At 52.6% G+C, this 55,872-nt stretch overlaps 3 protein-coding genes and 1 non-coding gene across 12 annotated transcripts in view; 1 reads left to right on the plus strand and 3 right to left on the minus strand.

Annotated features, from left to right (window-relative positions):
- Positions 1–734: 734 nt before the first annotated feature.
- Positions 735–16,557, minus strand: SLC5A5 (solute carrier family 5 member 5). Of its 7 annotated transcripts, none has more exons than XM_047776588.1 (16): positions 15,793–16,557; positions 14,877–14,942; positions 14,454–14,505; positions 14,201–14,268; positions 12,863–13,017; positions 12,143–12,283; positions 11,924–12,053; positions 10,953–11,041; positions 10,129–10,241; positions 9,981–10,051; positions 8,452–8,538; positions 8,135–8,328; positions 4,892–5,016; positions 4,040–4,155; positions 1,779–1,914; positions 735–1,295 (listed from the first exon to the last, which is right to left on the minus strand). In XM_047776588.1, exons 1-16 carry the CDS (start codon positions 16,147–16,149, stop codon positions 1,285–1,287), a joined length of 1,911 nt encoding a protein of 636 aa, XP_047632544.1. In that variant the 5' UTR covers positions 16,150–16,557; the 3' UTR covers positions 735–1,284. The 7 variants fall into 7 exon arrangements, with proteins under 7 accessions (XP_047632544.1, XP_047632541.1, XP_047632540.1 ...); XM_047776584.1 differs by having other exon boundaries at positions 1,126–1,295; positions 1,779–1,917; positions 8,452–8,670; XM_047776585.1 differs by having other exon boundaries at positions 735–1,917.
- Positions 16,558–23,693: 7,136 nt separating this feature from the next.
- Positions 23,694–27,090, minus strand: RPL18A (ribosomal protein L18a). The gene is made up of 5 exons (XM_047776590.1): positions 27,001–27,090; positions 25,546–25,725; positions 24,801–24,930; positions 24,048–24,157; positions 23,694–23,841 (listed from the first exon to the last, which is right to left on the minus strand). The coding sequence occupies exons 1-5, from the start codon at positions 27,016–27,018 to the stop codon at positions 23,749–23,751; spliced, it is 531 nt and encodes a 176-aa protein (XP_047632546.1). The 5' UTR covers positions 27,019–27,090; the 3' UTR covers positions 23,694–23,748.
- On the minus strand, positions 24,229–24,361 carry LOC125126587 (small nucleolar RNA SNORA68). Its single transcript, XR_007134692.1, has one exon. It is a non-coding gene; the product is annotated as a small nucleolar RNA SNORA68 (small nucleolar RNA).
- A 10,371-nt stretch (positions 27,091–37,461) lies between the features above and the next one.
- The window catches only part of JAK3 (Janus kinase 3), a 20,826-nt gene continuing 2,415 nt past the window's right edge, over positions 37,462–55,872 (plus strand). Inside the window, exons 1-23 of one of the 3 annotated variants that reach the window (XM_047776591.1) lie at positions 37,462–37,607; positions 43,089–43,285; positions 43,721–43,844; positions 44,179–44,290; positions 44,487–44,632; positions 45,040–45,334; positions 45,869–45,991; positions 46,090–46,247; positions 46,665–46,776; positions 46,987–47,173; positions 47,796–47,923; positions 48,158–48,289; positions 50,045–50,129; positions 50,921–51,048; positions 51,764–51,896; positions 51,983–52,134; positions 52,273–52,423; positions 53,053–53,192; positions 53,264–53,453; positions 54,354–54,478; positions 54,752–54,924; positions 55,269–55,386; positions 55,787–55,872. The exon at positions 55,787–55,872 is cut by the window's right edge and continues 25 nt beyond it. In XM_047776591.1, the coding sequence (XP_047632547.1) occupies positions 43,102–43,285; positions 43,721–43,844; positions 44,179–44,290; positions 44,487–44,632; positions 45,040–45,334; positions 45,869–45,991; positions 46,090–46,247; positions 46,665–46,776; positions 46,987–47,173; positions 47,796–47,923; positions 48,158–48,289; positions 50,045–50,129; positions 50,921–51,048; positions 51,764–51,896; positions 51,983–52,134; positions 52,273–52,423; positions 53,053–53,192; positions 53,264–53,453; positions 54,354–54,478; positions 54,752–54,924; positions 55,269–55,386; positions 55,787–55,872 (3,182 nt within the window). In that variant the 5' untranslated portion in view covers positions 37,462–37,607; positions 43,089–43,101. Of the gene's footprint in view, positions 37,608–43,088; positions 43,286–43,720; positions 43,845–44,178; positions 44,291–44,486; positions 44,633–45,039; positions 45,335–45,866; positions 45,992–46,089; positions 46,248–46,664; positions 46,777–46,986; positions 47,174–47,795; positions 47,924–48,157; positions 48,290–50,044; positions 50,130–50,920; positions 51,049–51,763; positions 51,897–51,982; positions 52,135–52,272; positions 52,424–53,052; positions 53,193–53,263; positions 53,454–54,353; positions 54,479–54,751; positions 54,925–55,268; positions 55,387–55,786 lie in introns of all 3 variants that reach the window. The other 2 variants (XM_047776593.1, XM_047776592.1) reach the window with 2 other exon arrangements.

Below are 55,872 nucleotides of genomic sequence, written 5' to 3' on the forward strand. Positions count from 1 at the left end.
CCCTAGCCTGGGAACCTCCATATGCCAGAGATGCAGCCCTAAAAAAAAGACAAAAGACAAAACAAAAAAACAAAAACTGCATCCTTAAGAATATTAGTCAGGATCTTAACCTGCTGAGCCACAACAGCAACTCCCCAAGACTCTATCACAATCTTTTTTTCTTTTGCTTTTCAGGGTGCACCAGAGGCATATGGAAGTTCCCAGGCTAGGGGTCAAATTGGAGCTGTAGCCACCGGCCTGCGCCACAGCCACAGCAATGCCAGATCTGAGCCGCATCTGCTACTACACCACAGCTCATGGCAATGCCAGATCCTCAACCCACTGAGACAGTCCAGGGATCGAACCTGTGTCTTCATGGATACTAGTTGGATTCGTTCCCACTGCACCACAATGGGAACTCCAAAAAAGTTCACATTTTGAGTTTCTGGGGAGCAATGAGTTTTGGTGGGACCCTATCATACTTAGCACAGTGCTCTAATGGCCAGGTGAGCAGGGGATGCTTCCCTGGAAGCCATGGGAGCCATGGCAATTGTCTGGGTAGAGATGGGTACGGTCAGCTCTCAGAGTCACAGAAACCGCAGGGGCTGGCGCAGGGACAGTGTAGATCCAGGCAAGGCCCAGGTACAAAGGGCAGTGAGGAGGGGATGCTTCAGGAGAGAGTCAGGAGGGGAGAAGAGCTGTGTCTCCAGGAGGGCAGTATGACGCACCCTAGGCTGGGATTAACCACCATGCTCTGATGCTTTAAATATGCAAGTTTATTCTTTGCAGGCTTGAGGCAAGGGATACAGAGACCCACACTCAGATCTGACCGAGGAGATCTGAGGCAATGACCAGAATGCTTTTCCAGAGAGAACAGAACATCGAGAGTCCCTTTATTCGATGTGGACGAAGCCCCTGGCACATGAGCTAGCCGGGCCCATCTGACCCTGAACACCAGTGACATGTTGTCAATGGAGCCTCAGCATCATGCAGCACCAGGCCTATCCCTACCCCGACCCAACTCCCTGTGTGACCTCAGGCAACCTCACTGAGCCTCAGTTTCTTCCTCTGTGAAGTGGGTTCATGGTCCTTAATAAATGAGATGCATAAAGTGTCTAGACGCTGAAGATGTTATTTCTCCTTCTTCCTCCCCTCCTGTTCCCAAGATCAGAGCATGTGTGATGTCTGTCCCTCCACAGGGAGGAAAACAGGGAGGAGATGAAGGAAGGAGAGCTGGTGTCCAGCTCTCCATGAGTCTCTGGTTGGCTTTGTGACCTTGGCCAAGTCAATGCCCCTTTCCAGGCCTCAGCATCCACCTGTAAAGTGGGTATAGGGGTTGGGCCTCGGGACCTCCAAAATCATTACTAAGATTCAGATCCCTCCCCCGCCCCCCGCCCAGGGAAGAGCTGGGATATTTCTCAGACCCCAAGGTGGAGCCTGGGGTTTCCCCATGTTGTCCAGAGAGGATCTAACAACTTCATACTGTAGTTAGAGAAAAGTCTGGCCTTGTTCTAGGGGCGGGGGCAGGGTGCAGCACCTAAGATTAGGGGCTAGAAGCAGGAGGCTGCATTATATGACCTTCTGGAGGTGGGGCTTCAACTCTTCCGGTAAGGTGGGGACACACAGTCTCAAACCCATTTGCATATGATGTGGTCCAGCCAGGGGCCTGGGATTGGCCCCTCTGAGGGCCCTAACCCTAACCCCTAACCCTGTGGCCTGGGGCCTGGGATTGGCCCCCCTGAGGTTCCATCCCAGGTGGTCCATCCCCGCTTAGAGGTCCGTCTCACGCAGGTCATGACCTTTGTCATGTTCACTGCCTGGGGTCTTGGAGCTGGCTCCATTCACCTCCTTCTGCCCCAGAAAGAGCAGATGGTCCTCATTAGTGGACAGGAAGTCAGGAGGCTTCTTGACTCCCAAAGGCAATTCCTCAGCACCCTGCTAGGGGAGAAGAGAAGAAAGATCTTGTCAGAGATCTCACTTCTGCTGTGTCAGCTCAGATGGCTTCCAGTTGGGGATGGAGGGTCTGGAAGGACAGAAACTGAGCAGAGTTGCACAATATCCCCTTGTCCAGTGCATAGGCCAGTCCTGTCCCTTCTGCCTCCAAAACCCCCATCCACTTCTCTCCCCCACGTCCATGTCACCTACAGTCCAGGCCATCTGCTTCCATGGATGCCTGCCCCCTCCTCTCTCTGACTCTGCCTATCCTCCTTCAAGAAAATAAATATTTCAGGAGTTCCCATTGTGGTACAGTGGAAACAAATCCGACTAGTATTTGTGAGGATGCAGGTTTGATCCCTGGACTTGCTCAGTGGGCTAAGGATCCAGCGTTGCCGTGAGCTGTGCTGTAAGTTGCAGACACAGCTTGGATTTGGTGTTGCTGTGGCTGTGGTGTAGGCTGGCAGCTGTAGCTCTGATTCGACCCCTAGCCTGGGAACCTCCATATGCCATGGGTAAGGCCCTAAAAAGAAAAAAAAAGAGAGAGAGAGAGCAAATAAATATTTAGAAGTTCCTGTTGTGTGTGGCTCAGCAAGTTAAGGACCTGATGTTGTTTCCGTGAGGATGTGGGTTCGATTCCTGGCCCTGCTCAGTGGGATAAGGATCCAGTGTTGCCACATGCTATAGGCCGCAGATGCAGCTCAGATCCAGTGTTGCCATGGCTGTGGTGTAGGCCAGCAGCTGCAGCTCTGATTGGACCCCTAGTCCAGATACCTCCATATGCTTCAGTTGCGGCTGTTAAAAAAAATTAACTAAATAAATAAACAAATACATATTTCCCTTCAGCAGCTGGAGGGAGCTTTACAAAAATTTGGTCAGTTAGAGTTCCCTGGTGGCACAGTGGGTTAAGGATCTGGCATTGTCACTGCTGTGGCTTGGGCCACTGCTGTGGCACAGGTTTGATCCCTGGCCAGGAACTTCTGCATGCTGTGGGCACAGCCAAGTAAAATAAATAAAATAAATTAAAATAAAATAAACACTTCAGTCAAATTCCTTCTCCACTAGCCCACCTGCTGTCAAGCCTGTTTTGGCCTCAGGGTATTTGCACCTGCTGGTCCCTCCACCAAGAACGCCCTTCCTTCAGATTTCCCTGCTTAACTTGGACTCGACTAATGTCATTCTCCCAAGAGGCCACCCACATTGCAGCATGCTGTTTTATTTTGTTCCTAATATTCGGCACCTCCTAAGATCCTATTCCTTTCTCAGTTTAGCTTTCTTCTAGACAGTGGACTCAGACTCCAGCCCAGAGCAGGGCTGGGTACACAGCCAGTGCTTAATAAATAAAGAAATGAAACAGGGCATCCGAAGCAGGAGAAGGCCTGGATCAGACCCCTCCAGGAAGAGTTGTTTCCTAAACTCAGAGCATTCACATAGAAACCATAAGACTGTGGCCAAGGTTGGTCTACCTTCTGTCGTGTTTCTTATATAAGATTTTGTCTAAGGTGACTCACTTTTGAATTAAGTAATTTTACTTTGGGGAGAGATTTTATATCAATAACAAAAGGCCAACCAGTTTCACTTGCCACAGGTTGGAAATCATTGTAAAAACAGATACAGTGAGGAGTTCCCGTTGTGGTGCAGCAGAAACGAATCTGACTGGGAACCATGAGGCTGCGGGTTCGATCCCTGGCCTCACTCAGTGGGTTAAGGATCCAGCATTGCCGAGAGCTGTGGAATAGCTCACAGATATGGTTCTGACCTCGAGTTGGCTGTGGCTGTGGTGTAGGCTGGCAGCTGTAACTCTGATTGGACCCCTAGCCTGGGAACCTCCATATGCCGCTGGTGCAGCCCTAAAAAGCAAAACAAAACAACAACAACAAAAACACCAGATACAATGAAAACGGATAGTATGAAAGTTTGCTCAGTCTTTGTTAAAGGGGGTATAGAAAGTGCTGAAGATGTGTCAGCTAACTAAGCCTTTCCACTGGAAGTAAGGAGAAGTTGAGAAAGACAAAGACAGTGACCCATCCTGTCACTTCCCTGAGTGAGGGCCACACTGAAGAGCACCTGAAGCTACTTCTTCACTGCTCCTCCCCCTCCTCTGGGAGCCTAGCCCTAGACTGACCTTCATCAGGCTGTCATCCAGGGCAGCCACTTCTTCCTTGGGGGCCACCGATGCCGTCTGCCGTGTGAGGTCCCACCACAGCAGACCAGGACCCAGGGCACTGCGCTTGGTGGGGCCTGAGGGGGCAGAGAGAAAATGAGGTCATTGAGTGAGGGGTGGTGGGAACTGAAGACCAGGACCTGGGAGGGGAAGGGAGAGCTCTGATGGTTTCCAGTCCTAGATCTGATAGTGACCTACTAGTCACTAGCAAGTCTCTGCCCCTCTCTGGGCATCAGTTTTCTCATCTGTGCAACAGTGAGGGGTTGCAACAGAATGATAGTGGATGGCCAGGAGGGTCCACCACATGGTTCCATCTGCTGCTATGTCCCCACATCTAGAAATACTGCCCGACAGAAAAGGACAGAATGTCAAGTCTGAGACTCAGGAAGTGAGACCAGGAACTGCTATCATGGTCAATGTCTCCTGAGCTCTTTCCACTTCTCCATGGGATTTAGAATTCCCAGAGGGGCGCCGAGTCACCAAGGCTTTGAGACGGTATTTCAGCACCAAGGACAGCGTCTCAGGGCCTCATCCCCACATCCTCTGGCAAGGAGTTTATCTGCTGGGAACCAGAGAGGAACTAGACAGGTGGGTAAGTGATGCCTCAGTTTCTGCCTTTGCAAAATAGGAAACAAGTCCCACGAGGCGCAGGGTGGTCCTGAAGGTGGTGGAGCATTATAGAGTGCTGATGTGTCCAGCCCACAGTGGCCACTCGGCTGACAAAAGGGTCCTTCCTCCCCACCCTGCCTGGTGGGTCCTAAAGCCAGAGGGATGGACAAGGTGACCTCCAAGAAGGCTACACGCTCTCCTTACCAGTCAGGCAGCTGATGAGGGCTCCACATAGTATGGTGCTCAGGGTGCCCAGGGCACCATAATAGAGATAGGAAATGGCGTAGAAGCTTGCAGCTAAGATGGGTTGTTCAGGGTCCGTTTCAAGGCTAGGGGTGGGAGAGATGATCACGAGTTCAAAATCCACTCCTCTGGAGTTCCTGTGGTGGTGCAGTGGTTAACAAATCTGACTAGGAACCAGGAGGTTGTGGGTTCGATCCCTGGCCTTGCTCAGTGGGTTAAGGATCCGGTGTTGCCGTGAGCTGTGGTGTAGGTTGCAGATGTGGCTCAGATCCCGAGTTGCTGTGGCTCTGGCGTAGGCCGGTGCTACAGCTCCGATTTGACCCCTAGCCTGGGAACCTCCACATGCCACGGGAGCGGCCCTAGAAAAGGCAAAAAGGCAAAAAGACAAAAAAAAAAATCCACTCCTCATCCATTCGCTTCCTCCTGTCTCCACTCCCATGGCCCAGCTCAGTCCTTCATGATTGCTCACCCACACAGTATGTAGTAGCCAATGCTCCTTCCTGTCTGCTCTCCCACCCACACACACCCTCAGGCATTCCCACACACAAGCAGAGGGAACATTACTAAAATGTAACTCAGGAGTTCCCACTGCCGCACAAAGGGATTGATGGCATCTCGGGAGCACTGGGATGCGGGTTCGATCCCCGGCCCGGCACAGTGGGTTGAAGATCTGGTGCTGCCGCAGCAGTGGCTTAGGTTGCAACGGCAGCTCAGATCTGATCCCTGGCCTGGGAACTCCATATGCTTTAGGGAGGCCAATAAAGTAAAATAAAACAAAATAAAATAAATAAAATGTAACTCAGACCACTATAGCTCATCACCCTCCATGGATCCCCATTGCCCTCAGAATTAAACCAAATTAAACTCTATGAAGATAACCTAAGTATGAATCTTTATAACCTTGGATTTGGCAATGGTTTCTTAGATATGACACCTGAAGCATAATTTTAAAAAAAATTGAAGGATAGTTGGAGTTCCTGTTGTGGCACTATGGGTTAAGGATGCGGCATTGCTGCATCTGTGGTGTGGGTCTCAGTTCTGGCTGGGGTTCAGTCCCTGGCCGAGGAACTTCCATATGCTGTAGGTGCAGCCAAAAAAGAAAAAAAAAAGTGAAGTATTGTTAATTGTTAGTTTTTGGTTTACAGCACAGAGATATATATGTGTATGTATGTGTATGTACATACATACATATATTCTTTTTCAGGTTCTTTTCCATTATAGGTTATAATAAGATATTGAATATAGTTCCCTGGGCTATATATTAGGACCTTGTTATCTATTTTATATACAGTTATGTGAATCTTTTAATCCCAAACTCCTAATTTATTCCCCTTTGGTAACTATAAGTTTGTTTCCTATGTCTGTGAGTCTGTTTCTATTTTGTAAAGAAGTTCATTTATAAAATACTTTAAGATTTCACATATAAGTAGCATCATATGATATTTTTCTTTCTCTGTCTGATTTCACTTCACTTAGTATGATAATCTCTAGGTCCATCCATATTGCTGCAAATGGCAATACACATTCTTTTTTATAGATGAGTAATATATATGCCATATCTTCTTTATCCATTCATCTGTCGATGGCCATTTAGGTTGCTTCCACACATCTTGGTTATTGTAAATAGTGCTGCCATGAACATTGGGGTACACGTATCTTTTCAAATAAGAGTTTTCTCTGGATATACGCTCAGGAGTGGGATTGCCGGATCATACAGCGACTGTCTTTTTGGTTTTTGGTGCTTTTCTTTCCCTTTCTTTTTAGGGCCACAGCTGCGGCATAGGGAGGTCCCCATGCTAGGGGTCCAATCAGAGCTAGAGCTGCTGGCCACAGCCACAGCCACAGCCACAGCAGTACCAGATCCGAGCTGCCTCTGCGACCTACGCCACAGCTTACGGGAATGCTGGATCCTTAACCCACTGAACTACAGGGATCGAACCTGCAACCTCATGGTTCCTAATCAGATTCGTTTCTGCTGTGCCACAACAGGAACTCCTACTTTTAGTTTTTAAAGGAACCTTCATACTGTTGTCCATAGGGGCTGCACCAATTGACATTCCTACCCACAGTGTAGGAGGGTTCCCTAAAAGCCCCCTTATTTATTTATTTATATTCTGTTTTTAGCCACACTGCCAGGGATTGACTCCAAGTCGCATCTGTGACCTAAGCCACAGTTTTGGCAATGTGGATCCTTAACCCACTGTGCCTGGGGTGGGGATCAAACTGGAAATGCCACGGATCATTAAACCACCATGCCACAGTGGAAACCCCCTAAAGGACCCTTTTATTTATTTATTTATTTATTTATTTATTTATTTATTTATTTTTGCCATTTCTTGGGCCGCTCCCGCAGCATATGGAGGTTCCCAGGCTAGGGGTCGAATTGGAGCTGTAGCCACCGGCCCACACCAGAGCCACAGCAGCGCAGGATCCCAGCCATGTCTGCAACCTACACCACAGCTCACAGCAATGCTGGATCCTTAACCCACTGAGCAAGGCCAGGGATCAAACCCGAAACCTCCTGGTTCCTAGTCGGATTCGTTAACCACTGAGCCACAACGGGAACTCCTAAAGGACCCTTTTAAATGGCTAACTTTATCATCTGTAAATGACACCTCTATTGAAAAAGAATCAGATTCTTCTTGTTGGACCTCATGTCCTATCCTTTCTCCCATTAAATCCACCCCAAGCTCACCGTAGTTGGAGCGCACTGAACAGAACACTGGCCTCAGAACCTTTGCACTTTCTCTTCCATCATCTGGGAATGTCCTTCCCTCACCTCTTCCCAAGTCCCGCTCCTCCTTCTCAATAGGGACTCAAAAGTTTAAGAGGGTAAAAAAAAAAAAAAAGTTTAAGGGGTCCTGGGAGTTCCTGTCATGGCATGGAGGAAACGAATCCGACTAGGAACCAAGAGGTTGGGGGTTCCATCCCTGGCCTCGCTCAGTGGGTTAAGGATCCAGTGTTGCCCTGAGCTGTGGTGTAGGTCACAGATGCAGCTCGGATCCCGAGTTGATGTGGCTGTGGCTGTGGCTGTGGCTGCGGCATAGGCCAGCAGTTGTGGCTCCGATTTGACGCCTAGCCTGGGAACCTCCGTATGCCGCGCGGCTCTAAAAGTAAAGCAAAAAAAAAAAAAAAAAGTTTAAGGGGTCCCTCCCCGTGCACACTCTCTCTGTCTGAGCTTCCCTCTCAGACCCGCTGGCTCACCTGGAGGCCCTGCTGGAGGCGTTGACGGCACGGACCGGGTCCTGGAGGCCAGAGGCATTGGCTGTAGGCAGAGCGCAGCCGGCGGCCGACAACGGCAGGACCCCCATGGACTGCGCACTAGGCGGGTACAAAGTGGCGCCCACGGCCACCCACAGTGACAGCGCCAAGCCCGCCGCCAGCCCGGACAGGACGCCCTGGGGGCAGACCCAATGTCAGCTAGGGTCAGCAGAGGGCGCTGTTGAACCATGTGCACTCTCAGCCCCTCGCCTCGCCCTCCTCGTCCCCCCTTTCCCCCCCCCGCCAACCGGGGCACTCACCGACGTATTGCAGGAGGGGAGGAACATTCCCAGAACAAAGGCTCCGAGGAGGGGGCCGCTGATGACTCCCATGACGGTGAATGAGCCCTGAGAGAGTGCGTGGGGGTGGGACTGAGGGCAGAGCCTTCCCACCTTTCCTGGCCTCAGTTTGCCCGCTGAGAAAGCGAGACGTGGGAAGTTCCAGTGTGGGCCTTGACACTCCTCTGTGCCCCAGTTTCCCTAAAGGGGAGGAGACTCCCTGTTTTGTTTCGTATTGTTTTGTTGTCTTTTTGCCATTTCTAGGGCCGCTCCCTCGGCATATGGAGGTTCGAATCGGAGCTGTAGCCACCGGCCTACACCAGAGCCACAGCAATGAGGGATCCCAGCTGCGTCTGAGACCTACACCATAGCTCACGGCAACGCCGCATCCTTAAGCCACTGAGCAAGGGCAAGGATCGAACCGGCAGCTTCATGGTTCCTAGTCGGATTAGGTAACCACTGAGCCAAGACAGGAACTCCGAGACTGCCTGTTCTTATCTCTCTCCCAAAGATGCTGATTCTCTCTCTCTCTCATTTTCTTTTTACCACAGCACCCGCAGTATATGGAAGTGTCCCGGCTAGGAGCTACAGCTTTCGGACTGAGCCACATCTGCGACCTACTCTGCCCACCAGATCCTTAACCCACTGAGCAGGGTCTTGGGTTGAGCCTTCATCCTTGCAGACACAATATCGGGTTCTTAATGTGCTAAGCCACAATGGGAACTCCCTGAATCTCTCTCCCTCTCTCTCTCTTTTTTTCTTTTTTTCCTTCGGTCTTTGCACCCGAATATGGAGGGTCCCAGACTAAGGGTCGAATCAGAGCTGCAGCCACCAGCCTACGCCAGAGCCACAGCAACATGGGATCCAAGTCACATCTGAAACCTACACCACAGCTCACAGCAACGCCGGATCCTTAACCCACTGAGCGAGGCCAGGGATCCTACCCACGTCCTCATGGATGCTAGTTGGGTTCACTAACTGCTGAGCCACAATCTCGAACTCCTCTTTTTCTTCTTTTACGGCTGCTCTTGCAGCATATGGAAATCCCCAGGCTAGGAGTCAAATTGAAGCCACAGCTGCTGGCCTATGCCACAGCCACAGCAACACTGGATCCAAGCTGCATCTTCAACCTCAACTTATGCCACCTCTTGCAGCAACACTGGATCCTTAACCCACTGAACGAGGCCAGGGATCGAACCCGCATCCTCATGGACACTATGTCAGGTTCTTAACTCACTGAGCCACAGTGCGGAAACTCCCTGGTTCTCTCTCTTGACAAATTTGGTTCCACCTCCAGGCAGGGAGGAGGCCCTTCTTGCCCCCAGGCCACCACCTCCACCTCCCAGCTCCCCTGCATCCAGACAGGTGACAGCAGGAAGTATCCTGCTGGTGGCATCAGTTAGAACTCAGTTCTGCTGCTGACATGTATAACCTTCTCTGAGCCTCGGTTCAGTGTGGATGATGTCCCACATCTTGGGGAGACTGGGGTGGGATGGAGAGGCGGGGCTCACCTGGAGGACGCCGCCCCCCAGCAGGGAAGACAGAGCCGCCACCGTGAGACAGGCTGAGCCGTAGATGAGCGCTGTAGCGGATGAGGATGGTCCTGTCAGCAGGGAGAGGCTGCCTCACCCGCCCCCCACCAAGGTTCCCCCAACTCACAGAGCCCCTTGGAGATGATTACGAGTCTCCGTGGAGCCAGGTTTGGCAGCCGAGGTTTGATGAGGTCCTCCACAGTGACAGCAGCCATGGCATTGATGCTGGTGGATGCAGTGCTGGGCAGGAGGGCACAAAGCAGGGAGTGTCCTCAGGCCACAGCAAGGCACTGGCCACATCCATGCTGAGGGAGGCCCGCAGCCACCTACACCATCTGGCCTGCTAGGATCCCACCCAGCCCAAGGGCAGAGGTGTGGGTGACAGAATCCCTTAAGAGTGGAGGGTGTGTCCACCTGCCCACTCCCCCACAGACCTGAGGTACCCTCAAGGGATCAAGGACACCAGTGACCAAGGACACAAATGACACACGTTCTCAGTACAGAGCAATGATAGGGTCCAGAGAGCATCCACATAGGACTCTGGTCACAGCTGGAGCAGGGACGTGGCCAGAGTCGTGGATTTGAAACCACCAGACTATGAAGCCCTTGAGGGCAGGAATGGGGGACCACTCGATCATGGCGGTGCCCCAGGATTTAGAATGGCAGTATCTGCCACATAATTGCTCAATAAACATTTGTGTGGGGGAGAAAGGACAGAGAGAAGGAAGGGAGAGGAGTCAGGTGTGGTCTTATCAGGTGATAAGAAGGTAAAGACCCCGGAGCTGGAGTCTTTTTGCCCCTGGTGTGCCCTCTGCTGGGGCCCACCCACTGGGAACTGAGCCATAGTGATAGATGTGCCCGGGACATTCCATCCCACAGGGGGATGGCTGGTAGGGACAAGGTGGCCCCAGGGGCTCAGATGTGGCCAGGTGAGCAAGCAGGGCCACTCACCTGAGGGTGCCGCTGTAGGCACAGGCCAGAAAGAGCCCAGGGACTCCAGGCAGGTCTTCAAAGATGTCCAGCACCAGCAGGGGCATGTACTGGGGGGAGTGGAGGGATCAATCTCTAGGACAGCAGCACTCCAAGGATAGGGGCTTCTGTCTGTCCTCATATTGCATGTCCCCAGCACCCAGTACAGACCAGGCTCACAGTGGGCACTTAGTGTGTGTTTGTTGATTGACTTTGTGATCCCAGGCAAAGAGCCCAGGGACCTGAGTGAGGCAGGGTCTTGTGTCATCCCCATTTTCCTGATGAAGCCAGTGAGGCCAAGGAGGTGCAGTCCTTGCTTGAGGTTACAGAGGCAGCCCAGGATCTGACTGCAGGAGAGGATCCAATGGGATGGTCTTGTAGCCTCTGCCAACTCTGAACGCCATGGTTAGAACTCCAGGCAGGGTGTGACCCAGGTCTGGGTCCTGGCCCTGGCGCTGCTCCTGAATTGCCTGCAGAACTCAGGCAAATGCTTTATCCCCAACCTCCTGCCTCAGTTTCCTTATCTGTAAATTGAGGGCCATGTCAGCCTTGGCCTCATCACTCCTTGAAGGATTCAATGGGAAACTAACTGCTTGTGAGGGGAACAGCGTGAGGCACAGAGTAAGCGCTTGAGACATGAGAGATGGTCACTATCGTTAATGTCATCGTGTTAATGTCATGCCAGACCATGGTCCCACATCCTCCTTGGCATCCCTCAGGGAGTCTGCGACTCAAAATCTAAAATGCCTCTCCCTTTCTCCACACCCCCATGGCTTCCCACCATCACCTCCCAGGCTCATCTTCCTCACCTTTCCCAGATCCTCCTCTGAGCTGAGCTCCTTCCTGCCTCTGGACCTTTGCACATGCTGTCTCTCTGCTAGGAATGCCCTTCCACCCTCGCTCCCAGAGACTCCACACAGAGGTTGAGAGTAGGGGTGGGTAGATAGACTCACCTGGTCTGGGGCAGAGATATGCCCTGCCAGGAGAGGGTCACAGTCAACGTAGAGCGCGAACATGACAATACCACAGGCAGCAGCGCTGGACACGATTAGGAACAGGCCCACCTGGTTGATGAGCAGGGCCCTGAGGTAGAAGAGGGAAGAGGTGGCCTCAGGGCAGGGAGCGGGCAGCACACCTCAGAGACACCCACGCTGCTCCTCTTAAATACTCACAACTTAGCTTGCTTCTCTGTGCGACAGGCCACGTAGCGCTGCACCTGTGCTTGGTTCACTCCATACATTGAGAGCCATACCAAGGTGCCACCCACGACAAAAGTCCAGAAGGTGTAGCGGCGCCTCGGGTCCAGGTCAAAGCTGGATGAGGACGGGGCAAATCAGCCATGTGGGGATGCCACCCTGACTTCACCCTCCCACAGTACCCCAGATGGCCTTTCTGGAGCTTATGAGCCTTAAAGGGATATTTACAATGGGTTTTGAAGTGTGACTAGGAGTCTGCCAAGTTAAAAATTCATTTGTTGGGAGTTCCCTGGTGGCTCAAGGGGTTAAAGATCCAGTGTTGTCACTGCTGGAACCCAGGAACTAGCTCAGGAACTTTCACATGCCCGGAGCCCAGCCAAAAAAAAAAAGCTTCTTTGTGTATTGAGTCATCTGTGTATGCAGTCAAAAAACATTTTTTCTGTGCCCAGCTGGTAACTCAGAGAACCTTCAGTCCCCAGTCTGGGCTAGGGGGTGGTGTGGTGCAGAAGTCTGGGCAAGATGGAGGAATGGGGGCTATGGGAGTACAGAGAGGGGAAGCCAGGGTTCTGTCTGTGGGGAGTCTGAGGCGGGAAGCAGGGAGGGCTTCTTGGAGCAGGAGGCATTGGCTGACTTCTCCCAGGGCCGAGAGATGCAACTCCATCATTTTGCAGTATCCCCCTTGACATTTTCACTCACTCCATCAGGTTGATCCGGGAGTGGTTCTTGGCAAGCTCAAGCACACGTCCAGGCCCACCCACGAGCACAGTTCCGCGAGCCAGGACAACCCAGAAACCAGTCAGCATCACTAAGACCTGAAACACGTCAGTCCAGATCACAGCCTTCATGCCACCCTGCAAACAGAATGTGTGTGTAAGAATGTGTGAGGGTCTCAGAGGGGGATTTGCCTAGGGCCTACAGGACAGGGCAGATGTAGGAGGGAGAAGAGGTCAGATGGGGGGCCTGGCTGGGGCAACCTGGCCTGGCCTCCATCAGTGGCTGGGACCGATGCCCCTCTCTGACTCAGTTTTCTCATCTGTGAAATGGGGTTAATAATAGTACCTTCCTCAGGGTATCATTGCAAGGACTAAATTAGTTAATACAAGAAGAATATTTGGGGAGTTCCCGTCGTGGCTCAGCAGTTAATGAATCCGACTAGTATCCATAAGGACAAAGGTTCGATCCCTGGCCTTGCTCAGTGGGTTAAGGATCCAGCGTTGCCATGAGCTGTGGTGTAGGTCACCATGAGCTGTGGTGAGGCTTTGACCTGGCATTGATGTGGCTGTGGTGTAGGCCAGCAGCTACAGCTCTGATTCGACCCCTAGCCTGGGAATCTCCATATGCTGCAGGTGCAGCCCTAAAAAAAAAAAAAAAAAAAAAATTGGAACAGCATCTGGCACATACAAGTGTTCAGGGAGTGATGGCTGACTCACCTATTATTGGCTGTTGTTTCTACCCATCCAGCCCCCATGTCTTTGCCTTCCCTTGGCAGCTCCTAGATTTTCCTTTGGAGAAGCCCCTTCCCCCCTCCCAAGTCACGCAGGTGAGGCTAACCCTGCTTCCAGCTCCAAGAACAGCCAATGAGACCATCCCAGCTCCCCAAACTTCTTTGAATGGCTCATCCTTCACAGAATACCAGAACCAGCCAAAGAGAGTCCTCCTGGGACTTTAGCCAGATCATCCTGAAACAGCAACTCTCTTTCTGCTGGAAAGAAGCCCAAAGGGGTAGAAGCCTGGAGATAATGAGGCTCCTAGAGATGGGAGAGGGACCCAGAAGATGCTGTTGTAGTTCCTGGATCCAGCCACGCCTGAAGCTTGCTTATGACTGGACTCTCAGCAATAAGCCCTTCAAATAATTTCTCATAATAAAGATGAGGAAACAGCCTCTGCTGGGACACAAGCTTCCTCTGGAGTAAGGGAAGGGAAGGAGTGATGGGCCTGCACAGGGTCTTCCCCACTCAGTGGGCATGGACAGCCCCCGCACCCCCACCCCCACCAGGGCTCCACCCAGGTGGGGTAGTGGTAGGGGACACTCACCACAGTAGTGTAGAAGGTGCAGATGATTCCAGTGGATAGGAGTGAAGCCCAGATATCCAGCCCTGTCACTGCAAGGAGAGTCCCATAAGGCCTCTGTGCAGGGTGTACACCTGGCCTCCACTGTCCTGGGCCCTCCTCTCTCCAGGAGGATTCTTCCCTCCGAAGTCTCTCCTAGGGCCTCCCCTCTCCCCTTCCCTGGTTCAGCCTCTAAGTCGTTGCCTCCTCCCTCTCACCCCCCTCCCCCCAGTCAAACCTTGGTTCAGGATGAGCGCGGGGGCGTAGATTACGACGCCAGTGTACAGCATCTGCAGGTGGAGGGCAGGGGACCTGTGAGCCGGGCGGAGAGTGAGGGGTTGGGGGTGGGGGCGCCTGGGTAAAGAGGGCTTTAGGAGATAGGGGTGGAGGGTAGTTGGAGTGTGTGACTGGGAACTGATGGGCGCGACCGCGTAGGGTCGGGGCAGGGTCAGGTGGGGCGTGTGAGAGAAGCCGGTGGGCCAAACGGGTAGATGGGTCTTCCAGGGGCGGGGCCAGAGGACCGGGGGAGGGGACTGGGCTGGGCCTTGCAGGATAGGGGCGGGCCCCACCAGGCGAGGTTGTAAGGGCTGTGGGCGGACCCGACCCAGACTGCACAGAGCTGGACCCTGGCGGGGGAGAGGGCGGGGCCGAGGCCACTCACTGTAGCCACCAGGTACTGCAGGGTCCCGCAGAGCCGCACAGCGCGGCTGAAGCGCAGCTCCAGGTACTGCAAGAGGGAACCGAGGGCTCGTGGTCACGAGGACAGGTCCTACCCAAGAGGAGCCGGAGGCCTCTGGGGTCCTTCACCCGCCCCCTTCGTTTCTGCGCTGTCCACCCTCTAACCCGCAGGGTTTCCAGCCAAGTGCACACACTCCGACCTATCTGCACACATTTGTACACACGCGCCATCCCCGCGCCTGTGCCCAGGAGGACTGAGCCATCAAATGTGCACACATCGGCCCCGCCCACCCCCACTCAAGTCTGGTCGGCCCCCGCCACCGGCTGCTGCGGCTCGGAGTCAACTTTGGCAAGATAACAGTCAGTGCCTGCGGCCAACTGTGATGGGTGGCCTACCGTATACTGGTCAGTATTGTAATCACTTTGCCCACTGCCCTGGAGGGAAGTCCTGAAATCAGGCCACTTAGACTTTTAGGGAATCCGAGCTGGGAGGCAAAGTCTTGCGGGAGGTAGGAGGAAGCGGGGAAGTTGGGTTTGGAACCCGGGGCGGGCCGCCGGGCGAGCAGTCGGGTGTACGCAAGCCCAGGCATGTGGAGAGCAGGGGTGCTCCTGTCCACACGTGAGCGCGCCCCTGGCCGGGCTGGCCCCTCCCTGAGCGGGTTTTCACCAAAGAAAACCAGGACGCCACCAGCTTCTCTTCCTCCTTCCGGCCCCTGGCCCCACTGCCTCAGGCTTCTTCCCAGAACCCTCCCTACTCGTCCGCCTGGTGGCTACCCTACGAAGACGCCGAGGAGCCCGCCTGCGGCTCCCTGCACAGCAATTCAAAGCTCAGGGCCTCCCCCTCCTCATCCCTTTATTCCCCATCAGGCAGGTCCTGCCTCGGGGTCTCTGCCCCGTACCTGGTAAGTGCTGGTGAGGCCCAGGCGGTAGAAAACTGGGAGGAAGAGTAGGGCAGTGAGCAGCGAGTTGAGCAGCTGTCCCAGGCACATCCAGAGGAACTTGAGGCCATAGCGGTAAGCCTCCGCTGGCACGCCTAGCACCTGTACCGCCGACATGAAGCTGGCGGACAGCGAGAGGCCGACGGGCACGGCCGTCAGGCGCCGGCCCCCGGTGAAGAAGTCCTCGGCGCTGCGCTGCCCACCCCGCGCCAGCCCAACCCACAGCCCGATGCCAGTGGACACCAGCAGCATGAGGGCGAAGACCCCGTAGTCCCAGGCTCCGAACGTGGCCCGCGCGCCTCCCTCGACGGTCGCCATGAGGGCCGGGTGCGGGGACAAGGCGCGTCCTGAGCCTTTCCAGCCACCTCGAGCTCCCGGGCTGAGGGAAGTTGGCAGCGGCCCAGAAGGCAGGACTGCGAGGAGGTGGGAGGATGCTCGGCCTCCGATGCGACACTGCGCGCCGGTTCCCCTTCGTCCCCTGCGGGCCTAGGTTCCCCGGGCAAGGAATCTGTGGATCCTCGACTGCCTCCCTGGCTTTCCTCTCGGTCTTTGGCGTCTGTCTCTGCCGTCTGTCTGTCCGTCCACCTGGCCTCCACTTGGTCCGGCTGCCCCGTGCAGCTGCGTGTCCACTTCCCAGCCCTCTGTCTGTCTTCTCCCTGGGAGCCGTGCTCAGCTCAGACTGCTGGAGGTCTTGGCGGGGCTTAAACGCGCAGCTGGCCGCAGGGCTGCGGATTTATTGGGCTCCGGGTCGACGAAACTCCGCCCCCGCGTGTGGGGGTGGGAAGGACCTGCACCCTTTCCCTTCTGGACTGGGCCAGAGAGGCTGGGAGAGGACACTTGGGTGGCTGCTGGGGGTGGGGGTGATGGATGCCCCCCTTGCTTCGCGTGGCCCTTTCCCCTGGCCATAAGCTTTTAAAGTCTCCCTGTGACAAGTGGGGAAACTGAGACTCAGAGTTGGCATGTCACTTACCCAGCACCACACAGCATTCAAATCCCCACTGTGCTTTTGTATCTTGACCTAGAGGGGAGCTCGCTCACCCACGGGACTGGGGTTTATTTTCAAGGTTGCAGCGTCCCCAAAAGGAAACCTGCTCTGCTTCAACCCCTCCCCCGACTGGCACCTTGACCCACTCCCTTTCTAGCAGTGGGAGGCAGTGGGGTTCTGAGCACATATATATCTGAAGAAGTCTTTGCTTCTTTCTGGGCCTCAATTCCCCATCTGTAAGTGGGGCTAACATATAGCCCTTGCCCCGGAGGAATAAATTCAACCCGCATAACACAGGCTGGCACAGAGTAAGTACCTCATTCATTCATTTCTTCCCTCATTTGTTGGTTCCTTCACCAAATATGCATTGAGAACCTACGCTGTGCCAGGCATTAAGTGTATGATGGAGGTCATGGAGGGGCTGTCACTGGCCATGAACTTGAATATATGGAGAGACATGAAAACCTGGGGAAGTAGTGTCTGGTCGGTCCCTAATGGCACAAATGAAGAGACCTGAGGTACAGGGGAAGGGAAAGTCCCTTGTGTGGGGTCATGCCATCAAGAAACGCAACAGTCATCTTGGGACCCTTCGCTACTGGACCCTGAGGGACTTGGGCCTCCAGAGGCTCTGAGCTCTGAGTTCGAATCCTATCTCGCCCTTCGAATGCTGGGTTCTCTCTATGAGCCAGGAGGGATCTAAGAATTCCTTGGGTTGAAGTTAGGGCTCCCTAACCCTCCCCAGCCTCTGACGCCCTCTGGTGGCCCCCTCTGGCAGACACGCACCTCCCAAGCTGGGTGCATCCTCCCCCCCAGGCATCCTCACGAGTCACTGGGGACTGTCTCCTCTCTCCAACTCGTGGCACAGTGCAGGGCCAGCCAGATCCTTCCTGGAGCTGCGATAGCACGGCTCCACATGAGAATCTGCTGCTCACTGGCATGCATCTCCTGCCAGGAGGGTGGGGAGAACTTGGGAGTTTTTCCTCCTTCTAGTTCCCTGCTGCATCCTCCAGGAAAACGTGATGAGAAAGGGGAAATCCGGGTGGATTCCCTCAAAGCTGCGCCAATCAATGCAAATATATGCAAACTGATGTAAGCCAGGTAAAACTGGCCTTGTCTCCCCAGAGGGGTGCTCAGAGGGAGGATTGTTCCCTGCCAGCTCCCTGCTTCTCCTGCGGTGGTTGAAGAAGGGTCCAGGCTGCAGAATGACACCTGGGCTGAATCTCATGCATTAAGCACCTAGTATGTGCAGGGCCCCACTCCAGGTGCCGAGGACACAGCAGGATCCAGGTGAACCCACCCTGCCCACAGGCTCATGGCTCTGACCAAACCTGCAGATGAATACCCATTTCAGAAACTGATGCAGGAGTTTCCATTGTGGCTCAGCAGTTAACAAACCCAACTAGCATCCATGAGGATGCGGGTTTGATCCTTGGCCTCGCTCAGTGGGTTAAGGATCCGGTGTTGCTGTGGGCTGTGGTGTAGGTCACAGATGCCACTCAGATCTGGTGTGGCTGTGGCTGTGGTGTAGGCCAACAGCTACAGCTCTGATTGGACCCCTAGCCTGGGAACCGCCATATGCCATGGGTGTGGCCCTCAAAACACACACACACACACACACACACACACACACACACACACACACACACACACAAAGGAACTGATGGGATGATAAGAGAGAAGCAAGGTCAGTGATGCAGATGCTGGGGGAGCAGACTTTATGTGGGCCCTGCCAGTAGAGAATGAACCAGCCAGGCTTGGAGGCATGGGGGAGTGGGTGTGTGTGGCCGGGGTGGTAGTTGTGGAGAAGGGAGGGCCCTCAGGTGGGAAGGAGCAGGACAGGGAGGACCACAGCGGACCTTAAGTCTTGACAAGGGGTCTGGATTTTATTCTGAAGTTGCCCCGGGGGTGGGGGATGGCAATTGGATAGTGTGGAGCAAATGAGGGACTTAAGGTTCTGAAAAGCCCACTATGTCCAAGGCAGGGGTTGTCGGATAGGGAGAAACAGGTGAATTCAGAACATGTTCTGGAATTCCTGGAAGGGAGTGGAGGTCCAGAGCTGGGAGCCCTGTAGGGTGGGTGGAGGAGGAAGAAGCATGGAGGAGGGCAGAGGTAGGGAGGGGAAGCAATCATAGCTTCCCTGACTGTATGACTCAGATCATGGTATAGGGAGGAGAGCAGGCAGGATCCAGGACCTTCTATCGATGGAGGGAGAGGAACAGAGCAATCCCTGAAGGCCCAGCAGCTGCAGTCTAAGCAGAAGGAGCAGCCATGTCTGGGAGCTGGGTGGGCGTCTGCTGCCCCCCTGCTGCCTGCTGCCTGGGCCACCCCAGCGTTCCCACATCTCCTTGGAGACACAGCAGGTCAGAGGCTGGATGTTGTGATCTTGCTCTAGCTCCAGCAGGACCCGCAGGGCATTTGTCCTTGAACATCTAACTTGTACTGTTTAAAAGCAAACCATTGTTACTTTTTCCTTTTTTTTTTTCTTTGTCTTTTTGCCTTTTCTAGGGCTGCTCCTGCCGCATACGGAAGTTCCCAGGCTAGGGGTCCAATCTGAGCTGTAGCCGCCAGCCTACGTCAGAACCACAGCAACACCAGATCTGAGCCGCATCTGTGACCTACACCATAGGTCATGGCAACACTGGATCCTTAACCCACTGAGCGAGGCCAGGGATTGAACCTGTATCCTCATGGATTCTAGTCAGGTTCTTAACCTACTGAACCACAATAGGAACCCTTATTACTATGGGTCGCTGTCATTGTCCATGATTCCAACCCTGAGGATTCTGATCCCATGATTCTCAGAGTCTCTCTGGGTTTCAGGATCTGGTAAGGGTCTCCTGGGCCCCACTCATCTTACCTTGCCTAGGCACCTGCCCTTGCTCCCTTGGTCCTAACTCAGGAGTGAGGTGCAGGGTGGGTCACGGTGGGGCAGCTCTTCCCTGGGGCTCCCAGCCCTGCCCAGGCTGTGACACTTGGCACCTGGACAAGCCCAGGGGTGGGACCTGGGAGTGCCTCAGCTCCTGAGGAGATGGGAGGGGTCTGCTGGGCCATGCAGGTTCCAGATTCCTGTCCTCATTGTCCTTGGGTTGGCTAAATGAGCCCAGTAGCATCTGTCCCTATGGGCCCCAGGTCAGCACAGCCAGTCCCGCCACATAGGCTCCATATGGAAGGGCCCATTTCTCCCCAGTTCTGAGCCTTTGCGCTGGTTGGTCCTCCAGGCACCCATCTGAATTCCCCCTTGGAGACTGAGGGCTCAGGTCCTCGCCTCTAGCCAGCGTCCCGATGGCTACTCTAAGCGGGGTTTGTGGGGAATTGCCCGGTGGATAGTTACATGGTAGGCGGCTGTCTGTGGACAAAGTTATGAGAAGGTGAGTAGATGGGCAGCGGGACGAATAGGTGTATGTTAGCAGAGGCTTGCTCACTCATTGCTTGGTTCAAGGCCTCCCCAGTGAGATTGAACACATCCCTCAACTGGTTGGGGCAGAGGCCTCCCAACTGCTTCCCAGGGTGTAACTTGGGTGAAGCCTCAGTGGAGCTTCAAGGTGGGGATGGGGGTGCATGGGGGAGCCTTGGTCTTCCACTCTCCTGGTGGTGACTTCTCCCACCTGATACTTCCGGCCTCCCAACCTCTAGCTCATCTGAAGCCCCCCCCACCCCGCCCCGCTCCAAGATCCAGGGGACTCCCATTTTACACAGGAAGAAACTGAGGCCTTGAGTGGGCAGTGAATTGCCCCAGACACAGGTATCAAGGTCTACCTCCAAGCCATCGGGAGTAACAGCAGTTTCAGATCATAGCCTAAAAAGAACTGGTGGGAGTTCTCTTGCACAGTGGGTCAAGGATCTGGCACACTCACTGCAGTGGCTCCAGTCACTGCTATGGCACGGGTTTGATCCCACCCCAGGAACTTCCACTACCACGGGCATGGCCAAAAATTTTAAAATTACCAAAAAAAAAAAAGTTCACTTCTCATGTTCTAATCATGCAGACACAGGGTCAGATACCCAAGCTCTTTCTACCTTTTGCTTGTGTATGTAGCTTCCTCATGGTCACACATGGCTACTGGAGCACTGGCCATCATGCCTATATTCTAACCAGATGGTATTTCCTGGAAATGACACACATCAGTACTGCTAATATCGTGTGGCCACCTCTAACTGAAAGGGAGGCTGGGAAACTTCTCAGTGGAATCTAGATATGGAGATTCCTATTACTGAGGAAGGAGAGAAGGAATATTTGGGGCAAGTAGGAGTTTCTGCTAGAAGCCACAAAGTTAAGGAAACTGACTAGGCAAACATCACAAAAAAAATTTAGCCACCCCTCCCATCCCCAAATACCTCAAACATTGAAAGATGTCCTGAGGAGGTACTTGCAACATATATAGGGAAAATTTTTTTCCAGGCTTTTGCCCAACATACATGAGCTTTATATAAAACCCGCCAGCAATCCTGTAGAGAAATGATTCAAGTTCTTAACTTTTTCTTCCATGTAAATGATTTTACTTCAGGGCAAAATCCCTCCTTCATAGGAAAAGCAAATCCAAATCCTAAGATGTGATTTTTTTCCCCCAGCCACCAGCTTGCTAACTCATGGTGTTGGAACAGCTAGAGGAAAACATGCACCCTTTTTTGGGCTTTTTAGGGCTGCACCCATGGCATGTGGAGGTTTCCAAGCTAGGGGTTGAATCAGAGCTACAGCTGCTGGCCTACGCCACAGCCACAGCAACTTGGGATCCAAGCTGAAACTTCGACCTATACCAAAGCTCAGGGCAACTCCAGATCCTTAACCCACTGAGCGAGGACAGGGATCGAACCCACATCCTCATGATTCCTAGTCAGATTCGTTTCTGCTGAGCCACAACCGGAACTCCTCCAACATGCCCCTCTTTATTAAATGCTGTGAATTGTACATTCACAGAAAGGCATTCCGGCAGTTAATATCAAAATCCAGCAATGCTAGATCCAGGACTTTTGTCATTACTCTGCATGGTACAGATACAGGTTAGAGGGTAGTCACTGGCCATTACTACCCTTTCCTGGGTCCCACAAAGACTTACTGAACTTCTGGGACACAGTGACCCATGTGGTTCCTGCCCTCAGTCTGACCCACCAAGTCATATGAATAGATGAGGGCTTTACAACCTCGAGTGAGGCCCAGAAACAGTGAACTGTGGAGAGCCAGTGTAGGCAAAACGCTCAGCAAGTGCAAAGACCCAGAGGTAGTGAAGAGCCTCCCGTGTTGGGATTGGTAAAGGAGGCAGCAAGGACCCAGGACTTTCCTGTGCAAATGGCTACCTGAGCCCTGTGCTGGGCACCTCTCCAAGAAAAGGGGGTGGGGTTCGAAGTGAGCTGGTTTTCTGGAAACTACCCAGGTCACCATGCCAACCAGCCCCCCTTCCACCAGTGGGGGAGGGGAGGCTGTGCCCTGTCCATGACCACCCTCCAGGCCTAGCTGTTCTCCCAACCCCCACCCCACACTACCTTCCTGCGCTTCAGCTTCTTTGCAACCCATGACTCCCTGGAAAACCCAAGGCAGGCCCTTTTTTTTGGTCTTTTTGCCATTTCTTGGGCTGCTCCCGCAGCACATGGAGGTTCCCAGGCTAGGGGGTCTAATCGGAGAAGAGCCACAGCAGGGTGGGGTCCGAGCCACATCTGTGACTTACACCATAGCTCATGGCAATGATGGATCCTTAATCCACTAGCAAGGCCAGGGATCTAACCTGCAACCTCATGGTTCCTAGTCAGATTCGTTAACCACTGAGCCATGACGGGAACTCCCCAAGGCAGGTCCTTATAGACTTGTGTGTACCCACGGCCTGTAGAGTGGTAACCCCCCCCCCCCTGCCGCCCCGTTTGTCAACTGAGTGAACTCAGCCAGTGCTCTGACCTTCTGAAGCTAAGACCAGAAGTTCAAAGGGCCAGGGTTGCCCAAGGTGACACACCAAGGACAGATGTTCCCAATGTCTGAGCTCCTGGCAGTGCCTCAGCCTCCTGGTTGAGCTCAGGCCAGGGTGGTTATTACCCCCAGGGTGGGATTAGCTTCATGCCTGGAATTCCATAGGCCTCAAGTTCTTCCCCAGGAGACAAAGACCTGACCTCCTTGGGCAGGATTAGGATGGTGTGGCTCAAGGGGCCCCCAGCTGGCGAAGGGGAGCAAGCACAGCAGGCTCATGACTCTCTTGGGCACCCCACGTCTGCTCTGAGGATCTGAACCAGGTTGGAGAAGTTCCCGTGGTGGCTCAGTGGTTAACATATCTGACTAGGGACCATGAGGTTGTGGGTTCAATCCCTGGCCTTGCTCACTGGGCTGATGATTCAGCGTTACCATTAGCTATGGTATAGGCTGGCAGCTGTAGCTCCAATTAAACCTCCATATGCCGGGGGAGCAACCCTAGAAAAGGCAAAAAGACAAAAAACAAAACAAACAAAAAAACCAGGTTGGAGCCTGGGTGGGGAAGGCCCCAGCTGACAGCTCATCACAGAAACAGGAGGAGCTGAGGCCTGTGTCTAAGAAAGCAAGCATGGAGTTCTCTGGTGGTCCCAGTTAGATCCCTGGCCTGGGAACTCCCCTAAGTAACAGGTGTGCTGGGAAAAATGGGGGGATGGGTGGGAAAAAGGCAGGAGACATATTTGGGGGGCAAAATGTGTGGCATACAGTGCATCCCAAAGCTCACAGAAGCAGGCTGCCTGATGGCACTGAATAAGCAGGAGCTGCAGGGGTTGGGGGAGACCCTTACCATTCCTAGGATTCCCCTTCTGGAGAACCCAGTGTCACATCTGAAAAAAGGAGGGCCCTCAAAGAGCAGAGAATTTATAACTTGTCTATGCCCTTTTGAGTTCTGCAGGGTGTGCAAAGAAAACAAGTTTATCTTGAGCACCCTGGTTTTCCCAAAAAGTTTTATTTGGGCAGACCTGGGGACAGGGAGGGCCTGCATCTAAAAGAAGGTGTTGGGCCTCTTGGTGGTGAAGCGTGGCTTGTGCTGGCGACGGAGGACCCGGTGGGGTAGCGGGAACTTGATCTTGGAGTCCTGTGAAAAGAAGAGGCTGGTGAGTGAAGGAGGTTGAGGCTCTTAACCTTGCCTTTCAGGGACCACTGAGGTGTGGCCACCCCCTGCTGGGATCCTGCGTCAAACCCAGTGCCTTTCTGCATCTCTCAAGGCTGGGGGAACTGCCAGGCCCACCTGGCGTTCTGGGGGAGCCCCCTCAGCCCACCCTGGGGTCCCAGAGCACTCACGTGGAACTGCTTGACTGCTGGTCGGCGGCACTTGCTGGCTGCAATCTCCTCCACCTTCATGATCTGGATGGAGTGGGCCCGGGCCCGGTGCCGGGCACCCATGTCTCGGTCTGCAGGGAGCAGAGGCGGGCCGGGTGAGTGTCCACTCCAGGTTCTAGTCCCAGAGGGCACTGGTTACCAGGAGTGTAGGATCTCCAGATTCACTTTGAAGGACACGGATGCAGCCCCCCAAAGGCGACGAGGTCCACTTACTGTTAGCACCTTTGTTTAAACCGCTGCTACAAGAAACAGCAGTTCTTGGGTTTAGGTGCTTGGGTTCCAGTCCTGGCAGGTCTGGAGAAACTGGGACTGCTAATACCAGGTCTCAACACTGGACTGGGGCTGGACTAGGATCTGGGTGGAAGGTGCATCTATACAAGAGGCTGACCTCAAGTGGGAGATTGCAGATGCAGTTTATGGTGGGTGACTGAACCAGCTTGGTGATGACTGGAGGTGCCCTGCCTCCCCATGTCATAGGACTAATATCCACCTGCTGCAGTTTCTAGAAAAAAGCACGCTTGGGCATCCTCTCCACTCCTCCTGCTAAGTAAACACCTCCCCGGCCCGCACCTTGTCACCATCCCTGGGACTCCCTGCTCCAGAAGCCTCTAGCATTTGCCCTGCCTCTGTCTAGTTGGGGAGATATCAGACTGAGCCACGGATGCCTGCCATGGGCATCTACAAGGAGCCTGTTGCGGGGAAACGATGGCTTACAGCACTGGGTGACGGCGCCGGCTGTGGTCAGGTCCCGGTACTCCCGGTACATGTTGTGGGTGCCGCTGCGGGAGTCGTAGCGCAACCAGATGCCAAAGTTCTTCACCCGCAGGGGAGACTTCTCAAACACCTGCCGAGGAGAGAAGACCAGCTGAGACAAGAGCAGCAATTGGGCCTCAACCAGGCCCCTACTGTCCCTGACCTCTGCCCCTGCTGCTCCAAAGGAGAGCCCAGCCCCAGGCCTCTCTCTGGCCTGTATTCTAATTCCTACACCTTCAGGCATCTGAAGGGAATCTAGTGTCCACAAGATATCCCCATGGCAACAGGAGTGCAGAGTAGGCCAGGCCTGGATGCTTCCTCCACTGGGGCAAACACAGCTCCAGACTCCTCCCCAACACAACTCTCCTGGGACCATCTGGGCCAGGCGCTCCCCAGCACAGTCCCATGGTACAGAGTCCAGCACCCATCGCAGCAAATGTGCCCCAGGTGACAGCACCTCTCCCTGCTTTATAAACAGAGAAGGTCCAGCCTCAGCCAAGGGGTCCCAGCACACCCTCCCTAGGCCTTGGGCTTTCTCATTAGGAAAAGGGCACGGAGGCACCCAAGCCATCCCAACTTATGGCCTGAACAGCATGTGAGAACAGGACCAGGGGTTGTAAAGTCAGCTAACCCTGTGGAGTGACAGATGCCCCAGGAAAAGGTATAAACCCACTCTGGATCCCACTCAGTCTCAGACACCCCATACCTGGCCACAGTAGACTATTTCCCCTGAAGACTTCTTCATCTTCTTCAACTGAGACACAAAGTACCAGAAGCGGGACTTGGCGACAACATGATTAGGAGCAAAGATTCGCATGCGATAGAGGGGTGGCGTGCGGCATTTCGGGGTGGGCAGGCAGCGCCCCACCACCTTGTACTCTCGCAGCTGAAAGAGAAACAGAGGTGAGGTGGGGCCAGCACCCAAGGCCCAGAGGCAACTGTGGAGACTCACCCTACTCCCTTTCCCAAGCCTGTTGACAAGAGGACCAGGTGATAGAGAAGAGCAAGTCCCACACCTGGGCCTCCATGTGAAATCTGGGTGCCTGTGGGTCAAACCACTGGCCGAGCCATGCACAAAGGCAGTGAGAGCAGGGAGGTTTAACCAAGGTGCCTGTGTGCCCTTTGCCCAGGTTCAGTAAAGTTGGTGGGGTGGGGCTGTTAACACAAAAGAGCCAGGCTGCCTCTTTCCTCCACTGCATCTCTGCAGCTCACATCTTGCCAAAAATCCTCTTTTATTCTGGATCCCAGTGACAGTGACCAGCCTAGGATCTCACTGCCAACGCCAGGCAGAACCAGGATCAAGTTACCTCCCCAACCATGGATGGGCTCCCTGCACTGGCTACCAAGGCATGCACACCCAAGTGGAAGCTCCCTGTTTACACAGATGCAAAGGTGAAGATGTCTGCCAGGTCCAAAACCTGTGATACAGCAGGAAAAAAGATCCACCTCCACAAATATCTCATCATCATTGTACTAACATCAATAGGAAATAGCCCCAAACTTCAAATCTGGTACCTTCTTCTACCTCCCAGTCTGACTCATCGGCCTTACGGACCACCACTCATTCAGGAAAAAAAATCGATACGGTCTGTTTCTTTTCCAGTGTGGAAAATGGGACTGGAAAGCTAGAAATGACCCACCCGTTCAGTTTCTTCTGAGGGCCTGCACTTTCATCTCTGAGCCATAGCGCCTTCTGATTTTGCCCAGCACTTGCCACAGCGATAAGGCCCCCACTATCCATGTCAGCTCGAACTTATGATTTCCTTCCACTTCTCTCACAGCCATACGGAAAGAAACAGAATACTGCTTGCCTCCTACCACCCTCACCCTCCCGCCACTATATCCACTTCGCTAATGAGGAAACGAAGACTCGAGAAACGGATAAGGTCCCTTGGCGCGTACTCCCACACCGCGCAACGTCCATTCCCCTGGAAAGCAGACTCGGCGTCCCTGGACCCCGCGATCCCGGAGCTGGCCGGGACCACGCACCGGCCTTCCCACGCGGTTCCCGCAGTGGCCGCCATGTTGGCTGCACCCAGGAGCGGCGGCGCGCGGCTTAACCAGGATGCGCACTCTCAGCATGTGTCATGTGTCCTACCGCGGCCCCCAGTTCGGGTCGCGTCGCGTTCCCAGACTCTGTGCCGTACTGCGCTCGCCTTACCGTGCCCGAGGCCTTCATGGCGCTCTCTCCGCGTTCGCCGCCACCTCGGGAAAGGAAGTAGCCGCTCTCGCGCAGCCGCTCACCTTGATTTTGCTGCCGGAAGTCCCTCCCTTTCGAGGCCAGCAGCCCATTGGTTCCTCGACCCCACATCTGCTTTTTCATTGGCTCCGGATCCACCACCCTTTCACAGCATGGCCTCCCTTCGCGGCGAGACTACAACTCCCAAGAGGCAGAGCGGCTTGCCCTCCTGTTCAAGTGCGTCGTAAGGGAGCGTTGTTGCGCGGAGCCTGCCGGGAACTGTAGATAATTCGGTGTGTCTCAGTGGCTGGTTTCCGCTTGTTCTTGCACCGGGTGCTTAGAAGCATAAAGCCAGGCCTCGGGTAGTCGCGGTACTTATGATGAGGTCGTAGCGCTTCTTCCCACTCTTCCCGCACCCCCCGCCTCGCCCCGGAGCTTTCGAGCCCAGACCTGAGAGTTCTCATCCGCAGAATGGGAATAATACTGGTGTTTTTCTCCTAGAAATGTTACTATAATTAGAGTAAGCCGTGTAAAACGCCAAGCACAGAGCAATCAACAGTTAACAAGCACTGGAATTACCTGGTGGCGCGGTGGGTTAAGGACGCGTTGTCATTGCTGTGGCTCAGATCACTGCTGTGGCGCAGGTTCCATCTCCGCCCGAGAACTTCCACATGCTAGGGTCGCGGCCAAAAAACAAAACCTAAAGAAAACGAAAAACAACTGTTTTTCCATTTCGATGGGATGCTGCTTTTCTTCTTTTCTTCATTTTCTTCGTTCTCTTCTCCTTCGCCTTCCTCTTCTTTTTCTTGTCTGATTTGTGTTTCATAGTAGCAGATTCAAACGCCATCTGATTACTTGGAGTACAGAAAGAGGCTCTCCTGGAAGTGAGACCGAGCTCGGAAAAGGAAAGAGCTCATAACGTCAGGCTGTGAAGGAAAACAAAGAGGAAAGAGGATAAGTTGAAAAGTTTATTTTAGGAAGGCTCTTGGAGGGTGTGACAACTGAACCCAATTAGAATTTTGTTTTTCTTTTTAGGGCCGCACCTGGGGTCCAGCCTACGCCACAGCCACAGCAGTGCCAGATTCTAACCCCATCTGCTGTGGCAATCCGGATCTTAACTATGACGGAGCGAGGGGAGGGATGGAACCTGCATCCTCATGGATACTAGTTGGATTCTTAACCCGGCTGAGCCACAAGGGAATTCCTATTGAGATATAATTGACGCATAACATTGTATTAGTTTCAGGTGTACAACTGAGGATTTGATACATGTATATGTGAAACATCACTATAAGTATAGTTAACACATCTGTTACCTCACAGTTACAATGTTTTTCCTTGTGTTGAGAGCTTTTAAGATCTCCTCTTAGCAAATTTCAAATTTACAATACAGTATTGTTAATTATAGTCATGACACAACATATTACATCCCTAGTACTCACTTATCTTGTAACTGGAAGTTTGTACCTTTTGGCTACCTTCACCCATCTCCCCCCACCCCCACCTCTGGCAGCCACCAATCTAGTCTCTGTTTCTTTGAGTTCACTTTTTAAAGATTCAATATATAAATGGAATCTACATGTGGTATTTACACATGAGTAGGGATCATACAGTATTTGTCTTTCTGTGTCTGACTTATTTCACTAAGCACAGTACCCTCAAGATCCATCCATGTTGTTGCAGATGGCAGATCTCCTTTTTAATGCCTGAGTAATTTTCCTTTATATATATAGGTACCCACCGCATTTTTTCTTTCTTCCTTCCTTCCTCTCTTTCTTTCCTTCCTTTTTTTCTGCCTTTTTTTTTTTTTTTTTTTTTTTTTTTTTAAGGACCACTCCTAAGGCATATGGAAGTTGCAGGCTAGGGACTGAATTAGAGCTGCAGCTCTTCAGCTTATGCCACAGCCACAGCAGATCCGAGCTGCATATGGGACCTACCCTGCAGCTTTCAGCAACGCCAGATCCTTAACCCACTGAGGGAACTCAGGGATTGAACTTTCATCTTCACGGACACTATTTCAAGTTCATAACCCACTGAGCCATAAGGGGAACTCCTGCAAATATCTTCTTGAGTGAGTGTTTTGTTTCCTTTGGATAAACACACAGAAGAGGAATTGCTGGAATCATATGGTAGGGTTTTGTTTTGTTTTGTTTTGTTTTTTTGTTTTTTGTTTTTGTCTTTTTGCCTTTTCTAGGGCTGCTTCCATGGCACATGGAGGTTCCCAGGCTAGGGGTCCAATCGGAGCTGTAGCCGCCGGTCTACGCCAGAGCCACAGCACCTCGGGATCCAAGCCGCATCTGTATGGTATTCTATTTTTACTTTTTTTTTTTTGTCTTTTTGCTCTTTCTTTGGGCCGCTCCCGCGGCATATGGAGGTTCCCAGGCTAGGGGTCTATGCCTATGCCAGAGCCATAGCAACGCGGGATCCGAGCCGTGTCTACAACCTACACTACAGCTCACGGCAACGCCGGATCATTAACCCACTGAGCAAGGGCAGGGACCGAACCTGCAACCTCATGGTTCCTAGTCGGATTTGTTAACCACTGCGCCACGACGGGGACTCCTATTTTTACTTTTTTGAGAAACCCTCATACTGTTTTCCATTGTGCCTGCGTTGGTTTACGTTCCCACCAACAGTGCAGTAGGGTTCCTTTTTCTCTACATTCTCCCACCAATCCTTCTCTCTCTCTCTCTCTCTTTTTAGGGCTGAACTCATGGCATAAGGAAATCCCAGGCTAGGGGTTAAATCAGAGCTGTAGTCACTGGCCACTGCCACAGCTACTGCCACCAGATCTGAGCCACTTCTGCGACCTATAATCACAGCTCACAGCAACACTGGATCCTTAACCCACTGAGAAAGGCCAGGGATTGAACCCATTTCCTTATGGATACTAGCTGGGATGTTACCACTGAGCCACAACAGGAGCTCCTGTTTTTTCGATGCTAGCCATTTTAACAGGTGTGACGGGATATCTCACTGTTTTGTTTTCTTTTTTTGTTTGTTTGTTTTTTGTTGTTTTTTGTTTTTGCTTTTCAGGGCCACATCCATGGCATATGGAGGTTCCCCTGCTAGGGATACAATTGGAGCTACAGCTGCCAGCCTACACCACAGCCACAGCAATGCCAGATCTGAGTCGCGTTTGTGACCTACACCACAGCCTGTGGCAACACTGGATCCCCAACCCACTGAGCTAGGCTAGGGATCGAACCCGCAACCCCAAGGTTCCTAGTCGTATTCATTTCTGCTGAGCCACGACAGGAACTTCTCATTGTGGTTTTGATTTGCATTTCTCTGATGGTTGGTGATGTTGAACCTCTTTTCATGTACCTGTTGGCCATTTGGATGTCTTCTTCTTCAAAAAAAAGTTTATTTGATTCCTCTGTCCAGTTAAAAAATCAGACTGTTTTTTGCTACTGAGTTTTATGAGTTCTTTATATATTTGAGATTTTAATGCCTTATCAGCTAAATGGTTTGCAAATAGTTTCTCCCATTCTGTAGTTTGCCTTTTCATTTTGTTGAAGGCTTCCTTTGCTGTGCAGAAGATTTTTAATTTGATGTCCACTCATTTATTTCTTTACTGCTTTTTGTTGCATGAAGAGACTGTTTTCTTTTTTGGCTGTGTTTGCAGCATGTGTAGGTGTCAGGGCCAGAAACTCAACCCGAGCCACAGCAATGGCAATGCTGGATCCTCAACCTGCTAAGTTAACTGGGAACTCTGAAGTGACTAGCTTCTTCTTTTTCTTTTTTTGCTTTTTAGGGCCACACCCTAAAATATGGAGGTTTCCAGGCTAGGGGTTGCATCAGAGCTACAGCTGCCAGCCTACACCACAGCCACAGCAATGCAGGATCCAAGCTGCATCTGCAACCTACACCACAGCTCACAGCAACACCAGCTCCTCAACGCACTGAGTGAGGCCAGGAATTGAACTTGCAACCTCATGGTTCCTAGTCGGATTCATTTCTGCTGGGCCATGGTGGGAACTCTTTAAGTGACTAGCTTCTAATGTAACATGTCTCCTTTAATGATACCACCTTTAATTTTATATATATATATATATATATATATATATATATATATATATAAAATCTAGACTATATATATAGACTATATATATATAGTCTTTATAGGGCTGCATCCACGACATATGGAAGTTCCCAGGCTAGGGCTTGAATCAGAGCTGCAGCTGCCAGCCTATGCCACAGCAACAGCAATGCAGGATCTGATCTGCGTCTGCAGCCTACACCGCAGCTTACGGCAATGCTGGATCCTTAACCCACTGAGCGAGGCCAGGGATCGAACCTGCATCTTCATGGGTGCTAGTCAGATCTTTTTCCACTGAGCCACGATAGGAAATGTAATGCTTTTTTTTTTGGATGTTTTGATGTCTTTATGTGCTGAAGAAGTTGTGAGACCAACATGGGCAGGAGCAGATTAAGTTAGTCAGTGCCTTCCTAGTGGACACTGAGGTTGTGAAAAACTCAAAAACTTGGCGGGAAAATGCAAGATGGAGGAAGGGCAGTCAGAGCATCTGGCTGCACCCTCCTGGCTCTGCCCATTTTTCTGGGGGAACCAGTGGGCAAGACTCCATCTGAACGACTCTGCCACGAGTATCCACTAGATGGCAGCAGAGCTCCTGTAGATCGTCGCTGGGCCAATAGCCTGGGACTTTGGTGTGGAGTTGGCACAGGTTCAAATGCCACAGAAAGTTTCCTGATGCATCTCTGCTCTGCGCCTCCACCTCTCTATCCTCCCTATGATGAGGCTAATCATAGTCCCCAGCTTGTAGGCTGGTAGAGAAGTTTAAATGGCATGTAACTGTTTGGACTAGGGTGGCAGGGGCTCTACCTTTGCTGGCTGTGCCTTTCCCTTCCCGATGTGATCGCAAAGCTTTGGGCTTTGGTTTCACCCAGGCTGCCAGGAGGGGAAAGGCAGTGGAAAGAGGTCCTGGAGCCCGGGCCACAAATTGAGTCCTGGGAGGGCAGGAGATTTTCCAGAGTAGGGGAAGTAGGAAGGACAGGGGAGAAAAAGAAAAAGGGGAGAAGGACAAAGTGGAGATGGAGGGTCACAAGCAGAGCCCTGGCCTTGGGACCTGGCACTTCTATCTCCAAAGCCTGGGTCAAGGTGACCCTTGCAGCTAGAGAGCAGGGTTGAACACGTGCATGCCTCTGTGTGTATATGTATGTGTGTTCTGCCTAATTTTTTTTTTTTGGTCTTTTGTCTTTTTAGGGCTGCATCCACAGCATATGGAGGTTCCCAGACTAGGGATCTAATTGGAGCTGCAGCTGCCGGCCTACACCACAGCCACAGCATCGCGGGTTCCGAGCCAAGTCTTCAACCTACACCACAGCTCATGGCAACGCCAGATCCTCAACCCACTGAATGAGGCCATGGATCAAACCGACAACCTCATGGTTTCTAGTCGGATTTATTAACCACTGAGCCGCCGACAGGAACGCCATACCTAATATTTTTTTAAGAAAGCTCTTTTTGTTGAACATTTTGGCGCTGCCTGGCAAGTGCTGCCATGGTCCCTGCTACACCCCTGACCCACTTCTTGCTTCTGTGCATCCCTCCCCACTGCCCCCGCCTCGGGTCTTGCTGAAGTCCAAGCCGGATAAGCTGATCCTGGACCTTGGCTCTCAAGCTATGTGATCTTCCGTTTCTGTCATCACCATTCGACCAGGTGCAGCCAAGTTCCTGGTACAGGGTAACTGCGCCTGAGCACCCCAGGCTTTGTTAATCCAGGCTTCTTGGCTGCACCTCAGCTTGGATCACCACATGAACACAAATCTTCCCCTCCTTGGCTGTCACCTTTGGTACTTCCCCATCCTGCCCACCCCCTTCTCCATCTCTGCTAGTGACAGCTCCATAGGGCATGGCTGGCTGGAGTTCTGTTCCTGTCCTTTTGTCCACCAAATGTCCCCAAGCCACCCACTCCCCCATACCCCAAGAGCTACCCTATCCAGGCCCTGCTGTCTGTCCCCAATTGTCCCTGCTCCCAACCCTCATTCATTCATTAATTCATTCCTTCTGGTACCTACTGTGTACCAGGTACTAGGGGCACAGCCATAATGACAACCCAAACTCCTAGGGAAGCTGACAAACTCATGGGGGGAAATGGACAAAAACAAGATAAATAAGAAAAATAGGGAGCTCCCATTGTGGCTCAGCAGATTAAGAACCTTACTAGTATCCATGAGGATGCAGCCTTACTCAGTGGGTTAAGGATCCAGTGTTGCCATGAGCTCTGGTCTAGGTCACAGATGTGGCTGGGATCCTGTGTGTCTGTGGCTGTGAGGCAGCTGCAGCTCCAGTTCAACCCCTAGCCTGGGAACTTCCATATGCTTCAGGTTCGTGCCTAAAAAGAAAAAGAAAAAGGTAAAATATGTAAACTAATTCTCTTTGGCCCATCAGGGCTCCCCAGTACCCTTCTCCAGCAGCAGCCACCAGGGGAACAAGTTGTCATAAACATAAACATCTGTTTCTCTGCAAAGAATCCTCACTGAGGAAATCCTTATGGTCTCCTCTCTTTCTATAAAAACTGAAGAAGCTTCCTGCCCAGACAGGTTTGCACCTTGCTTTTTCCTTCACAAAGCGTCTGTGTGGTCTTTCCTCACTGTCAGCATTGGGCTGCCTTGTTCCTTTGTATAGCTGCATAACATTCCATGCTAAGAATGGCCATAGTTTATTCAGTGAATCCCCTGTGGCTGGACATCTAGGTTGTTTCCCACTGATTACTAGTAATCAGTGCTTTGATGAATAAATAACCCTATAAGTATCATTTCTGGAAAGCTCTTTCCCTAGAAGGAGCCTTGGGTTTCAGGGCAATTTCTTCAGCTTTGTCTGATCCTCTCCATTGGACTGGGTTATTTCCACCCTTTTTTTTTGGCCACACCCATGGCCACACTCATGAAATTCCTGGGCCAGAGATCAAATCCGAGTTACACCTATGACCTATAGCACAGCTGTGATAACTCCAGGTCCTTACCCCACTAAGTGACAGTGGGAACTCCCTCATTTCCACTCTTGACAGCAGCAGATGAGAATTTGTTCCTGCAGAACCTCAAGAATGCAATAAGTTCTCACGCATTTCATCTGTGATGGTCTGACCCATGGGAAATTGCCCTTTGTTATTTCTTCCACCCTTCCCCCATCTTTTTGGCTTTATTGAAGTATAATTGGAGTCCACAGAATTACACTCATTTATTTATTTTTATTTTTATTTTTTTGTCTTTTTGCTATTTCTTGGGCCGCTCCTGCGGCATATGGAGATTCACAGGCTAGGGGTCGAATTGGAGCCGTAGCCACCAGCCTACACCAGAGCCACAGCAACTCGGGATCCGAGCCGCATCTGCAACCTGCACCACAGCTCACGGCAACGCCGGATCGTCAACCCACTGAGCGAGGGCAGGGACCGAACCCGCAACCTCATGGTTCCTAGTTGGATTCGTTAACCACTGCGCCACGATGGGAACTCCAGAATTACACTCATTTAAAATGCACATTTGGAGTTCCCATCATGGCTCACTGGAAACAAATCTGACTAGCATCCATGAGGATGTGGGTTTGATTCCTTGCCTCATTCAGTGGGTTAAGGATCCAGCATTGCCATGAGCTGTGGTATAGGTCATAGACAAGGCTCAGATCTGGTATTTCTGTGGTTGTGATTTGGTGATTCAGCTCCGATTCACCCCTAGCCTGGGAACTTCCATATGCCACAGGTGCAACCCTAAAAAGACAAGAAAATAAAAATAAAGTTAAATTAAAATCATTGAGTCTAGAAAATGTTTTTTTAAAAATCATTTTGGGGAGTTCCTGTGGTAGCTCAGTGGTAATAAACCCAACTAATATCCATGAAATGTGGGTTTGATCCTTGGCCTTGCTCAGGGGGCTTAAGGATCTGTCATTGCCATGAGCTGTGGTGTAGGTCACAGATGCGGTTCAGATCCCACATTGCAGTGGCCGTGGTGTAGGCTGGCAGCTGTAGCTCTGAATCGACCCCTAGCTTAGGAACCTCCACAGGCTGCAGGTGTGACCTTAAAAAGAAAAAAAAAAAAACAAATCCACAGATAACTTTACAGTTGGTCCTCCATATCAGAGGTTCCATTGAGTTAACCAACTGCAGATATTGTAGTACTGTAGGATATATTTATTGAACAAAATCTGTGTATAAGTGGGTCCTTGCAGTTCAAACCCATGTTACTCAAGGGTCAACCTTACGTTTAACTGGAATTTCTCCTATTATGAGTGAGGCCGAGTATCTTTTTCTGAGTTTAAGAGCCATTTGTCCTTCATCATCTATGGTTTCTGGGGTTCACATCCTGTTAAGTCATTGGCATTTTCTCTTTTCTTTTTTTTTTTTGTCTTTTGTCTTTTGTTGTTGTTGTTGTTGTTGTTGTTGTTGCTATTTCTTGGGCCGCTCCCGCGGCATATGGAGATTCCCAGGCTAGGGGTCCAATCGGAGCTGTAGCCACCGGCCTACGCCAGAGCTACAGCAATGCGGGATCCGAGCCGCGTCTGCAACCTACACCACAGCTCACGGCAACGCCGGATCGTTAACCCACTGAGCAAGGCCAGGGACCAAACCCTCAACCTCATGGTCCCTAGTCGGATTCGTTAACCACTGCGCCACGACGGGAACTCCTCTTTTCTTTTCTTTCTTTCTTTTTTTTTTGTCTTTTTTGCCATTTCTAGGGCAGTTCCCACGGCATATGGAGGTTCACAAGCTAGGGGTCTAATCGGAGCTGTAGCCACCGGCCTATGCCAGAGCCACAGCAACTCGGGATCCAAGCCATGTCTGTGACCTACACCACAGCTCACGGCAACGGCGGGTCCTTAACCCACTGAGCGAGGCCAGGGATCGAACCTGCAACCTCATGGTTCCTAGTCGGATTCGTTAACCACTGAGCCACGACGGGAACTCCTCATTGGCATTTTCTTATTGTATTCTAGGAATTGCTTCTACAATGAAGATATTTGATCCACAACATGAGTTTACCATTGTTTCCAGTTTCTCTTGTGTATTCTTTGACAGGGTTTATGGGCTTTTGGCTAGTACAAACTTTGAGAGGTTTGCACCACTCAAGTTTTCGATTTTTGGGGGGGCATATTCTGGGCTCCACCTCCTGGAATCTCCTAATGGAGCCATCACATGTCCCTCTCTGCAGCTGATGGTGCCACCTTTGTCCTGACCCTGTTTGCCTTCTGCTCATTCTCTACATTCCACAGTGAACATCCCACTGGAGTTTCAGGGCCCCAGAAATTCACTGTTTTTCCTGGAGGGCAGGAGCCTCCCTCTCAGGGCCAGGGTGGGTGTGCATGTTTGCATTCCTCTCTGCTGAAGCCATCCAGGAAGTGAAACAAAAATGCTATGGCTAAGCCCCCATGCTGCACTTCCTGCCGCAAGCTTGCTGTGGCTCCCACTCTGCTGAGGACACAACCCATATCCCTTCCCTTTACCCTCAAGGCCCCACTGATGCCTCCAAACAAGTCTCATCACAGCGTGTCCCTGCCACCCTGCCCTTCTCAGGAACACTGTGATCTTGTCCAGCTTTGCCTGGGCTGTTGCTCTGCCAGAACGCTCCACACGTCCAGCTCACTCTCTGGCTAATTCTACTTGTCTTTGGATTTCAGTATCAAAGTCACTTTCTCCAGGAAGCCCTCCCAGACCAAATCTCTCCTAGCAGCCTGGCACCGAGAGCCACTGAAACACTTATTGGATAATCGCTTGTCATCTCCCCTACTAGACTGTTGGCTCCACAAGGAAGAGACCAGATCTACTCTGTCCCCTGCTGTGTCCCCAATGCCCTGCACACAGGAAATGGCTAATAAGTGTCTGTGAGCAACTGAAATCAATGAAATCTGTACCAAAGCTATTTTCGTGCCAGGGCTTGTGACGGGATTATACAGAGGAAAGTGTTCTCTAAAATCTATCTCCAAAGCTCTACTTTCTGGGGTGTGTATCCTGCAAAGAATACTGGCCTAGGTCTGAACTGGACACTGTCCCAGTCCCCTGCCTCTTCCACTCATGAGAGCCTAAGGGGTGTAAAAAAGCATCCATCAGGAGTTCTCACTGTGGTGCAGCGGGTTAAGGAGCCTGTGTTGCCTTTGTGGCCACAAGGGTTCGATCCCCAGCCTGGAGCAGTGGGTTAAAAGGATCTGGTGTTGGCACAGCTGTGATGTAGGTCCTGCGCAGATCCAGCTTCATTCCCTTCCCTGGGTGCAAAATTAGTTCCTCTGGGTGACCAACCCACATATGCCACAGATGGTTAAACTGAGGCCCTAGAAGCCAGGATGTGCCCCCACCCCTGGTAAGACCTGGGCTCTTCTCTGTGCCATCACCCTTTCCCTTAGGTCTGGGGGCTCCAGCAGCCTGTCTGAGCAGGACTGCGTCTACAGAGGCTTCCGGAACTTTCTGCCCCTCCCTGCCACCGTCCCCCACATGGCCATGACTTTCGGTAAGTGACAGCGGCTCAGGAAGCCGAGGGGCCCACACAGGAAGGAGCGAGTGGGACTTTCCTCCTCTTGCTGCTGCCCCACGGTGGCGGCTCTGCCCGCTTGTGGCTGCCCCAGGGTCCCCCACCTCCAGGTAAGGTTAGAAACGGTGCCGCCACAGGGCTCTGGCTGGGGGTGGCGGGTGGGGGTCCAGGGAATCCCTGTGGTGGCTACAGACAATGCCAAGTTTGCCTTCCAGGCCTCTGAGGAAAGCTGCCAGACGTGCGCTGGGACTGCTGGCTCTGGCAAAGTGCTCCCCTCTCTGTGCCTTAATTTGTCCTCAATGAATTCCCAGCTCCCCAGACCTGAAAGAATCTTTGCGCATGCGCGCTCAGTGCTGGGGAAGCTGTTCCCAGCCCCCAAGTTGCCAGGCCCCAAGCCGGAGCATTGGGTGACTAACCAGATGTCCCAGCATGTGGGACTTTTGGTGTTAAAACAGGGGCATTTTTCTGGGCCCCAAACACCACCTCTGACTTTCTTCCTCTTTTTTTTTTTTAACTTTAGCTATTTAAGCAATCTTGTTTCTCTAAGATTTGTTTTAAACAAAATATGTGGTGTGTAATTCCATTTAGATAAGGTTGCAAAGTCAGGCAAGAGCAGGGCGACTGTTAGAAATAAGACTGTGGTTACTTCTGTGGGGAGTGACAGGGGCCCCAGAGCTCCTGGGCCTGGGCGTGTTCCAATTGCTGGTCTGGGAGCTGGTGACACTGGAGTGTCGCTGGTGGAAAGTTCTCTCTTCGCCATGCCCTCCTTCCCTGACGATGAGCCCCACTGTGCTAAGGGACCTTCCTATCTGGTTGAGCTGGCATTTGTCAAGTGCTTGCAGGACATGTCACCAGGGATTTGTGCCACTTAGTTTGGATTAAATGTGTTGACAGCCTTGGCTGGGCTCTGCAAACCCCCTCACCCAATCAGCTAGGAGCCAGCACATTCCACAGCTGAGAAAGTGGGAGCATTGCTGGGGTCACAAAGCTGGGATACGGTGGGGCTGGGATTTGAACCCAGAGTCTGAGGTTTTCATCTATCCCCTGTCTCCGGTTTATAATCTGGGTGTGTTAAAATCTCATTCATACTATCTATCCTCCCGCCATTAATTTGGAACATAGTTGTTGGTTTTTTGGTCTTTTTATTTTTTTTATTTTTTAATTTTTTTTTGCCTTTTTGCTATTTCTAGGGCCACTCCCGTGTGGCATATGGAGGTTCCCAGGCTAGGGGTTGAATCGGAGCTGTAGCCACCGGCCTACGCCAGAGCCACAGCAACGCGGGATCCGAGCCGCGTCTGCAACCTACACCACAGCTCACGGCAACGCTGGATGGTTAACCCACTGAGCAAGGGCAGGGACCGAACCCGCAACCTCATGGTTCCTAGTCGGATTCGTTAACCACTGCACCACGACGGGAACTCCGGTTTTTTGGTCTTTTTAAAAGGGCCACACTCCCAGCACATGGAGGTTCCCAGGCTAGGGGTCTCATTGCAGCTACAGCCACAGCAATGCCAGATCCGAGCCACGTCTGTGACCTACACCACAGCTCACGGCAATACCGGATCCTTAACCCACCGAGCAATGCCAGGGATCAAACCCACAACTTCATGGTTCCTAGTCAGATTTGTTTCCACTGCGCCACTATGGGAACTCCTGGAACATAGTTTTTACCCAACATTCTCTTCTTCTTCTTCTTTTTTTTTTTTTTTAGAGCCACACAGGTAGCATATGGAGATTCCCAGGCTAGGGGTCCAATCGGAGCTGTAGCTGCTGGCCTACACCACAGCCACAGCAATGTCAGATCAGAGCTGTGTCTGTGACTTATACCACTGCTCATGGCAACGCTGGATCCTTAACCCATGAGTGAGGCCAGGGAATAAACCAGCGTCCTCATGGATGCTAGTCAGATTTGTTTCCGCTGAGCCATGATGTCTCCTTTTTTTAAAAACTTGTTGTTTGCAAAGAGTTCCTTTTTTAAAAAAATCACTCAATGAATTTATTACATTTATAGTTGTACAACATCATCACAACCAAATTTTATAGCATTTCCATCCCAAACTCTCAGTGCATCCCCCCACCCCCCAACCTGTCTCATTTGGAAACCATAAGTTTTCAAAGTCTGTGAGTCAGTGTCTGTTCTGCAAAGAAGTTCATTGTGTCCTTTTTTTAGATTCCACATGTAAGTGATAGCATTTGATGTTGGTGTCTCATTGTCTGACTGACTTCTCTTAGCATAACTTCTAGTTCCATCCATGTTGCTGCAAATGCCGTTATTTCTTTCCTTTTAATGGCTGAGTAATATTCCATTGTGTATATGTACCACATCTTCTGGGTCCACTCCTCTGTTGATGTCGATGGACATTTAGGTGGTTTCCATGTCTTGGCTATTGTATGCAGTGCTGCAATTAAACTGGAGTACATGTGTCTTTTCGAGTCATGGTTTTCTTTGGATAGATGCTCAGAAGTGGGATTGCTGGATCACATGGTAATTCTATTTTTAGTTTTCTGAGGACTCTCCATACTGTTTTCCACAGTGGTTGCACCAATTTACAATCTCACCAACAGCATATGTGTTCCCTTTTCTCCACACCCTCTCCAGCACTTATTGTTTATAGACTTTTTGATGATGGCCATTCTGGCTGGTGTAAGGTAGTACCTCATAGTGGTTTTGATTTGCATTTCTCTAATAATGAGTGATGTTGAACATCTTTTCATGTGTTTTTTGGTCATCTGTATGTCTTCTTTGGAGAACTGTCTGTTTAGATCTTCTGCCCATTTTTTGATGGGGCTGTTTGTTTTTTTGGTATGGAGCTGTACGAGGTATTTATAAATTTTGGAGATTAATCCCTTGTCAGTCGATTCATTTGCAAAGATTCTGTCCCATTCTGTGGGTTGTATTTTCATTTTGTTTAGGGTTTCCTTGGCTGCGCAGAAACTTTTAAGTTTAATTAAGTCCAATTGTTTATTTTTGTTTTTACTGTCATTACTCTAAAAGGTGGATCTGAGAAGATGTTGCTGTCATTTATGTCAGAGAGTGTTTGGCCTATGTTTTCCTCTAAGGGTTTTATAGCATCTGGTCTTATACCTAGGTCTTTCATCCATTTTGAGTTTATTTTTGTGTATGGTGTTAGGAAGTGTTCTAATTTCATTCTTTTATGTGTGACTGTCCAGTTTTCCCAGCACCACTTACTGGACAAGCTGTCCTTTCTCCATTGTATATTCCTGCCTCCTTTGTCATAGATGAGTTGGCTGTAGGTGCGTGGGTTTAATTCTGGGCTCTCTATCCTGTTCCACTGATCTATATTTCTGTCTTTGTGCCAGTACCATACAGTTTTGATGACTGTAGCTTCATGGTATAGTCTGAAGTCCGGGAGCCTTGATTCCTCCAGCTCCATTTTTCTTTTTCAGGACGTCTTTGGCTATTCTGGGTATTTTGTGCTTCCAAAAAAACTTTAAAATATTTTGTTCTAGTTCTGTGAAAAATGTCATTGGTAATTTGTTTTGTTTGTTTTTATTTTATTTTTATTTTTTTGCTTTTTAGGGTCACACCCATGGCATATGGAGCTTCCGAGGCTAGGGGTCTAATTAGAGCTACAGCTGCCTGCCTATGCCACAGCCACAACAATGCCAGATCCTTAACCCACTGAGTGAGGCCAGGGATCGAACCCTCAACCTCATGGTTCCTAGTTGGATTCATTTCCACTGAGCCATGACAGGAACTCCTGTCCTTGGTAATTTGATAGGGGATTGCATTGAATCTGTAGATTGCCTTGGGTAGTATAGTCATTTTGATACTATTGACTCTTCCAATCCAAGAGCATGGTGTATCTTTCCATCTACTTGTGTCATCTTTGATTTCTTTCATCAGCGTCTTGTAGTTTTCAAAGTACAGGTTTTTGTCTCTTTAGGTAGGTTTATTCCTAAGAATTTTATTATTTTTGATGCAATGGTAAAGGGGATTGCTTCCCTAATTTCTCTTTCTGACCTTTCATTGTTAGTATATAGAAATGCAGTCGATTTCTGTGTATTACAATGTCTCCTTTAAAAAAAAATTTTTTTTTAATGGGTGCACCCATGGTGAATGAAGTTCGCAAGTCAGCAACTGAATCCAAGCCACAGTTTCAACCTATGCCACAGCTGCAGCAATGCTGGATCCTTAACCCCTTTTCCCCAGGGGTGGAACCCATGCCTCCACAGCTACCTGAGCTGCTGCAGTCAGATTCTTAATCTACTGGGCCACAATGGGAACTCCCAACATTCTCTTTGTATCTTCTTCACTTGGGTCAACTGAAGTGGAGCTTCTCCACCTCCCTTCCTTTTCCTCATTGGGGCTGAAACCCAAATCCTTCCTATATCCAGCCAAGGGTCCTGAGCTCAGGGGTTCCCCAGGGTGTCAGAGATCTGGGAGTTAGTTGGTGAAGAATGCCTGGGAATAAGGTGGGTGGTTTCCTCCTGGGTCTATCCAGGGAGGGCCTCCTACTATGGGGGCCTAATGGCAGGAGTGATGAAGAGGATGGAGATGTAGGCAGCAGGAGAGACAGACATAGGCAGACTCTGTTCACTGAGTCATCAGTCTGGATCTGCCCCTAAGGCATGCATCACACCAGGTGCAAAAGCTTCCAGCCCCCTTGGAGTTCCCGTTGTGGCTCAGTGCTTAACGAATCCCACTAGGAACCGGGAGGTTGTGGGTTCGATCCAGCTTTGCTCAGTGGGTTAAGGATCCAGCATTGCCGTGAGCTGTGGTGTAGGTTGCAGACGCGGCTTGGGTCCCATGTTGCTGTGGCTCTGGCATAGGTTGGCAGCTACAGCTCCGATTAGACCCCTAGCCTGGGAATTTCCATATGCTGCAGGAGCGGCCCAAGAAAATGGCAAAAAGAAAACAAAAAGCTTCCAGCCTCTGCTGGAATACCTCAGACCCACAGAGAGGGATGGCCACTTCTGTCCCTTTAAACACCCATGTGTACAAGCCAGTGCCCATCTGCTAGAAAGCAAATCCCTGTATCTGTGATTGATTCTTCATGCCTGTCTGGAGAAGGAGTTGGAGAGGGTGTGTGTGTGTGGAGATTGACCAGAGATGTCTGCCCTGGGCATCAACAAGAGTGTGGCATATGAGTTCACACACAAAAATTGTTTTTCTCTTTTTCTTTTTTGGCCACCCTGTAGCATATGGGGTTTCTGGGCCAGGGATCGGATCCAAGCCACAGTTGCAACCTATGCTGCAGCTGTGGCGACTGCAGGATCCTTAAGCAACTGTGCCAGGCCAGGGATGGAACCTGCATCCCAGTGCTCCAGAGACACCATTGATCCCCTTGCACCACAGCAGGAACTCTGAGTTCACAAAAAGTTGTGTGTCTATCTTCCAGTCCCCCAGCACAGCCTTCAGCTGGTGGGTAATGGCTTCTAATCCACTTTGCACACTCAGCTCCCTTCTCCACATCTCTGTCTTTCTGTGTATCTCTGGTCCCTTTTTCCTCCCTCTTTCTCCAGCTTCATCCCTACCTCAGCCAGCAGTATCGCTGCTCCCTACCCCCAGAGGCTTTCTAGCCTTGTCCCCTGACTGCAACTGAGGCGCTGTCTCTTTCTGTGTCCAGCCAGGCTGCACTCATGGCACCTCCAAGTGAAGAGACACCCTTGATCCCTCAGCGCTCTTGCAGCCTCTCCTCTTCAGAGGCTGGTGCCCTGCATGTTCTGCTGCCCCCTCGGGGCCCTGGACCCCCACAGCGCCTATCCTTCTCCTTTGGGGACCACTCCGCTGAAGAGCTGTGTGTTTGGGCTGCTAAGGCCAGTGGTGAGTGGGTCTCTAGAAGGATTGGCCAGAGGGAGGGTTGGGGCTATGTGGAACCCAGATTGGGAGCTGCCAAGTGGAGTCAGCATTGGAGCTGAGGCTTTGAGGGATGAGTAGGAGTTTGGTAAGGGAAGAAGGTACACAAATTCAGAGGTGTAATGGCACATTAGGGGAAACAGCTGATATCCCTTGAGGTAAACTGTACAGTGGAAAGGGATGCTCTGGAAAGAGGGGCAGGGAGCCCTGAGAAGCAGGCTGAATACATGGCTTCTCTCCTAAGGGCAATGGGAACCCTGGAATGGGTGAGAATAGGGGTGGGACACAGTGTCAGAACTGAAGGTGAGAAAGAGTCTGCGGGGCTGCCTGGTGATAGCATGGCAGCCCTGAAGGGGACAGAGAGAGAGAGACTGGTGGGAGCTGATGGAGGTGTCCCCTCAGGTATCCTGCCTGTGTACCACTCCCTCTTTGCTCTGGCCACGGAGGACCTGTCCTGTTGGTTCCCCCCAAGCCACATCTTCTCCGTGGAGGATGCAGGCACCCAAGTCCTCGTCTACAGGCTCCGGTAGGAAGTGTCCCCCCAACTCCCACCCCCACCCCCACTGCAGGTGTGGGTTAAATGATACAAGGAGGGAATGTCTTTTGCTGAGGGCTTAGGAATGGGAGTTAAAACAACAGTGATCCTACAACCATCATTTCCCCGCACCTCCTGGTGGGTGTCCCAGGGAGGGTGTGATCACTGCTCATTTAGCAGATGAGAAAACTTTAGCCAGAGAGGGTGGGCCACTTGTCTAAGGTCACAAGCAAGTCAGTGGCGTAACCTGGGCTCTGTAAGGTCTTGGCACAGTCACCTCCACTGTTATCCCCATTCCACGTTCTCCCCTCTCCCACCCCCACAGCTTTTACTTCCCCAACTGGTTTGGGCTAGAGAAATGCCACCGCTTTGGGCTACGAAAGGACTTAACCAGTGCCATTCTTGACCTGCCAGTCCTGGAGCATCTCTTTGCTCAGGTAGTGATTTCTGTAGGGCTCATTCCGGGGGGTGGGGGTCCACTGGACAATAATGGGCTCATGGTTGGGCAGCCTTGGCTGACCCTCCCTGTGGCAGCCCAGGGGTGGAGGTCAGCCCAGGGGTGGAGGTCAGCCCAGGGGTGGGGGTCCACTGAGCAACATCAGGGCTCAAGGTTGGACTGTGACTGGTTTCCAGCATCGCAACGACCTGGTGAGCGGCCGCCTCCCAGTGGGCCTCAGCCTCAAGGAGCAGGGTGAGTGTCTCAGCTTGGCCGTCCTGGACCTGGCCCGGATGGCCCTCGAGAAGGCTCAGCGGCCCGAAGAGCTGCTGAAGATTGTCAGGTGAGGGCTGCCAGGCTGTGGTGCCCACCTGGGAGTGAGCAAAGGCGGCTCTACCAGGATCTGGCTAGAATCCAGGACCCCCTCTGGGCAGCTGACCTACAAGCCTGCAGTGTGGTCATGTGACCCAGCTCACTCCCACCTTCAACCCAGCCCTACTGAAACTCCATTGCAGGACCTCTGGCAGCTGAAAGGACTTTGTGTGTCCCTGTCTGTCTTACCGACTCCAAAGGCCCTCCTCACAGAGACCCTACCGGTGCCTGTCCCTGAGTGTGTCTCTGTGTATGTCTTTTGCCCCACTACTGAGGCCACCCCTCCAGCCCCTTCACTGAAGCTTGGGTTGGTGTGCGTCCCTGTTATCCCTGCGGAGACCCCTCCCCACACTGAGGGCCCGCTCCCCCCACTCGCAGCTACAAGGTCTGCCTGCCCCCTGCTCTACGTGACCTGATCCAAGGCCTGAGTTTCGTGACGCGGAGGCGTATTCGAAGGACAGTGCGTCGGGCCCTGCGTCGCGTGGCCGCCTGCCAGGCTGACCGACACTCGCTCATGGCCAAGTACATTATGGACCTCGAGCGTCTGGACCCAGCCAGGGCAGCCGAGACCTTCCGCGTGGGCCTCCCCGGGGCTGCTGGTGGTCAGGATGCGCCAGGGCTGCTCCGTGTGGCTGGTGGCAGCGGCATCTCCTGGAGCCCAGGAGAAGAAGAGGTGCGAAGTAGGGGAAGGGGCGGGGCTTTAGGGGGAGGGGCTTTAGGGGGCGTGGCCTAGAGGCGAGACTGAGAGGCTTGGGGGCGGCTAGTTTAGGGGTGGGGCTGAGCGAGGGGGCGGGACTAAATGGGCGGGGCGGAAAGGGAGGAAACTGGTTGGGTGGTGGGGCTCAGGGCGGGGCTAACTGTGGACAAGGAGAGGCAGGACTGAGGGAGGGGGCCGCTCCCGCGTGGGCTAAGAGACCCCGAGAGATAAAGCAGAGCTAGATGAGGGAGGGGCTTGGGTTGTGCGGGGGACTGGCCGAGAGGAGGCAGGATTTGGCACGGACCGTGTGCAGATATTTGGGGTGAGCAGAAGAGGGGTTGACGGGGTAAGATTGACAGAAGGGGCGGGGCTTGGAGGAGGCAAGGTGGGAGAGGTATGTGGCTGGGTGAGGCGGAGACAGGAGTCTCTCAGGAGTGTGGGTTGGTGGGATCCAGGCTTCAAGGAGGAGGGGCCGGGACCCCCAGCCCCAGCCCTCCCTCTCCTTTCCAGGTTCTTCAGCCCTTCTGCGACTTTCCAGAAATCGTGGATATCAGCATCAAGCAGGCCCCGCGCGTTGGCCCGGCCGGGGAGCATCGCCTGGTCACAGTCACCAGGACAGACAACCAGATCCTGGTGGGTGGTGGACTCCCTCCCCTCCTGCTTTACCGGAGGACGGGAACGCGGAACTATCACTCTCGGGCCACAGCGTGCACTGATGTGGATCCTCACAGGAGGCTGAGTTCCCCGGGCTGCCTGCCGCGCTGTCCTTCGTGGCGCTGGTGGATGGCTACTTCCGGCTGACCACGGACTCGCAGCACTTCTTCTGCAAGGAGGTGGCGCCGCCGCGGCTTCTGGAAGAGGTGGCTGAGCAGTGCCATGGCCCCATCACGTAAGGACCCGCCCCCCATGTGGCCAGACTCACTCCGTTCTCTACGCCTCTGTGTCCTCGCCTCCCAGGAGGCCCTCGACAAGGGGTCAAGTGCTTGAACAGCGCCAGGTGCAAAGCGCTCAATGTGGCTGGGGTCGCCTGCTGCCAGGGACAGCTGCCTCCCTCCCTTTGACTCTTCCATTTCTTGGGGATGCACCTGGCTTCACCTGCAGCCTCCTCTTTAATGCCCTCATCAGAAGCCTCAACTTTTGGCTCATTTTATAAATGAGAGAGAGAGGAAGGAAATGTTACCTGGTGAGAGTCCCGAGGCTTCAGAAAGACAAGGTTTAGAACCCGGGTCTAGTTTGGTTTTGCGGCCTCCATCTCTTTGTCTCTCTTCATCTTTGACTCTCAGTTCACTCCCACCTTACCCCACAGCCTGGATTTTGCCATCAACAAACTCAAGACTGGGGGCTCACTTCCTGGCTCCTACGTTCTCCGTCGCAGCCCTCAGGATTTCGACAGTTACCTCCTAACTGTCTGTGTCCAGGTCAGTCTACTACTAGGGGCCAGGAGGGCAACTAGGGCTTCCTGGAGGAGGTGGCATTTGAGCTAAGAACTGAAAGATGAGTCAGTACTGCTTGGTGAAGAGGGGGAGGGAAAAGGCATCCCCAGTGGAGGAAAGAGAATATGTAAACACTTGGAGACTTGAGGGGAAGGGTGCTGCCCACCCCCACTCAGGGACTACTCCTCTTTGCAGACCCCTCTGGGCCCTGATTACAAGGGCTGCCTCATCCGGTGTGACCCTACGGGAACCTTCTCCCTGGTTGGCCTTGGCCGTCCCCACAACAGTCTTCGAGCGCTCCTGGCAGCCTGTTGGGATGGTGGGTTGCACGTGGATGGGGTTGAGCTGAACCTCACTTTCTGCTGCACCCCCAGACCCAAAGGTGAGCCTGCCTTCTTCCCTGAACCGAATGATTGATATAGGACCTTGCCTTTCTGTGTCTGGCCCAGTTCTTGTGTGGCAAGCAGCAGAGACTGCAGCCAGGGTTATTTAGGAGTGGGGGGAAAGATGATTTGGGGCTCATAGGGATAGAATCTGCTTTCAGGCACGGTTAGATCCAGGCACAGCTGCATCTGAGTGATGTCACTAGCACTTACCCTTAATCTCTTGCCTCTTCCTCTGGGTGAATTTTGCTCTCAGACAAACTCCTCAGATGGGACAGCTTTGAGGTGTGAGTTCTCCAGAGTCTCCCAGAATCCCTAGCAGGACTGAGACCAAGCTGCCCACAGCATCCACCTGCTCATTTGCACTCCCTTCAGGGTTCCTTCTCTCTGTCTCACTCCCTCACCCAGTCCCCACCCCATCCCCCCTCTGGGACTTCCTGGAGTCTCCTTTCAAATAAACCATGCACCCTGGAGTCCTCACCTCCCTGTCCCCTCCCTTCTGCAGGAGACACACACACACACACACACACACACCTGCCAGTGAGACAGGGAGTGAGCAAAACCTTAGAGGACTTTTCCCTCCTGACCTCTGATTTTTTCTCCTCCACCTACTCCCTATAGAAAAGTCCAATCTGATTGTGATCCGGAGAGGTTGCAGTCCACCCACCTCATCCCCTGTTCAGCCCCAGTCCCAATGCCAGCTGAGCCAGATGACATTTCACAAGATCCCTGCCGACAGCCTGGAGTGGGTAAGGGGCCCCAGGAAATGGGCTAGGGGGAACTGCCTCAACTGGGATCCAGAGACCAGGTCCACATCCATCTCTGCTGTGTGGCCTCAGGCACGGGATGTAACCTCCCTGTGCCTCTGTTTCATCATCGATAAAACGGGGCCATTGCCTGTGCCTTGCTTGGGCCAGGGCTAGGGAACTGGATCCCATGGGAACCCCCTTCCAGGCCTCTCCTGTTGCTCCCTCACTCTCCAGCATGAGAACTTGGGTCATGGATCCTTCACCAAGATTTACCGGGGCTGTCGCCACGAGGCTGTGGATGGGGAGGCCCGGGAGACAGAAGTCCTGCTCAAAGTGATGGATGCCAAGCACAAGAACTGCATGGAGGTGAGCGGAGTAGGACTAGGCCTTCTGGGTCAGGGCTAGCTGGAGAGAGGGTCATGGATTCAGAGAAATTTAAAAGCACACAGGGTTGGAGTTCCCATCCTGGCACAGTGGAAATGAATGTAAGAATCATGAGGTTGTGGGTTCAATCCCTGGCCTCGCTCAGTGGGTTAAGGATCTGGCATTGCTATGAGCTGTGGTGTAGGTCCTGGTCAAGGCTCAGATCTGGCATTGCTGTGGCTGTGGTCATCGGCTACAGCTCTGATTTGACCCTTAGCCTGGGACCCTCCATATACTGTGGGTGCGGCCCTAAAAACACAAAAGACAAAAAAAAAACCAAAAAACAAAAAACACACAGGGTCTTAAAACCACGGAAATGGGAGTTCCCTTCGTGGCTCAGCAGTTAACAAACCCTACTAGGATCCATGAGGATTCAGGTTCGATCCCTGGCCTTGCTCAGTGAGTTAAGGATCCAGCATTGCCATGAGCTGTGGTGTAGGTCTCAGACAAACCTCAGATCCTGCGTTGCTGTGGCTGTGGCGTTGGCCAGCAGCTGTAGCTCCGATATGACCCCTAGCTTGAGAACTTCCATATGCCTGAGGGCAGCTCTAAAAAGCAAAACAAAGAAACAAAAAAACCTCCACAGAAATGTAGCCACAGTGTCTCCAAACCATGAAATATAGAAGGCCGGAGAATTTATTTATTTATTGGGCATATGGAAGTTCCCAGGCTGCAGCATATGGAAGTTCCCAGGCTAGAGGCTGAATCAGAGCCACCACAGCCACAGCAACACCAGATCCCAGCTGCCTCTGAGACCTTCACCACAGCTCATGGCAACGTCGGATCCTTAACCCACTGAGCAGGGCCAGGGATTGAACTCACGACCTCATAGATATTAGTTGGGTTCTTTACCACCAATCCACAGAAGGAATTCCTAGAAGGGTTGGAGATTTTTTTTTTTTTGTCTTTTTGCCATTTCTTGGGCCGCTCCCGCGGCATATGGAGGTTCCCAGGCTAGGGGTCTAATCGGAGCTGTAGCTGCCAGCCTATGCCAGAGCCACAGCAGCACAGGATCCGAGCCGTGTTCAAGGAGCAGTGAGGAGGCCAATTGGTCAGAGAGGAGCGAGCAAAGGAGAAGGGAGGATGATGCAGATAGAGGAATCAGCAGGGGTCAGGCAACACAAGGGGAAGGTTTGAGCCCTTCTCAAACCCCAAATCTCCCACTTGTGTGAGAAACTCAAAGTAGACTATAGTGGGGACTTCCAGACCCCATCAGAAAATCATGCTATAGGAGTTCCCACTGTGGCTCAGTGAGTTAAGAACCTAAGTAGTATCCATGAGGATGTGGGTTAGATCTCTGGCCTTGCTCAGTGGGTTAAGCATCCAGCATTGCCACAGGCTGTGGTGTAGGTCACTGATGCAGCTCGGATCTGGCATTGCTGTGGCTGTGGCTTAGGTTGGCAGTTGCAGCTCCAATTTGACCCCTATCCTGGAAACTTCCATATGCCACAGGTGTGGCCTGAAAGGAAGGAAGGAAGGAAGAAAAAGAAAGAAAAAAAGAAAGAAAGTTGGAAAGAAAGAAAGAAAGAAAGGGAGGAAGGAAGGAAATAAATAATGCTACAGAGTGCTGTGTGCACTAATGGTGGCCTCCAGGAACAAAGGAGGCTTGCAGCCAGGTCTCCTAAGGCAGGTGTATGAGCAGCAAGTTTGGGGAGTGGAAGACATCCATGCATTTTCTCTCTTTTCTTTCCTCCCCAGTCATTCCTGGAAGCAGCGAGCTTGATGAGCCAAGTATCATACCAGCATCTCGTGTTGCTCCATGGCGTATGCATGGCTGGAGACAGTGAGAGACGTCCCCCCACCGCCCATCCCTGTCTGCCTCTTTGAGCCTATATCTACAATAGCAATAGCAGTACACATCCAGAGCCTGCCCTGGGGCTGGGGCTCTGTTTCAGCAGGGTCCCTGTACTCATGTCCCTTGGTCCTTTGGACAAGCAGCTCCAGGCTTCCACCAGTCCCTCAGAATTATCTCAAGTCAGACAGACCTGGGATCCAATCTCACTCTGCTGTGTACCTCCTCTGCAGCTTTGCAAGGTCCATGCTCCCTCTCCAAGCCTCGGTTCCATCAGTTCAGCTCAGCAGCTATTTGTATGAGCCCAGTAGGTGCCAGGAGCTGGGTGTATAGTGTAGAACATGACAAGCTGGGCAGGATGATAAATAATCGTGTGTTATGGGGGCAACACAGGGCACTGTGGGTGATCAGAGGCTGTTAACCCAGCTTGAGTGTCAAGCAATGATTCTGGGTAGGCAAGGGAAACTTCCAAGCTGGGAAGGCAAGAATAAGCAGGCATTAGGGAGGAGAAGGAAGAGGGATGCTCTAGACCAGAAACAGAACATGCAAAGGGCTGGACATGAGTCATGGAGAGAGCTTGGCACCTTCCAGCATTTCAGGCAAATAGTTCTGAGATGGGACGTGGAGAGGAAGAGAGGTGAGTAGAGTAAGGATGGAGGAGCAGGGGAGGGAAAAGTCAGAGCTGAAAGTTCAAGGGTCCCTTGAGGGTAGAGTCGGGGGAGAGCCTGTTGAACACAAGCGCAGTCCTGCCTCCCCATACTGTCCCTCCTTACTGCCACCAGGCATCATGGTGCAGGAATTCGTACACCTGGGAGCATTGGACACGTATCTGCGCAAGTGTGGCCACCTGGTGCCAGCAAGCTGGAAGCTACAGGTGATCAAACAGCTGGCCTATGCCCTCAACTATCTGGTGAGTGCTCCTCTGCCTGCCTTACCCTCCATTCACAGAGTGGAGGGGGAATTGAGAGAGGGCTCAGTAGTGTGGATTGGAGTTTGGCAAGGGTGAAAGAGGAGGGCATTGTAGACTAAGGGAACAGTGTATGTCCAGGGTTAGAAGTGTAAGAGCAGAAGGGAACAACTGGTCCTCTGTGGATATTGAGGGGAGTAGTGAGCAATGAGACTGGGCAGTGGGGGAAGGCTTCCTAGAAGAGGGAACATTGGAACTGGGATCTTGAAGACTGAGTAGGAGTTCAGCAAGAGGAGAAAGGAAGGGGGGCATGTCAGGCTGAGGGAACAGCCCTGGCAAAGGCTGCAGCTTAGAAGGCATGTTGCCTGCCCTGGGGGTGCTTCAGGCAGTTCAGTTGGCAGGAGACCAGGGTGGAAGAATGGATGAGAGAAGTTCATGGGAAGAGTGATCCAGCTCATGGGATTAGATCTCGAGGGCCTTGAACACCAGGCTGAAGACCTTGGACTTTATCCTGAAGGGACTGGGGAACAATGGAATGAGAGAGGAGTGTTTGAAAAGGGGAGGGAAACAGGGGGTAGACGGCCAATAGTCTAGGGAAGATGCTGGAGTATGGTTTGAGCAGTACCAGGTGGGCTTTGAAGGATGTGTAGGAGTCCACCAGCCAGAATATTCATTCATCAAGCCCCCCTTAGTATTTCCCTATGTTTGGACCTCTTAGGAAGACAAAGGTCTCCCCCATGGCAACGTCTCAGCCCGGAAGGTGCTCCTGGCTCGAGAGGGGGCCGATGGGAACCCACCTTTTATCAAGCTGAGTGATCCTGGTGTCAGCCCCACTGTACTAAGCCTGGAGAGTAAGTGCTGAGGGGTGGAGGAGGGAGGGGCCTAGAGGGGCAAGGAAGTGGATCCATGACCCCATCTATGTGCCCACCGCTCCCAGTGCTTACTGACAGGATCCCCTGGGTGGCCCCTGAGTGTCTCCAGGAGGCCCGAACACTTGGCTTGGAAGCTGACAAGTGGGGCTTTGGTGCCACAGTCTGGGAGGTGTTCAGCGGTGTCATGATGCCCATCAGCACTCTGGATCCTGCCAAGGTCAGAGCACAGGCATTAGCCTCTAGAACCCTCATTTGACATAAGGGTACACAAAGTCCACTTTGGGGTGGATGGGTGGGTCTGAGGGCATCTTATGAGAGTGCCCTGGGAGTGACCAGCCACTCCTCCTGCCCTCAGAAGCTACAGTTTTACCAGGAACGGCAACAGCTCCCTGCCCCCAAGTGGATGGAGCTGGCCCTGCTGATCCAGCAGTGCATGGCCTACGAGCCAGGCCAGAGACCTTCCTTCCGTGCTGTCATCCGTGACCTGAACAGCCTCATCACTTCAGGTGCCCACTGGGCAGGCAGGGTGGGCAGGGCTGGCATGTCATGTTGGGTCCAGTAGGAAAAGAGGGAGGTTTGCATGCAGAGCCTGCCTCGTGTGCCTGGCAAGGTTAGAATGGTCAGTGAACTGTAACAGTCAGTACAAGTTTCACCAGCTGCTGTAACAAACAGACCCCTCAGCTAGATGTTGAACATGATGGATGTTAGTTCTCCTTCAGTGAGGGCATCCAAGTCAACATAAACCTCTCCCTTTCTGACCTCACCCATCCCATGGCCTCAGGCCCCTGTTGGAGCCTCTGCAGACAAGAGATGTAGAGGGTCCCATTTTATATTTCAATGGGTCAGGCCTGAAGGGGCACCTGGTGTGCATCTCTCTCACCCATCAGCCTGAGTTTAGTTGAGGGAACATACCCCATGGCAGTGGAGACTAAGAAATGCCTTTCTGTCTATATACAGCATGTGCACTACATAGGGGCTGTCTTTTTCCAGCCCCATAAAATACTCCTTGGCTTGCAGTGACCCTGCCATAAAGCACAGAGAGGGTGAGCATGCAGCTCAAGTTCGCACAGCAAGTCAGCTTAAGAGAGGGGCCAAGGACCCAGTGTGCTGCTCACTCACTGTTTGCGCCCCCCAGATTATGAACTCCTCTCAGACCCCACGCCTGGTGCCCTAGCACCCCGTGACGGGCTTTGGAATGGTGCCCAGCTCTATGCCTGCCAGGACCCTACTATCTTTGAGGAGAGACACCTCAAGTACATCTCACAGCTGGGCAAGGTGAGGTGGGCTGGGCTGAGGTGGATGGGATAGCACCCAGGCACATGGGCACCAGCCCTACTGTCCTCCAGGGCAACTTTGGCAGCGTGGAACTCTGCCGCTACGACCCACTGGGCGACAACACAGGTGCTCTGGTGGCCGTGAAGCAGCTGCAGCACAGTGGCCCAGAACAGCAGAGGGACTTCCAGCGGGAGATCCAGATCCTAAAAGCCCTCCACAGCGACTTCATTGTTAAGTACCGGGGTGTCAGCTATGGCCCAGGTGAGCCTCCTACCAGTTGATGCTCTTCATATCACATATCTTCATGCTCCCACAGCACCATTTTAGGGTGGTCTGAGAACCCAGGCAGAGATGCTAGTGACTGCTCTTGTTTATCCAGAATCAGACTGCTGGGTGTTCCCATTGTAGCCCAGTGGGTTAAGAACCCGATGAGTATCCTTGAGGATGTGGGTTTGATCCCTGGCCTCAATCAGTGGGTTAAGGATCCAGCATTGCCATGAGCTGTGGTGTGGGCCACAGACTCGGCTTGGATCTGCTGTTGCTGTGGCTGTGGTGTAGGCAGGCAGCTGCAACTGGGATTCCACCCTTAGTCTGGGAACTTCCATATGCTGTGGGTGCAGCCCTAAAAAGCAAACAAACAATAATAACAACAAAAAACAAGCAAGCAAACAGAAAAGTCAATGTATATTGTAGAAAGTACTCAAAACAGTGATGTGTCATTGCCACCATTCCCATTTTATTGAAATATATATATATATATATATATATATATATATATTTATTGAGACAATATATATATATAGTCTCTTTAGGGCCTCACCAGAGGCACGTGGATGTTCCCAGGCTAGGGGTCTAATAGGAGCCACAGCTGCCAGTCTACACCACAGCAAAGCTGGAACTGAGCCGTGTCTGTGACCTACACCACAGCTCAGGGCAACGCAGGATCCTTAACCCGCTGAGCAGGGGCCAGGGATCAAACCTGCAACCTCATGGTTCCTAGTCGGATTCATTTCTGCACGCCACGACAGGAACTCCCGTAAAAAGCGATATTGAGGCCAGAAGGGACTCGAGATTCACTCTGAATGGGAAAGAAGAATGGGGAGAAGTAGACAGAGTGGTAACTCATCTTTGCCTCCACCCGCCCCCCACCCCCACCCCCAGGCCGCCAGAGTCTGCGGCTGGTCATGGAATATCTGCCAAGCGGCTGCCTGCGGGACTTCCTGCAGAGGCACCGCGCGCGCCTAGATGCTGGCCGCCTGCTCCTCTACGCCTCGCAGATCTGCAAGGTGCGGGGGAAGGCATGAGAGGGCGGGACGCTTGGGGACCGGCGGGGACCTGCGGGATCTGCGTGGATTCGCCGGGAGGGCTGAGGGTTGAAGTCTGGGCTCCAGGTTAGGTTGGAAGTGGGGTTGTGTTAGGGCAAAGGTCAGGACTGGGGTGCAGGATGGGTCAGGTGGGATTAGGCTTGCGGTCTGGGTTGGGGTTTGTGTTGGATTTGAGGTCAGGCTTGGGCCACCTGCTGAGTCATCTTGGGGTCCATACCCCATGCCCGCCCGCAGGGCATGGAGTACCTGGGCTCCCGCCGCTGCGTGCACCGCGACCTTGCAGCCCGTAACATCCTGGTGGAGAGCGAAACGCACGTCAAGATCGCCGACTTCGGCCTCGCGAAGCTGCTGCCGCTAGACAAAGACTACTATGTGGTCCGCGAGCCCGGCCAGAGCCCCATCTTCTGGTGGGACACCACGCCCCGGCTCCTCCATTCCTCCCCACTACCCGTGGCTCTCCCCAGCTGTGATTTCCCTGGCCCCGCCCCTCTTCCCTAGAGTCTTGTGCCAGCCCTGGCTCCGCCCCAAGGCTCTGGCCCCGCCCAAACACGCCACGGCTCCGCCCTTATCCCCGCCCAGGCCCCGCCCTGGTGTGCCACTGGGTTTGAGAATCCTATCCCGTAGTCAGGGAAACAGACCTTAGAACAGGGGCTGACCTTATCACCTATGGTGACCAGCCACCCCAGTCCAAGGCTGCCCCCTTTTCCTCTGCCCTACTGTCGCATTCCAAGACCTCCCTGTCCGCCTCCAGGTATGCCCCGGAGTCCCTCTCAGACAATATCTTCTCGCGCCAGTCGGATGTCTGGAGCTTCGGGGTCGTGCTGTATGAGCTCTTCACCTACAGCGACAAGAGCTGTAGCCCCTCAGCCGTGAGTCGGCACCCCTGGATCCCCAATACCTTCTCTTCTCAACTCCTTCATCGCCAGTCCCCGTCCTGTTTTTGCCCCGGGTCAGAGGGGCCCAGCTTTAGAGTCCGGGATAGGACCTCTTTTCATTAAGGCTGACCTCCCCCACCCCCACCCCCACCCCCACCCCGCCGCCGCCACCGCCACCGCCACCGCCACTGCCACTGCCACCGCCACAGGCAGCCCCCACCCTCACCCATTACAGACTCCTCCTCCTCCACTAAGGGGGGCTCCTTCCCCGACCCGCGGGTGGGTGATTCCCTTCCTCCTATCACTACTGCTGACCCTCTCGATCATGGGCGCCCCTCCCCGCTCCATCACGGATGGCTCCTCCCCCACCTCGGGCCCTCCCCCTTGGCTCCAGGAGTTCCTGCGGATGATGGGATGTGAGCGAGATGCCCCAGCCCTCTGTCGTCTCCTGGAGCTGCTGGCCGAAGGCCAGAGGCTGCC

The sequence above is a fragment of the Phacochoerus africanus genome, chromosome 4 (genome assembly GCF_016906955.1).
Source record: "Phacochoerus africanus isolate WHEZ1 chromosome 4, ROS_Pafr_v1, whole genome shotgun sequence".
Classification (NCBI taxonomy): Eukaryota; Metazoa; Chordata; class Mammalia; order Artiodactyla; family Suidae; genus Phacochoerus; species Phacochoerus africanus.

What these genes read in the sequence shown, in the direction of transcription:
- RPL18A (XM_047776590.1), bottom strand. An exon ending in AAATAGTCTACTGTGGCCAG is followed by an intron (nt 24,931 to 25,545) that starts GTATGGGGTGTC and finishes TCTCCTCGGCAG; the next exon opens with GTGTTTGAGAAGTCTCCCCT. An exon ending in CAGCAGTCAAGCAGTTCCAC is followed by an intron (nt 23,842 to 24,047) that starts GTGAGTGCTCTG and finishes TTCTTTTCACAG; the next exon opens with GACTCCAAGATCAAGTTCCC.
- SLC5A5 (XM_047776582.1), bottom strand. Translation starts at nt 16,149, where the DNA reads ATGGCGACCGTCGAGGGAGGCGCGCGGGCCACGTTCGGAGCCTGGGAC. An exon ending in CGCGCTCATCCTGAACCAAG is followed by an intron (nt 14,269 to 14,453) that starts GTTTGACTGGGG and finishes CTCTCCTTGCAG; the next exon opens with TGACAGGGCTGGATATCTGG. An exon ending in TGGGGGGCGGCGTCCTCCAG is followed by an intron (nt 8,671 to 9,980) that starts GTGAGCCCCGCC and finishes CCTCCCCTTTAG; the next exon opens with GGAAACTGGGGCACAGAGGA.